This window comes from Enhydra lutris, unplaced genomic scaffold, assembly GCF_002288905.1.
Source record: "Enhydra lutris kenyoni isolate GAN:26980312 unplaced genomic scaffold, ASM228890v2 scaffoldscaffold11, whole genome shotgun sequence".
Lineage (NCBI taxonomy): Eukaryota > Metazoa > Chordata > Mammalia > Carnivora > Mustelidae > Enhydra > Enhydra lutris.
This window is the reverse complement of record NW_019154095.1, coordinates 34,832,401-34,903,927: the sequence shown is the minus strand read 5'-3', so window position 1 is coordinate 34,903,927 and position 71,527 is coordinate 34,832,401. Positions and strand designations below refer to the sequence as shown.

General features: G+C 46.5%; 2 protein-coding genes across 2 annotated transcripts in view; one reads left to right on the top strand and one right to left on the bottom strand.

Moving 5' to 3' along the window:
* Nucleotides 1–14,539, bottom strand: part of LOC111144538 (eukaryotic translation initiation factor 4E binding protein 1) — an 18,428-nt gene extending 3,889 nt beyond the window's left edge. Inside the window, exon 1 of the mRNA XM_022498860.1 lies at nucleotides 14,350–14,539. Within this exon, the coding sequence (XP_022354568.1) occupies nucleotides 14,350–14,494 (145 nt within the window). The 5' untranslated portion in view covers nucleotides 14,495–14,539. The remainder of the gene's footprint in view (nucleotides 1–14,349) is intronic.
* A 31,952-nt stretch (nucleotides 14,540–46,491) lies between these two features.
* LOC111144584 (beta-3 adrenergic receptor-like) lies at nucleotides 46,492–69,963 on the top strand. Its single transcript, XM_022498945.1, is given in 5 exon segments — nucleotides 46,492–47,691; nucleotides 67,874–68,024; nucleotides 68,709–68,874; nucleotides 69,380–69,522; nucleotides 69,758–69,963. Coding segments are annotated over 5 exon segments (1,809 nt in total). The 3' UTR covers nucleotides 69,907–69,963.
* Nucleotides 69,964–71,527: the final 1,564 nt, after the last annotated feature.

Sequence of the window (71,527 nt, the reverse complement as noted above, 5' to 3'; positions counted from 1 at the left end):
TCGGTCCCTGTTTACTCAGGATGACCTCTAAGCACCAGGATGGCACTTGTAACGTCTCTTCAATGCCTCCCTCAAACTCCTGATTCTCCCTTTTCAACAAAGAGCAGGCCTCTGCCTCAAAGCCTTCAGCAGGCAGTGGAATCCAGCTAGAATTTAAAACTGTCTTGGTGTCATTATATTTCTTTTTATAGTTACCTTCTATTTATGGTAAGTGGATCTGGTTTTCCATATATAGTCGTGATATCAAGTTTCCTTTTAATATAGGATAGGATATCATTGGATATGATAATAGCATGTATGTTATAAATAATATATATAATAAAATAACAAAAACTAAGTCAAAAAGGTAAATGATATAGAGATGAATATTAAAGATATATACAAAAAGAAGACAAGGTATAGTACAAAATGCAGACAGAATATGGGTGCTGGAGTTTAGAAGCGATGATTTAAAGACTTCAGGAATGTCCTTTAAAAATCTGACTTTTTAAAAAAGATGTTATTTATTTATTCATTTGAGAGAGCATTTGCGCACAGGCACACAGGTGCGTGTGAGGGAGGGGCAGAGGGAAAGAATCCTCAAGCAGACTTGGCTCTGAGTCCAGAACCTGACTTAGAACTTGTTCTCTTGACCTGAGATCATGACCTGAGCCAACACCAAGAGTCAGATGCTCAACTAATGGAGCTACCCAGGCACCCGTAAGCATCCAATTCTTGATTTCAGTTCAGGTCATGATCTCAGGGCTGTAAGCTCAAGCCCCTATTGGGCTCTCTCTCACTCTCCTTCTGCCCCTCCCCCACCTCTTTTCCTCTCTTAAAAAATTTTTAAAAGACCCTAAACCCAAAAAACTGGGGGTCAGTAGCTTCTGGAGAAGCTCTTTAAAGTCATGAGCCTCCAGAGATTTTTTTTTTTTACATTGTGGTAAAATACAAATAACATAAAATTTGCCATCATAGTCATTCCTAAGTGTACAGTGCACTACATTCACAGTGTTGTGCAACCAATCTCCAAAACGCTTTCATCTTGTAAAACTGAAACTCTATACCCAGGAAATAGCAACTCCTATCTCCTTTCCCCCTAACCCTTGGAAACCACCATTCTATTTCAGTCTCTACGAATCAGACTGCTCCAGGTACTTCATACAAGTGGAATCATACAGTATTTGTCTTTCTGTGACTGGTTTATGTCACTTGGCATAATGTCCACATGTGGACCAGGTGTCAGGATTTCCTTACTTTTTTTTTTTTTTTAAGATTTTATTTATTTATTTGACAGAGATCACAAGTAGGCAGAGCAGCAGGCAGAGAGAGAGAGAGGAGGAGGAAGCAGGCTCCCTGCTGAGCAGAGAGCCCGATGTGGGGCTCTATCCCAGGATCCTGGGATCATGACCTGAGCCGAAGGCAGAGGCTTTAACTCACTGAGCCACCCAGGTGCCCCAGAATTTCCTTACTTTTTAAGGCTGAGTAATACTCCATCGCATGGATATACATTTTGTTTATCCACAGACATCTAGGTTCCTTCCATCTTTTGGCTATTGTGAATACTACTGCTGCGAACACACATGTGCAAATAGCTCTGCAAAGACCCTGCTTTCAATTTTTGGGGGGTGTATACTGGGAAGTGGCACCAGGTGATTTTTAAATCATTGATTACACTTAGAAAAAGAGTCTCTGTGCCTATTGTCCTACACCTAGGGCAGCTGTTTAAAAATAAGAATCCTCATTTGAGCTAATAAAACCCAGGAACTAAATGCCAGCAGAGGGGGCACCCAGGACACCCGCCATCAGAGGGAGGGAGCTGGGGAGGGAGCCTGCAAGGAGGGTGGGATGGTTATGTTCAAAAGTCAGCTGTCAAAGGTGCCAAGCCTTGCAGGGGACTCTAAACCCCCTCCCACTCATCAGTGAGGAATATGAGATGGAGATCAAGGTAGTGGAAGTGTTTCCCATGGAAGCAGCTTTAGCTTTTCAACCCTTTCTTCTTCCATCCCTTTGTGGGATATACTACCACACAGCTTCAGCAACCAGTGATCTTCTGGAAACTCCCTCCGTCTCCCACAGATGAGACAAACAACAAAACACACATTCTCATATTGTCAAAAATAGGCACCCTTGGCTAAAATACAGTCTCCCGAGATGGGGACTTGGCCTGCATACAGGAGCAGGAAATGGAAACCGTGGCAGGGCAGGGGGTGGGGGTGGGGAATGCCAAGGTCCCTGCAAGACACTAAGTGGCAACAGCTGGAGGCTGTTGGTCAGGTGTGGGCCTCCGGGGTGTGTGGGTATCACACCTGGTAGTTTCCACAAAGTACTCTACAGCTGAGGGCCTACTTTCTCTTTCTATATTAGGGAAAATGACCCAACTCTGTTAGGCTTCTACAAACAAGAGCATGAAGAGCTTCAGGGCTCTAGGTGGCTTCAAGATGGCAAAGCCAAGACATTTTTTTCCCCTGCTGCTTGTCTCAAAAATCATGCAAACACCAAGAAATAAAACAAGAAACACAAGCACATACTCAAGTTGGAAGCAAGGGGGGCTCAAACTGGGACTCCAAATCACAATCTGTGAATACAGAAAGCGAATGGAGGAACAGTTCTAACAGAGAGGATGGGGAGGCATCTAAATGTGGGGAGGTGGGGGTGGACGTTGCAATAGGAAGTGGGGTTCTGCAGAACCCCAGGAAGGTTCAGGAATTAGAGGCATCATGGAAAATGGGAAGGGAGCTAACAACAGGCAGAGATCCCCTATGCCCCTCACTCCAGGAGGGAGGGAAGACAGGGCAATTAAGTTCAAGTTAACTTCCTGAATGGTGAGCCTCAAACGCCCAGCCCTGCCCTGCTTCAGAATACAGAGCAAAGATAAAGACCGACTGATGTTGATTTTGGGAAGGGGGTTCTGGATGAAAAACAGCAGCTAGCCCCCAGATTGAGCCCACCCACCTGCCTGCACACCTTGCAAAGGGCCTCCAGTCAGCTCTGCAGTGCTCACTCTTAAATATAACCAGCCAGATGCCTCCACGCATTTCTGAGAAAAGTTTACATCAATGGAGAGACCCAAACAAACCAATAGGGAAACAGCAGAGACTTCACTGTTTTTTAAACTTTTTGAAGACTTTAAAGAACAGAAAGGGCAAAAAAGGTAACAGACAAAAAAAGAACAAATTAGAAATCTAGTATCAGATAACAGAAAGTGAAGAAAGAGAGAAACTGCTAGAAGGAATTTACTGAAAAAGTAAAAAAAAAGAAAAATTTCCTGAATTGAAAGAGATCAGTCTTTGAAATGCCCTTTGAGTATCTCGTGTAATGAATTAAAAGTACCAACTTAAAATTCATTGGGAAATTTCACAATCATTTGGGTAAAAATATCCTAAAATCTTCCAGAAAGGGAAAAATACAACAGGTGCACACAAGGATTGGGAATAAGAATGGCACAGACGTTTTCAATGGCAATGCTGGAAGCCTGAGGACGGTGGGTCAATGCTTTCACAGTCCTGAGAGGGAATCCATTTTGGCCTGGCTTGATGCCCAGCCAAACACCAATCAAGTAAAAGTAGAACAGAGACATTTTCAGAACACTACAGGAGGAATATTCTACCAAAATTAGACCAAGAGTAAGGGCTTTAGGGGATCTTATATCAGTGGTTACATAGCAGGTCCAGAGCTGCCAACCCCTGTCAGTTCCCAACAGAGGGAAAAGAATGGACTGATAAATCCAGAATTCGGATTTTGTGTGTAAAACTGTATTTTGTTGAGTATTTTAGAGGTGCTGGAGGGTGTGGAAGACTTACTTGAATGAAAACTAAGCACATTTTTAAAAGTAATCTCTATACCCAATGTGGGGCTCAAACTCACAACCGAGATCAGGAGTTGCATGGTCTATGGACTGAGCCAGTCAGGCACCCTCAAGCTAACTACATTTGAAAGATTTACTATTTTAAAGAGAAGGGAAGAGGGAGAGAGGGAGGGTGGGAGACCATGCGTGCACGCGTGCACGCGTGTACACACACACACACACACATTCACGCAAGTGGGGGCAGGGGCAGAGGGAGAGAATCTTTAAGCAGACTCCCTGCTGAGTGCAGAGGCTGAGGCTGGCTCAGTCTCAGGACCCATGAGATCATGACCTGAGCCAAAACCAAGAGCCGAAACCCAAAACTAACCACATTTTACAATGAAGCAATAATTAACTTTTTTTTTTTTTTTAAGTTGTACAATGGGGTGCCTGGGTGGCTCGGACGGTTAAGAATCCGACTCTTAGTTTTGGGTCAGGTCATGATTTCAGTTCAAGGTCCTGGGATTGAGCCCCTGGTCAGGCTCCCTGCTTAGTGGGGAACCTGCTTCTCCCTCTCCCTCTGCCCCTCTCCCCAGCTTGTATGTGCTCTCTCTCAAATAAATAAAATCTTCTTTAAAAAAGCTGTACAATAATTAACTACCTGGCTCGTCAAGGGTCATAGTAATAAAAATAATGCATATATTTTTTAAAAATCATGGTATAATTATATGGGGGAATGGAAAGAGGAGGGTGTATAAACGATAATAAGTTCTCCTCTATCAATAGTTAAGTCCAGAAAAAGTTAGAAATACGGGGGTAAATCCCCAAAGAAAGAGCTGGAAAACGTTGGTTGCTTCTAAAGAGTGAGGGGAGGTGGAGAGGCAAGAAGTTACTGCTTTCTTAGGAGCCTTTTAGCAAACTTGAGATTTAAGTATTTATGTATATAAACAACTTACGTCTAATTTTGACAGACTTTTTTTAATGGAAAAAAAATCAAGCCCATACAAAAGACAGAATAATATATTTATACAAACACATATATGTATGTAAAACTTTGATTTTTTTATATTAAGTGACAGGTTAAATTATGGATCAGACCTACAATTCAGTGCTGTACGGTTCCTATTTGGAAAAAGCGTGCATTGTCCATAACATATTGTGTGAAACAGAGTCACAGAACTGTACATATTTTGTGTCTGGTGACCTCTGGGGGAGTAAGATAATCCAGGCAAAGTGAACCTCTTTTACACTGAGCAGATTTTGTTTTTTAACACACAACTCTAATACACAGGGCATTAAGCAAACAAATAAATATGGAGATAGGGTAAGAATCTCCTTTTCCAGTAAGTCAAGTTAAAATGGCCCTGGCTGGAGCTAGGTAGGATCTCCCTGCTCTCCCTAGAAAGCCTTGGGGCTCCCTGCTGGACTGGGTAAGTGGAGTGCAGAGCCTCCCCTCTAGCACCTCTCTGGGCTGCTGTGTGCTAGACTTTAACTCCCAACTTCATAGGGTTATGGCGTGGATTAGAACAGTGGCTGACACAGGATAAGACCTTTACAAACAAAGCCTAGCTTTTACGACTAGCATGCCTCCAGGTGACAGATTTTTAGGGACCAATTATATGGTTAGAGCTAGGACAAATCAGATGGGAGGTAAGCAACCCTGAAAAGAGAATGGGGGTGGAGGAGGGTGGGTAAGGGCACCCTCTATCCCATTTTTAGTCCACAGAAACGTGCTTCAAGAATCAACATGAGCTTTGGCATGTTTGGTAAACCAGTGTCATTTAGGACTTTAAAAATTTCAGATGTGCACCAAATACAAGAATGGTATTTTTTCTCAAGGCATGCTTGTGGTGACGACAGTTTGCTTGAATGTACAAAGAATGCAGACGTTCCAGGGTGCCTGGGTGGCTCAGTTGGTTAAGTGTCTGCATTCAGCTCTAGTCATGATTCTGGGGTCCTGGGATTGAGCCCTGAGTCAGGCTCCATGCTTGTCCCTCTTCCTCTGGCCCTCCCCACTTGTGCTCTCTCTCTGTTCTCAAATAAATAAAATCTTAAAAAAAAAAATAAAAAGAATGCAGACATCCTCTTAGGGTCTGTTTTCCTTACCTGTAAATAAGAGCAGTGTACCAGGCTCATTCAAACGATTTTTAAAGCCCCAACCATGTGCCAGGCCTTATAAGTAATCTTTAGGGTCTGTTGCAGCTCTGACACACTACCATCTATTTTGGGGATCTTATTGTTGGCAGGTGGTCAATGTGGTGGTGCAAACAGCACAGTGCTGGGAGGCCCAAGTTCTGGGCTTAAACCTGGGTGTGGAGCACCAGCCCCTCAACGCTGAAGGGCAGTTGAATTCCTCAGCTCTAAGAGGAGGGTACTAACTCACCTCCCAGGAGTACATGAAGATGCAATCACTGTGGGCCAGACCCTGCGCTCATAGCCTGTTATGCCAGGTCTCAGTGCTCCCATTCCCCCACTCCCCACAAGGGAGATACAGTATCCTCAACTCACAGACAGAAAACTGAGGCTCAGAAAGGCTGTCCCCAGGAGCAGACCTAGCCTGTACTGCCTCCAATCCAACCTCTGTTTAAAACTAGCCAAGCAGACCCAGGCTGCCATACCTCAGGGATCTTCTGACTTTTACCTATTCTTCTCAGGATTTGGCCAGAACGGGATGTTCCCTGAGAGAGACCTCCTCTAATCTCTTCTCCACCTTCCCACAGTACCCACACTGGGTTCAAAAGGGGGCTGGCCATGACTTCTGTAAATTGAACCCAGCTTGTCCCTTGCTTTCCCCTACGCCTCCCCTGGTGGAAACATTCTTCCCCTGAGCGGGTGACGTGAGGCCTAGCAAGAGTACAAGCACAGAATTCCTAGAACTGCTGTTCCCATTCCAGGGAAAGGGAGAGTGTTTCAAACATGCTCGGGGGAGGCTCAGATGCCTATGCTCAGATGCAAGCCAGCAGCCCATGAACTAAATACTCCAGATCCTTTTACATTCAGCTCTCGCCAGCAGCTCTGTGTCATCGTGGAGGCAAACTCACAGGGTCTACTAGGGGTCTCCCTCCTCGCCCACCACACACCAGGCAGTCTGTTTAGCAAGCTGAGCCACCTTGTCAGGGAGAAAATCTTGGGTAGAGAACCAGAGCTTGCTTGGTCCGAGATTTTTCTTCACTTCTGGCCCTATCAGCTCTGCAAAGGCAACCAAGATCTGGATGTTTCTCGGGGGCCAAAAATGTTATGAAGCTCCTTAAATATCAAATGAGGGCAATCGGTGAGTGACAAAGGGCCCTCTTGCCTTTGACGCCCTGATGTGTGAGGGAATAGTCCACTTTATTTGAAAATAAAGCAGCAGGGACGGAGCTTTTGCAGAAACATGCAGAACAAAACAGCTGGAGTAATTATTCTAAGGGCTGACCAAGCTCCTTCCCCTTCCCTCACCTGCCCCCAAACGCTTCAGAATGCACCAGTGCAGAACAGGGAAAGCTACCCCTGGAATTCATTACCAAAAGGGAGTGCCCATCTGAAATGCCTCCGGTTCCACAGCAACAAAAGCTGTGGCTGGAAAAGGGAGGGGCCGTTTTCTGTGTGAACTGCCTCCACACCACATCCAAACTCGTTGGCTTCAGTCCCAACCTCCAGTACCTCCATCAAACTGTCTTTGGAGATAAGGTCTTTAAAGAGGTCATTAAGTTCAAACAAGGCTGTTAGGGTGGGGCCCTGATCCAATACACAGATGCCCTAAGTGTGTTGAGGGGGTGGCTAGGTGGCTCGGTTAGGCGTCCAACTCTGAGCGTCATGATCTCAAGACTGTGGGATTGAGCTTCCCTGCTCCCCCGCCCCAGTTCAGTGCTCAGTGGGAAATCTATGCATATATGCTCCCGCTCTCTCTCTCTCCCAAATAAATAAATACATAAAATCTTAAAAAAAAAAAAAAAAAGGGAGAGGGAGATACCGCAGATAACCAGTAAAGAGGCAGCAGGAGGGGCCCCTGGGAGGCTCAGCTGGTTAAGCCACTGCCTTTGGCTCAGGTCATGATCCCGGAGTCCCAGGATAGAGTCCCGCATCGGGCTCCCAGCTCTGTGGGGAGTCTGCTTCTCCCTCTGACCTTCTCCCCTTTCATGCTCTCTCTCACTCTCTCTCTAATAAATAAACAAAATCTTAAAAAAAAAAAAAAAAAAAGAGGCAGCAGGAGGACAGCTGTCTGCAAGCCAATGGGAAGGGCCTCAAGAGAAACCAGCCTTGATAGTACTTTGATCTTGGACTTCCAGCCTCCAGAACTGTGAGAAAATACATTTCTGTTGCTTAAGCCACCCAGTCTGTGGTATTTTGTTATGGCAGCCCTAGCAAATTAAGGCCTGCTTTCCCCCTTGTATTCCAAAGGGCGGAAGATAAATCAATATATACATGCACTCTCTTTAAGGCAGATCTGGTATGTGTCACGAGGAAACCAAAGGAAGTTCTGGACCAACCTGCCCCTCCTGGCATTCTCACTCCTGCACATTTTCGGACCGCTGGGCTCAGAACCTGACTTCATCCTCCTGCCAGCACTTCAGGAAATCAAGGAAGTTCAAATGGGGGTGCTGCGCAGGGGCAGCTGGGCAGGGCAAACGTGGGCTCCCCTGAAGGGTGTTCCAAAAGCCTCGCTGCTTGAGGAGGAAAGAAGAGGCAGGCTAGAGAGCAGGTAGCAAGGGAAGCATGACACAAATGGCAGGTATTTCCCAGGGATCTGGCATCATGGCCCCCTGTATCGTCTGCTTTGTGGAGCTAAACGTCGGGCCTTGAAAAAGGGCACAGCATTTTCAGGAAGGTGTCCTCAGTTCTTAACCCAACAGTCAATTCACAGGCTTGTGATTCTGGTTTCTATACCTGGCCTTGGGTCTGCTTGGCCACACAGCAGGATGGGCAGTTAAGTTCCCTCAAAGGGCCACACTTTGAGGCTTGGCCTTTGTGGAAGACTGCCTGAACATGCGACCCTGTAACTCTTCCCATCCCTGCCCTACAGGAGACTTCTCTCATTCCAAGGCAGTCATCTCCCCCTTCTTGGAATCTGGGCTAGCCCTGTGTCTTGCTTTGACAGATAGAATACTGCATATGTGGGCCTAGGTCTCAAGGGGCCTTGAAAACTCATGTAAATAAGCTCAGGTTAGACTCTTGAATGCATGGACCCAAGACAACAGAGAACTCCCAGCCTTCCAGGTGTCCTTAGCAATGCCCCAGACATGTGGGTAAGGCCATCTTGGACATTCAAGCTCAGGACAATCTAGCTGCCAACTCTATGTAGCCAGATGAGTGACCTCAGGAAGCTTATTAAAGAATGCCCAACCAGCCCAAAGAATGGAGAGAAATAACAAATCATTGTTGCTGAAGTTATACAAAGTTTTTTGACACTCCAGGCCTAGTATCTGAGCTCTCAGTAGAGTTTCAGGGACACGGACATTGGATTACAAGACACCTTGTGCTGCCCATGTCCCCGATCATCCAAATGTCATGGGCAGATGTGACTTACTCCTGCCTAATCAGTGATGCTGGGTGCAAACATAAACAAGGAGCATCTGTCCCGGTGTCTGAAGCCTTGGCCCCACTAGTGACATGTTCCGTATAAGGGTCACTTCTTTCAGCTCAATAATTGAAACAGTAGTATTAGTAATACTGTTATCTATAATACTGGGGTAAGTGAGAAAGTTCAGGGAAAGTAGTTTTGTCCCTGGGACATTCCAAGGTAAACAATTATACGTACCCCGCAGCTGAACGGGCAGAAAAGAAAAATTTGAATATTATCATTAAGCCAGCTCAGACCCAGGCCTGATGGCAAAGGAGCCAGGTTGCCCTGAGAATACTGTCATTCTAGGAGTCTTTTCAACTCTTCATTTTTTTTTTAAAGATTTTATTTATTTGACACAGAGAGAGAGAGAGAACACACAAGCAGGTGGAGTGGCAGGCAGATGGAGGGAGAAGCAGACACCCCGCTGAGCAGGGAGCCCAATGCGGGGCTTGATCCCAGGACCCTGGGATACTGACCTGAGTGGAAGGCAGACGCTTAACAACTGAGCCACCCAGACGCCCCAACCCTTCACTTTCTAAACACCTGACTCAGCACTCAAAAGCCACTATGGGAAGATGAGTAACACTGCTGGGAAAGAACTTCCCTTCTACTCCAGGGAACAAACATGTAAACAAATACACGTGATTAATTTGCCATGAATCATAATGGAAGAAGAGCATGGGCATGGCTCTGAGACCTGAAAGTGACAGGTTTTCTGTTTGTTTGTTTGTCTGAACATGTAAAATCTAGGTGTACAAATGAACATTCTTTGCTAAAAACCTTCCCTCTGGGAAGCAATCCTCTTTTCCATACTGCTGTCCCATCTTCATTCCTCCCCTGCAAGGATATCAAATAAAGACCCATACAAGAAAATGCCTCATTGCTTTATACCAGCAGACAAACACGGTACCACCCTGCCTGTCCTTCATTTGGTAATGAAGGGCTTTTTTGCTCTTTCAGAAAAACACACATAAGTTAAAAATCAAACTCCTCTTTCAAATCAGGCCCTGCCATCCTCTGAGGATACTGGAAGACAACAACAACAAAATGTAAGCCTCAGAAGGCAATTAAATCTCACAGCTATGTGTGCATTATTAGCATGTAAGGCCTAGCAGGCTGAAGACTTGGAACAGGCAATTCTCACGTGAGAATCATACAAGTTCTACTGGTTATGGAGGGTGGGGGGTGTCTGCCTAATCGCCTCATTCTACGGCTACAACTTTGATGCTTCCAATTCTGTTTCAGGCGTGTCTCCATCTTCCTAAGTAGCAAGCCAAGCCCTTGAGGTCAGACTGTCTTCTGGTTTTGGATGTGGTGAATGCCTTACAACCAGGGAGGCTGGTGGGCATCAGGGAGAGTTTGGGGTGCTCTACGCCAGGGCCCCCCATCAAAGCCTTTAATGAGGGACAATGTGGAATGCTCTAAATGCTTTAAAAGGAAGCTCAGAACAGTGTGAGAAGAGAACCCATTACATTTCCCTCACTGTCCTTTTTTTTTTTTTTAATTTTATTTATTTATTTGACAGAGATCACAAGCAGGCAGAGAGACAGGCAGAGGGAGGGGGGAAGCAGGCTTCTTGCTGAGCAGAGAGCCCGATGTGGGGCTCAATCCCAGGACCCTGGGATCATGACCAGAGCCAAAGGCAGAGGCTTTAACCCACTGAGCCACCCAGGTGCCCCTTCCCTCACTGTCTTAATGTCCAGGTTCTTTTAACCTGTCCTTAATGATGAGACTCTGAGCAATGAGAAGACACAATCTTCCCCTGTGTGACTGAGGCCTCGGGACACTGGCTGTGCTCTAGCTTCAGTGCCCAGGCCACCTCCTCCTCTTCCCAGCACTGTCTGTCCCATAGCCAAAGACTTGGAAGCTGCTCCAGGGTAAGCTTCCTGGGCACAGACTTTGTTTATCTAAACCAAGGGTGTCATTAACACCTGTAGCCTTACCTGCCTACTTCTTTTTTTTTTTTTTAAATGAACCTACGAGGGTGGGTCCTAATCCAATCTCCTGTCCTTTTTTTTTTTTTTTTTTAAGATTTTATTTATTTATTGGCACTTACCTGCCTGTTTCTGATTAACCTTATCCAGGTATGGGGTTTGGGTATGATTACCAGCCAAGCAATCCTGGAGGCTTGGGGGTCAAGAATCCCACACGGAATGGGGAACATGGAGGTTGATGGGAGTGGGGTGGAAGGTTTCTGACCCATTCAAAGATTCTGCTGGTCTGTGGTGTCATTGGTCATTTTTAAGACTCCATTGGCTCAAATATTCATACACCACACTCCTTCTAACATATTTCTCTAAAGTTCTCCAGACTTCTAACCAGATTAGTGATTTAGCTTGTGAAAGGTTAATGACCATGGAAAGTAAACTGGCGTCTTAGGAATGCAGATGGCTCAAATCAGCTGCTGTTCCTGTTCCCCTGGGGACAAACACTGCAGTGCCATTCCCACTCCCAAGAGTGACCTGTGGACACTGCGAGAGCTCCTGACACCTGCAAATAAGCTAGTGTGGGCACCTGCACAGACTCTCTCTAGATCCTGGTTTGAAGGCTGATGCCAAACTCAACCTCAAGAGGAGTTTACCTGGTGAGAAGCATCACTTTTTGCCAGACCCCAGGGGTGTCAAAAGGTGAGAGAAGTCACATTCCACTAATTTTTGAGTACTCAGCATGGTACTGAGATCAATCACTAGGAGCTGGTTAGAAATGTGGAATCTCAGGCCCAAATCCAGAAGCTATAGAATCAGAATCTGCGGAGTGCCTCGGTGGCTCAGTGGGTTAAGCCTCTGCCTTCAGCTCAGGTCATGATCCCAGAGAATCGGGCTCTCTGCTCAGCGGGGAGCCTACTTCCCTCTCTCTCTGCCTGCTGCTCTGCCTACTTGTGATCTCTCTCTGTCAAATTAATAAATAAAATGTTAAAAAAAAAAAAAGAATCAGAGTCTGCATTTAAGTGAGGCCCCCAAGTAATTTATACTTAATACATTGAGGCATGAGAAGCAGCACTCTAGACGGGAGCAAAAGGGTGCCAGAAATGACCTTTTCTTAGGTTAAGCTTCTTTGCCTTGGCAAAGACGTAGGGTGAAGTCGGGCTTTGGAGGAAGACTCTAAGCCTTGGCTAACTGAGGCAGACCAGACTCGCTCACGTTAGCAGAAGCAAGATGTGGTTTTCAGGTTATGGACTGTGAGCTGTGCCTGTCCCGCTGAACACTCCAAACAAGAAATCTGGCTTCAGGCTCCTGGCACAGCTAGCTTTCTCCCAGTTGGTCTCAGACACAAAGTTACACTCTGGTCCAGGTGCCCCTGTCCCTCTCTCCCAACTAAAGACTTTCAAAGGCAGGGAGATTTGTTCTGGTTTATAAAAAAACAAAAAAACTAAAAACAAACAAACAACCCCCCCCCGCCAAAAACCCATTTCCCAGTCCATGGTGAGAAATGGATCAGATTTCCCTATAAACAGTAACCCTGGCCATGGCTTCCAATCTGACCTGTCCCCATCCAGCAACAAAGGGTGCAAGAAAGAGCACTTGAGCCTTCAGACCTGCCTCATTGCCCACCCTAAAAAGATCAAGTAAAGATTCACAGCCTCACTTGAAGGAACCCCAAAACTGTCAGGAAAAATCCTGGTAGACATAGCATGACACAGAGGAGGCCCACCAAATGGACTACATAAAAGACCTATATAGCAGGGAAAGAGAATTTAAGTCAAGGGTGGAGAAAGAACGCTCGCTGAGAAATTTTCCTTAATCATTTTTAATAGAGGAGAGAGCATTGCCCCCCTCTATGCTTTGATACGGTTTCTTGTTCAATCTGAGAAAGCTGTGCGACCCTGGACAAGGGACATGTGTTTTCAAGTTTGGGGCCCGGATGAAACAAGTACATCTATGATCCTTAACAGTTCTAACGTTGTAGGTTTTGGATCAAAGGGCTCAAGACCTCGGATCTGGCAGTGCTTGCCTGTGGTGGGACCATTGCCTGAGAAAATAAGCATGTGGCCCCCGAGGCTGCCAAGGGACCAGGCTGCCGCCCTCTGCCCGCGTCTGCCTGCACCCCGGCCTCAAAACGGAACGCCACTACGGAACGCGGTGTTCTCGAGTAATTTGGCCTATGGGCCGGAGCGGTGGAAGAGGGTGTAAGGGAGGGGAGAATGGCAAAGCGGGGTGAGGGCAAAGCGGGGTGAGAGCAGCGCGAGCATGGTAGGGAAGTGTGAGCCAAGAGGATTTCATCATGCAACGGGCTGGCGGGTTTCATCAGCGCCTGTGCGCCGGGGCTCCCGGGCTGTGAGGGATTGCCCGGCTCCCGAGGGCAGCCCAAGTCTGGCCCCCACCCGTGCCAGCTCAGCTTCCTCTTCCTCATGCACTTTCAGGGAGGTCACACGGTTCCCCCTCCCCCCCGGACAGAAGAACGTGTTTTTCTGCACAGCCCTGCCCGCGGCCCCACGTCCCTCTGGGGAGATCCCACATGCGCATATGGGCAAGCTGCCACAGGTGCAGGTGAGGCGCGGCGGGGGCAGGCGAGCGCCCTCAGCCCAAATCCTCCGTCAGAGGGTGCTGGCCCACTGCAAAACTGGGGGTGCCTCAGGAAAGAAAAAGGATTCTGCAAGAGTCGTTTATCCCAACAGAGAACGCCCATCCCCATCCCCTAAAAACCCCAGGACAGGCCTCTCCTTACTCCCAGGCCACACTGACCCCACGCTGTGCTGCCTCAGAACGCCCCCACACCCACAAGGCGCAGCACACCTCAGCATGTGGTCGGTCTGGAAGCGTGCTGCCAGTTTGGGCAGGGGGACTCGGCTGTCTCTCCCGGGAGGAAACGAATGGAGCAGTTTGCAGCCCGGGCTCGGAAGCACGCATCCAGAGGGCAGGCAGTGGGAAGCGGCCATCTGCTGGCTCCCGATGGCCACCTCCGTGACCGTCGCTGACCCCCTGATGCCTTTATTCCAGTCACCGCGCCCCTCAGCCCGCTCGCCCCGTCTGACTGGCGCCTCCCGAACCCTCTTGCACTGCCCAGTCAGTCCGCGCCGCCCGCACCGGGAGCCCGCGCCTACCTCCCGGGGTGGTGCTGAAGAGCGTGCCGCCGGGGGTGGTGCTGTAGTCCCCGGGCGGCAGCTGCACGCCGTCGCCGAGGATCACCCGGCGAGTGGCCGGGATGGCCCGACTTGGGGTCTGGCTGCAGCCGCTGCCCCCAGACATGGTCTCTCTCGCGCAGAGCCCGCAGCCGGAGCGTGGCCCTACGGCCGCCCCGGCCCCTCCCGCTTCGCCTTGTCCCGCCCCCAGCTCACCCCTTCCGCCTCTGAGCCTCGGCGCCCCCTGGGATTTGTAGTTGCCGCGGCGCAGCTGCCGCACCCGCCTCCGCGCGGTAGCCCGTACGTGCGTTCCTTCGCAGCTCAGGTCCGAGGCGCCCTCCCGATCGTCTCCCGCGCGAGGGTGCGGGCGCCGCCTCGCTTCGGCCCGCCCTTTTCGCTCGCGTTTGCCTCCCGCCACGCTGGCGGCGACTGGCTGCGGGCGGGGGCCGGGGGCTTGTGTAGGTCAACGCCTCGCGGGACGGGTGTTCTGGGCTGTTCGGTGATCCCGGCAGCCCCGGCTCTGGGAAAGGCCTAGATTCTACAGGAGGACTTGGGGCGGGATGGTCCCCTCAACCCTTCTTATTCCGTGCTTTAGTTCCTCCGATGAGAAAGTGCGGTGTAATTGGTCATTCACCTCCTCATCGGCTTTTTGAGGCTTCGCGGTGTAAAGAAACAACCAAGAATGGGCGTTCGGTGGCTTGGGGGACGGGGTGGGAGGACGCGTGAACAAGCCTCCCAGCTGGGTCATGAGGACTAACGCTAGAGCCGAGGTGGAGCTGACAGGGTCTGGACGTCGGTGGTGGCACGGGGTGGGGGGTGGGGGGCTAAGAGTTGGCCAGCGAGGTTCCCTGTGGCCCTTTGAGTTGGGGTACAGGGGTACACGCAGCCTGACAGTAGGGCCTCCTTGAACGAACGATGACTGAGTCTTCAAGGAACTCTTCAAGTGGGGATGGAAAATGCCAGGAGGGCGGAAAAGCCCGTCATCGGGTGAGAGAACAGTTTCTGTCATGACGGTGACATCATGCAAGGGGAAAGGAGACAGGAGAACAGTTTAAAAGAAAAAGGGGGGGGGGGCACCTGAGTGGCTCAGTGGGTTAAAGCCTCTGCCTTCGGCTCAGGTCATGATCCCCCGCGTTAGGCTCTCTGCTCAGTGGCGGCAAGCTTGCTTCCGGATGGTGAAGGGTCTTTTAAAGCATGCCAAGGTGTTCAAACTTTGTCCTAGGGAGGGAGGAGATATCAGAGATCTCTTAAGCTGGGAAGTGACACGATTTGGCTTTTTCAGAAAGATAGCTGGAGGCTGTAGAGTTTGAGAGTGGACCCCCGGAGGTATCAGGCCTCAGATAGGAAGACGGGCTGGTAGCTAGGCCTCCACTTCCTACTATTAAGGCTGGTCTCCCGTGCCTATGCAGCAATTGAAATATGGCTAGTTCATATTTACAAGTGTAAAATACATAGATTTCAAAGATTTGGCATAAAAAAATGTAAAATATCTCAATTTATGTTGACATGTTGAGATAACATTTTTAATATATTGGATTAAATAAAATATTAAAATTAATGATACCTGTTTCTTTTTACCTTTTTTAGGTGGAATTATAAAATTATATGTATATTATATATATGTATATGGCTCATAATATATTTCTATTGGGCAGTGCTCCTCTAGAATGAGGCAGTAATGAAAGCAATACTAAAGTTCTTCTCAGAAACTTCCTCTTGGAAAACCATACAATCATCAAATTTTAGCTTTGGCCAGGTACACAGTAGGTCGTCCAGGACAATATTCATCACCATCTTATTCATTCATTTGTTCATTCTCATTCATTCATTCATATTTATGAGGTAAAAGCGAATAATTAAGGAAAGAAAACTTTTCATTGGCACTAAGGTAAAAAAGAAATTCCAAAATAATTCTTATAATTTAAACTCAGTTTTCTTAAAAGTCTGTCCTGACCAAAGATTAAAAACTAAAATGATCTGAAAGAGTAAGTGGAATATGTCTTTCAAATGATCCTACATACATATTTTCTTCAGTTGAGGTTTTTACAAATTGAGCTAAGATAAACTAACATTCTATGTGATAATCCTATAGTTCTACTGTGCAGAACTCACCACATCTTTTTTTTTTTTTTAATTCACCACTGTCTTGTTTAAAAAACAAAAACCAGAGTCTTCGAGATGCAGGGGTTTGCCCAAGACCATACAGCTATGAAAGACCTGAGGCAAAGCTGGAAGACCCAGGCTCCCCTCCCTTCCAGGCCTGCCCTTTTGTCAACACACTGGAAAACAAAGTGGCCCATCCTCCTGCTTTAGGAGGAACTGGTTTGAAAGGGGGGTTGTTCAGATGCCTTATTGGATGTGCATTTTTGGTTAAAGCTGAGCTTCTAGGGAAGGCACCCGCTTAGCTCAACTCTCACAATGATCTCCACACACAGGTTGGAGAAGTTTCCATCCCATCTTGCTCTACTTGACCTGTAGGTAGGGAGGGACAACGAACCAAATTTATCATTTTAAGTAAGTGGAATTTCTCTGGGTAACAAACCAGGCACACAGGTCTAGTCTTTAAGCAGCCCTGACTTCTCCGGTATTTGTCTCAATACATCTCTGCTGAACTGGACCAATGCAGGGAAAGAGTGCCAACAGAGGGTCTCCAGGAGTGGCTGCTTGAGGAGGAAGTGGCAGGCACCACAAGAGTGAGACAGGCTTTCAGAGTCTTTAAACCACACTACAATACAGGCTGTTTTAGGATGCCCCTCAGGTTAGGGAGGAGTTTGAGGGGCCTAGGCAGTGGGAGAAAAGTGATCCATGTGTAAAAAAAAAAGTGACCCATGTGTTAGTTTTAATCCATTCCTAAGGTTATTTGATGCTGAAAACGTTCCCCCTTCACCACTGGGAGTCCTTCACTTTAGCTAGTGCATCCTGTTGCCATGGCCCCAGTGGCCTCTGGAGGCTATTGCATTTTCTTGTTTTCTCATACAATAAGGGCTTCCTATGCTTCTTGCCCCAGATCAAGATTCGACTATTTAAAAGAGACATGTTCAAAACAAAAGCAAAAAAAAAAAAAAAAAAAAAAAAAAAAACAAAGATACAGAGAACAGACTAGTGGTTGCCAGAGACAGAGTGAGGGGTGGGGGGTGGGAAGGAATGGGTGAAGGGGGTCAAAAGTTACCAAAAAAAAAGACACATTAAAGAAAAGAGGCAGATTCTTCACTGACTAGAGGATAAACAGACTATCATTGAAAAGAAACATATCTTACTGCGAGAAATATCTTTGCTGTTTGTTACTGGAGGCAAAGCAGAAGTGAGAGTCATGGTGTCACGGCCCATGAGCACGAAGGGGCTGAATGCTGTGGAGCCCAAAGACACAGCATGGAGGTCACATGAGCTAACATGAAGGAGTCTGTTAAAAAACAGAATTTCACTGAATGAATTTGAAGATCTAATTGGCTTTGTGAGGTGATTTCCGAACTGGGCAGGACCTAGCAAGTAGAGGGATGCCCCTAGGAGTTGTGCAAAATGGAGGGTTTTTATAGGAAGGAGGATAGGGCAAGAGTATTATTAACAAAGGAAAGGATGGTTACATTTTTTTGAGGGGGAAGGGGATAACGGAATACTTATCATGGGGATTACCTTACCAGAGCTGATGAGGAAATTTCAGATCCACTGTTAAAAGGTCACATTCCTGGGAGAGGTTCAAACTGCAATGAGGTTTTGGTTTGCTGTGGTTGGGGACAAAAGACTCCATTTGAGGCTTCTCGTTCCTCTTTTAACAATTCCCAATGGTGAATTTAACATTTTAATATAGTTTCTGGGCTGGAGAGATTACAAAAAATTCTAATGGCTCAGAGCAGGGTCTGCAGTCTTTAAATGGACCTCAAGAGTAGGTTCTCAGGCTTAAGATCATCTTCTTCCCGTGTGGGAACCACACCCTGGTGCTGGTGAGTGCCGGGAGTGGCCATCTGGGATTGGCTTGCAGTTGCATCATCCCTGCCCCCCAACCCTGTGAGTGGCTCTGGGTGTGTGTCCACCTGAGAAGGTTTTGTGTGCTGCTCAGGAGAGCCACACAGCAGAGAGCCTCTGGTGGCAGCTGAAGAGCAGATCAGTGGGAGACCAGCACCTTGGACCTAACCAGCCCTCTGAGATACATTTAGGGTCACTCAGACTGAGTCATTTGAAGAGAATTGGATAAAAGGGTGGTTTACTAAGGTGTGGGCTGGAGGTAGGGAAATCATAAGGTCAACTGCAGTATCTGGGACTGAAATTGGGCCTGAAGGAACATGGGGAAGGTGTGGGTACTGAAATCCAGAGAGAAAGAGAGTCCTCAAGAGTGTGCACTTGCCAGCACAAGCCCAGGCTCACTATGTGGAGTGGCTACGGCAGGACTGAAGGCGACAAGGCTGTCGCCTTCAGTCCTGCCCAGGCACAGGGAGGGGGCTAGGGAACAGAAACTCAGACCTCTCCAACCTCCAGCCCTCCACTGTCCTGTCTGACTCCCCACTGGGCTTATCCAGCTGGAAGACAAAGGACAAGTGATAGCCCAACCTCCTGGGGCATAGAGCAGGACAGAAGAGTGGAGATTGAATCTACAGCACAGTGGAGTAGAGAACACAGCAGGAGGGGAGTGCTGTGTGGAGCGATCCAGGGCAAATCCTAGTCTGGCAAATGCGTGTGCACGTGCCGGAAGCGTGCTAAGTCTCACAACTCACTCTTGTTTTGGGGTGATGGCAATGACCCGTGCCTACCATCCCCTTGTGTACAAGGTGAGACATCAAGGTCCTTCGTCCCCAAATGTTCCTGCAAACCCCCAAGCGTCTTCTCCATTCACAGACTGGTGTTTGAACTTCTTCCATTTTAGCTTTTATCTTTGAGCTGAAGGTTCTGCTAAATGTAAACTGTCCTTGACATTCACGACTCCACAAGTAAGGAAAAAAGGAAGCGAACATTTCCTGAGTTTCAACTCTGTGCCTACACCCAATGCAAGAGGTTTGACATTGACAAAATCAATAAATCACACAACAACCTCAGAAGGCAAGTATTATCCACATGGCAGGCACAAGAGCAGGGGGAAGGGGCAGACGGAGAGGGAGCAGGGAGCCTGACTTGGCCCCGGACCCTGGGATCGGGGCCTGACCAGGAGGTAGCCGCTTAACCAACTGAGCCATGCAGGTGCCCCTCTCCCCTCTTACAAGGGCACCAGTCTCACCAAGGGAGCCCTACCTCATGACCTCATCTAAACCTGATTACCTCCCAAAGGCCCCACCTCCAAATACCATCCCACTGGGGCTTGCCATCACTTGTGGATTTGGAGGCTGACACAAACATTCAGCCCTTAAACAGTTAGAAATCTTTTCTTTTTTTCTTTTTCTTTTTTAAAAGATATTATTTATTTATTTGACAGAGATCATTGGAAGGCAGAGAGGCAGGCAGAAAGAGAGGAGGGAAGCAGGCTCCCTGCTGAGCAGAGAGCCCAGATGCGGGGACTCAAATCCAGGACCCTGGGATAATGACCTGAGCTGAAGGCAGAGGCTTTAACCCAATGAGCCACCCAGGCGCCCCAAACAGATAGAAATCTTGAGGACTTTTGCCTAGAGTAGGTCCACCCTGGTCTTCTGGGTGGTGACAGTGCCCTTGCCCAACCTGTCCAGGAAGGGCTCCAGTATAACAATCTTTTCTTTCCTTTCCCTGACTCTAGTTGAAGGCCCAATTTCAGTCTTCTAATCTCACTGGATCTACAGAAAGCAATGCTCACGGTAGTACCATGTTTGAACTCAAAACCGATGCTATGGTGTTAATTCCATGGGTTTGTAGACAAAGCATCCTGGGTTCAAAACCCACTTGTAATCCTGTGACCTTTTCCAACCACTCCGAAATTCAGTTTTCTCATCCGCAAAACGGAGGTAACACTACCTGTCACGCAAAGATTACAGCACAATGTTTGGCACAATGTTACAGCACAATATTGAACTTCTAGTGAATAGAGTTGTCTGGAAACCCGCCTCCTGATTCCCAGGTCTGGGCTTCTGCCTCTGACTCTCCATTTCCCTTCTTTGAAGCACTAACTGTGACATTTATTAAGTGCTCTAGCATGTCGGGGCGGGGGGGGGTGGTGGCTCGCACCGCCCACAGATAGCCTGTGATCCTAACATCTGTGCCAGAGGGCTTGTCTGGTACACATGAGAAAACGTACAGAAAAATAAGAAAGAAAGAAAGAAAGAACTGGGAGTATGATGGGAAGGGGGTGGTGGTGGCTTGGATTTACTCTTTTATAGCCACCCTAGGGCGTGGGAAGTGCTAGGGAAACCCGAGAATTCTCTCAAGGGGGAGAACAATTAAGCCTGCCGCAAGTCACCCAGTCTGTGAGCTAGCTGCTGGGCTGGAGCGCCCTCCGGTGGCCATTCCGCTGAGCCTAGAGGTTCGGCTTTGTAAATTTTTCTTCTTTTTAAGTCCAGTTTCTTGGACAGTCTGCCCCTCCTTTCATTCACTCAACAAATTTTTACTGAGAATGTTCCTTGCCAGGGGATAGTCTAGGCACTGGGAATATAGTGGTGAACAAAACAACCAAATCTTAGCAGTGTTCTTTCTCTAAACTAACTCGATATAGGCTTAGTAACTTCCATTTAGATCCCTGAAGCCTATTTTTTAAAGATTTTGTTTATTTATTTGAGAGAGAGAGCGCACACGGGGTTGGGGCAGGGAGGGGCAAAGAGAGGGAGAGGGAGACTCCCCGCGGAACAGAGACCCCCCCACCCCAATGCTGGACTTGATTCCAGGACCCTGGGATCGTGATCTGAGCCAAAGGCAGACACTTAACCGACTGGCGCCCGGGCGCCCCTGGATCCTTGAAGCCTATTATTCACTCCTTCTTTTATATTGCCAAAAGTGATTTTGTAAAAAACTGGCACACATACAGCTTAAATAAAGGGAAACCAGAGAATCATGTAATATTGGTGTAAATTTGAGGAGTGAGGTTTTTGGCTCAATTTTAAGTGACTTGGCAATGTATCTTAGTGCTTCCTTCCTTTATTACAGATTATGCTTCTTTCATGTGCTTTTCAGGTTTGTTCTTGAGAGCATTTACAGGGGTTTTTCTAGGTCTGTGCTGTCCAATACAGTAGCTGCTAGTCACACATAGCAAAGATTAAATTAATTAAGATTAAAAGTTTCATTTTTTTTTAGTTGCACTAGTCACATTTCCAGGGCTTAATACCCACATATGACTAGTGGCCATCTTACTGGACAGGGCAGATATAGAATGTTTTAACTCATTTTATGAGGCCAGACAAAAACAATACCAAAAAATAGAAAATACCAAAAATAGAAATACCAAAAAATAGAAAACTATAAGCCAATATCTGTATAGTACTGGAATTCCTAGCCACTGCAATAAGGAAGAAAAAGAATAAAAGGCATACAGAGTGGAAAAGAAGAAATAAAACTGTCCTTATTTGCAAATGATATGATTGTCCTTAAAGAAAGTCCCCAAATAATCTACCAAAAAAAAAAAAAAATTCCTTTAACTGCTGTATGAGTTCTGCAAAGATGCAGGATAAAAGATCAACACAAAAAATCAACCACAGTTCTATATACTAAAAACAATCATGTAGAAACTGTAATTTAATGTAATTTACCATTGGGGTGCCTGGTTGGCTGAGTGGGTTAAGCCTCTGCCTTTGGCTCAGGTCATGATCTCAGGGTCCTGGGATCGAGCCCCGAATTTGGGCTCTCTGCTCAGCAGGGAGTCTGCTTCCTCCTCTCTCTGCCTGCCTCTCTGCCTGCTTGTGATCTCTGTCTGTCAAATAAATAAATAAAATCTTAAAATAATTTACAATTTATAATTGTCCCAAGGAAAATGAAATATTTAGGTATAAACTTAACAAAACATGCATAGGATCTATATGCTGAAAACTACAAAATGCTAATGAAGTAATCAAAGAAGACCTAAATAAATGGATATACCGTGGTCATAGATTGGAAGACTCGACATAGTAGAGATGTCAATTCTCCCCAAGTTCATCTATAGGTTTAATGTAGTTCCTTCAAAATCCTAGCAAGGAAGGAAAATAAGTCAGTCAGAAAAAGACAAATACCATATGATTTCACTTGTAGGTGGAACTTAAGTGAAAAAACAATTAAAGAAAAAGAGACCAAAAAAACCCCAACCCAGACTCTTAACTATAGAGAACACACTGCTGGTTACCAGAGGGGAGGTGGGGGGGGATGGGTGAAATGGGTGAAAGGGATCAAGAACACACTTATCCTGATGAGCACTGAGTAATGTATAGAGTTGAATCACTATATTGTACACCTGAAACTAATAATAATATCGTATGTTAATTACACTGGAATTTAAATTTTTTAAAAAGACTTTATTTATTTGAAAGAGATCACGAGCAGTGGGGAGGGGCAGAGGGACAAGGAGAAACAGTCCCGATGCAGGGCTCCATCCCAGGACCCTGGGTCATTACTTGAGCCCAAGGCAGATGCTTAACAACGGAGTCACCCAGGTGCCCCCCCCCCAACCCAACTAGGATCTTAAAAAAAAAAATCCTAGCAAGGTATTTTGTATACATAGATAAGGTTATTCTAACATTTAGATATAAAGCACGGGCCCTAGAATAACTAAAACAATCTCGGGGTGGGGAAAGGAATAAAGAGGAATTTCTCTACCCCATATAAGACAAAACATACTGGGAAGCTCAGAATGAAAGGGAAGGAGGACCAAACCTGGCCAGCCCTTCCCCTAAAGAGCCTGTCTGGCGGCTGAGGCATCAAGGATCACAGGGGCCCTGGAAGGTCGCAGGGGACACAGGAAGTCCTATTTCCCAGAGAAAATTCCCCATCCTCTTTGAACTCCTTCATGAATGGCATGGACTTTCTCCATGATGCTTGGGAGGGAGAATCTGAAATGCTGCTGTTTCCTGAGTGTGCCTCATGGGGAGTCGTATGTTCTCCTTTCCTCAAGTGCATCCATAATTTGTTCATTTTATTTTTTAAAAAGATTTTCTTTATTTATTTGAGAGCAAGAGAGAGTGAGAGAGAATGAGAAAGCACAAGCAGGGTGAGCGACAGGCAGAGGGAGAAGCAGCAGCAAACTTCCTGCTGAGCAGGAAGCCCAATGCGGGCTTGGATTCCAGGACCCGCAGATCATGACCTGAGCCGAAGGCAGATGCTTAACCGACTGAGCCACCCAGGCGCCCAGCACCCATAATTTGAAGGTAAACTGGTATCTTCTCGTTCCTAGTTAATAGTTGTGTGCTAGACATGATTCTGAATATATCATTTGCTCTTTGCCTTCTGTGAACTCTCATTTTAAAAGGAGAAGAGAGTGGTGCAGAGTCCCTTTCAAATTTAGGTTAAGAGGCAAGATTGAAATTGGGGCTCCTTAGAACAAGTCACACACACAGGTGAAATCAGGAATCTCGGTGATTGTTTATTTCTAGTTTTCTATTTGATTCTTTTCCAAATTTGTTAGTCCTTTTCTAAAAAATGTCCTGTTTTCTTCATTACAGGCTGTATTCTGTTACCTCTTTGATAACTTTAATCTCTCTTGTTGTATAGTGTCTTTCAGATTATTGTTTCTAATTCTTGGGATGCTAATTCTCCTATTACCTGTGTCTACTGAATAATCTTCAGGTGGTTCACTTCTTGTGGTTTCTAAATTGTTACTATATATTTATCTTCTGCCAGGACTCTTTTACTTTGAGTGAGAATGTTCTAGAAATAGAGCTGTTTTGCATCCCCTTTTGCTAGAGCCCTGGAGTTAAACAGAGCCTGGGTGAACTTTAATGTTAATTTCTTGGCCTAGAATTCTCATATCATGGGACAGGTAGTGCAAATTTAGATCCACACAACATAGATTTGGGTTGGTAATTTCTTTTTTTCTTTTTTTAAGATTTTATTTATTTGACACAGAAAGAGAGCCCACGCGGAAACACAAGCAGGGAGAGCTGCAGGGAAGGGGAGAGGGAGAAGCAGGCTGCTTGTGGAGCAGCCAGCCCAATGCAGGGTTCATCTCAACACCCTGGGATCATGACCTGAGCTGAAGGCAGCTGCTTAACCAACTGAGCCACGCTGGCGCCCCTTATGTAATTTCTTATAAGAGTGTATTTCCGTTTTTATCTTGAGCTCTGAGACACAGCAATCTTGCTTTCTGCTTCTTTGGAGTGGTGGGAAGAAATTTTCAAGTCCCATTTGTGCTGCTTTATGCAAGGGTCTCCGTTCCAGCCCGCAGGCTGGCCCAGCCCCCACCCGCTTCTTGACCACCACATCAGACTCACATGACTGCTCTCTTTAGCTGTGAGTTTCAGAACTTGGGGATTTCCCTCCCCCACCCCTTATTTTCCCTTTCCTTTTTCTTTCTTTTTTTTTTTTTTTTTTTTTTTGACCTTGGTTTTATATATATAATGAGAGTGTGTGTGTGTGATGGTTTATCCAGCACATTTATATGGTTTAGGTATTTGTTGGGTCAGGGGACCTGTTGCCATTAACCCATTCCTACATGTTATGGGAACTTCTTCTGAGTAATTTATTTAACAAAATAACTTCTAGGGTATCCACAATATATCTTGGCATAAATATAAAATCCTCCCGGGATTCTAAATAAGCATGATCTTGTATTTATTAGAGTAAGAAAGAATTTGTAAACACACATTGTTATAAAAAAAAGAATTTGGGGGACCTGGGTGGTTCAGTTGGTTAAGCGGGTGCCTTTGGGTCAGGTCATGATCCCAGGATCCTGGGATCGAGTCTCGCATCGTGCTCCTTGCTCGTCAGGGAGCCTGCTTCTCTCTCTGTCTCTGCCTGCCACTCTGCCTGCTTGTGTGCTCTCTCTCTCTCTCTCTGACAAATAAATAAATAAATCTTAAAAAAAAAAGAATTTGATTAACTAGAACATTCTATTACACCAACAATTATAATTAATTACAATCAGTCTTCCATCAGTTCAACCCTGGCATTTATTGCTGCAAAAGAATATCTTTGGTTTTAAAATTTTTCTCTTGTGTTCTTCCTTCTCTAGGTAAAATCCTTTTTTCTTTGCAGGAATATAACACATTACTTTTAATCCTCAACTTCATATATATACCTTTGCCCCCTCATCCATCAAGAAAAAATTCAAAATTGAAAACTCACCTCCCCAAACCTCCTGGCTTAGCTCCTACACTCCTTAATGTGCCCCTGCTCATACCCTACTTGAATTGCATCAAATGACTTTGCCTTTGTTAGCATGAGGGTTAGTGACTATTCCTAATTTTTTTTTAGATGTGTCTTCAATCATCTACAATAACACAGTGAGGGCATTGTTGCATCTTCTACTTATTCGCATATGTCACTAGGCTCAGGAAGGTGTTCTGTACCCAGTGGGTGTTTGGTTATTTTGCAGCTAGAACAGCCTGAGACGAATATTCTCACCCTACTCTTCTCAGGGCCTCTTGGTCCCCACCAGGCATCCTGTCTCCAGAGGCCATCGGCAGCCCAAGGTCCCAGCTTGAGACCTCAGAGGTTTCATCTCTTCTCTGTCCCAGCCCCCAGAGCGTGACAGGAAGAGCCTCTTGAATAATGATGACATCAGGACAATCCCCCTTCCCCAAGCCAAACTCTGCTTTGGAGCCAGTGAGATGCCCAGTCTCCCCATTGGGCTGGAATTTCCTCTTCTGGTACTCAATGGCTTATTAAGGGGTGGGGTCGGGAGGAGGGCAAGAGAAATGGGAACAATAGCTGAATGAAAGACAGTGGCCAGTGACCCTTTGGTCTCCATGCTGGATGTGTTTATGGAGAGGCAGCGTTTCATTGTGATATTGGGGAGATGGAAGAGGTCATGCAGGATTGCATTACCAAATTTCTGTAGCCTACAGAGAGGATCCCAACACTAGAATTGGCTAAAAAGATAATTCCCTAGCCCATGGAGTAAGGGGCTCCTATTCCACGGGCTCCACTGTGTTTCCCTGTTGATTACAGAGGGTGTCTGAGTGCTCTTTCCACTCCCCACAAGCCTCGAAATTCCTGACTCCCACCACACTGTCCTCCAATGACTTTCTCTCTCTTAGGGCTGCTGCCTTTGGTCCCAAATGGCATCCCAACACTGGGATCCCTTACTAATCTGAGGCAGATGTGAACTCAGGAATGGGAGTGGAACGTAAGGTAAACCAAACCAAGCAAAGAAGCCTGAGTAAGATATGAGCCCTAAGTGACACCTAATTGGTCAAGCAAGACCTGGGCTGATTTGGTGGCTGCCATGGCCCGGTGCGACACGGGACTGACTGCGCCACCTCATCATGTGCTTCCCCTTGGCCTGTGTTTTTCATGACCCTGCTCCCTGCTTTGCCCAGGGAAGGCTTCCAATCAAAGAGACAGCAGTAGCTGGCATTGGAGGCCGCTGTCCCTTTGGCTTGCCAGCTTTCTCCCAGCCCTCACTCGGAGGTCCAGAAGGGGGCCAGTCCAGCTCACACCCCCAAGCCGCCACCCTCTTTCCACTCTCAAGACAACTCACCCTCAGGGAAGCTGAGGGGACAGAAGGACCGTCCCTGGAGAAGACGTTCCCAGTAGGGCAGAGGTTGGACACAGTTTTCTGCCAGCATGAAATTTGGGAGGCAGTGGGGACAGGCAGCTGGGCTGTCAGAAAGAAAGTTTCTGGTACTTGCCTCCTCCTCCTTCTCCTCTCCTTCTTCTCCTTCTTCTCCTTCTTCTCCTTCTTCTCCTTCTTCTCCTCCTTCTTCTTCTTCTTCTTCTTCTTCTTCTTCTTCTTCTTCTTCCTCCTCCTCCTCCTCCTCCCCCCCCCTCCTCCTCCTCTTCTTCTTCTTCTTCTTCTTCTTCTTCTTCTTCTTCTTTTTAAATGTAGATAGGGCACTGGGGGAAAATGTGGGGGTAGGGTACAGACAGGAAGGAGGGGGTATGGAAGTAAGTCAAAACCCAGCAACCACCCATCTGACTTGCTGCATTCCTAAGGATAGACTCATTCTACTCTGCTAGCAATAGCAAAGGACAGATACAGGCATTGCAGGCTGCCTCCAAGATTGCAGATAGACTGTGCAGACCTGGGTGTCCCAGGGGTCCTGGTTGCAATGGCCCTGAGGAGCTTAGGCAAACCGCCTCATTACACAAACCCAGAAACTCCTCAGGAGGTCCCCACTTGACTTAAATTTCCCCGGAGGGCTGGTCAACTCTAAAAGAGTCCCCCACTGGTCTACAATTGGAGTTTGGCCTATAAGCACCAATGGAGCTGTTAAAGGTTTAATATTCTGTTATTATTTGTTATTATTATTAATATTAACAACCCTGAATTAGCAGGTTACTCTTATAGATCCAGATCAGTCTTGGGATTCTCCAAGCCTTACAAGGCTATTTGGTGGCAGATTTTCCCTTGGACTCCACTGCTGTGTCATGAACCCCGTGAGCGCGGGTGTGGCTGTGTTTCAACCAGACTTTTTGTAGGGACGCTTAAATTGGATTTCATATAATTTTCATGTGTCACGAAATACCCTTTTGACTTTTTTTATTGTGGTTAAAAACACTTAACATGAAATCTATCGTTCTAATAAATTTTAAGTGTACAGTATATATTTTTTTGACTATAGGTCTTTTGATTGTTTTTCAGCTCATAAAAAGTTTAAGAACTCCTTTAGCTTTCAAGTCATACAAAAAAAATGGATGGTGGCCCAGAATTGGCTCCTGGGCTATTGTTTGCCAGCCCCTGGTCTAGAAAACCTGGGTAAGGAAGCCAACTTTGAAGATTCTGTTTCAGCATCACTATTGAAAAGCAAGGACAACAAAATTTGTGTTTTGTGAACCCGAGGGCCACTAGAGAAGAATCCCTAATTGCTTCTGTTACTTCTCTCTGTGTCAATGAACCTTCAAAAAAAATTTTTTTAAGTTTCACATAGGAAGAGTCAATGAAGTTTCATTTTTGCTTTGTATAAGAAAAGAGTGTACATGTACCAGCAATTTTATTACAGGTAGAGCAACAGCAAAACAACAGACATGGAACCAATGGTCTTGAAGCTCTTCAAGGATAAAGGTAGGGTCCTCTCACTCTGCAGAATTCAGCTTCTTGATCTGTCATGGTGCTCACTGAGGCAGGCAGATGGGTCCTCATTCAGAACAAGGACCTGGGTCTTGGTCTTCATACTTCTGCCAGACCTTTAGGAAGTAAGAGAATTGGAGAAATACTCTTCTATAGTCATTCCCACCACACCTGCCCCATGCAGACACTAGTGGTTTCTAACATGGCACCATGAACCTTGAGCTCCTTTTTGGTACATGTGTTTCCTGACTTCAGTGCCTTGATTCCTTTTCTATTTTCTTCAAGGAGATCAGTCCATGTGTGGCTATCACAGAAGCAGATTTGAAATGGAAATCTCTCTGTATCTTCTCTACCATGATCCAATGGCTTCTCATTTCCCACTGGTTTTAGAGGCTGGAATCTTCAAAATAGACCAACTAAGCTGGTCAGTGCTTTGAGCAGATTTGCATCCCTGGGTTCAGCTCCACATCAAGGATATTAGTAGAAGTCTCTTTAGAAAGGGTTGGCTGGTCAGTGGCCGCTCAATTGCTTTAATGCCCAGTATTTTTCAGGACACTAAGCATTACTTATGGGCCTATGCAGAGAATCCTACCTGGTAGTCGGGTGGGATTAAGTCCATGAGTGTCAGGGGCTGAGCTCTCTGCAACCCTCTTGGATGCTCTTCAATGTTGAGGAACAGGTTTTCTTGTGGGGAAGAACTTTGCCTCTCAGTTCAGTTTGTTTGTTCCCTTACGGATTTTCCAGGCATGCCCAGAACAACTGTAACACAGCCACCTACCCTCCAAAACAAACCAAACTAAACCAAACCAAAATCTAAAAAACTCCCAAACTCTTAAGACTATCTTTACTATTTCTACACTCAGCAATACTGAACAAATAGCTCTCTGAATCCACCAACTTCTTCATGCCCCCGGATCTCAGCTTATGCAGTTCCAGTCTGTTCCCTTTACCTAGAATGGCCTATTTCCTTTCATCTGGCTAACAGCATCCTTTCCCACAGAAAGCCTTCCCTTACCCCTGCATCAGAACTTACACCCTTCTCTCCACCCCCCCATTTCCTCTACATATCTGAATTTGTACATTTCTCTTACCCTAGAACAAGTCCTTCATCAGCCACATGACAAGGAAAAAAAAAAAAAAACCACCATAATCTGACTCCAATCTGGACCAAAAAAAAGCAAAAATAATTAAGAAGAATACTTGAAATAGGTTTCACATCCTCTAAACTTAATGATGTACTTCTCTGTAGGTGTAGAGCTGAACTTAAAAGGGTAACTACAAATAGTTTGAGGCCACGGTGCATGGTCTGACATTTGAAACCCTTGCTTTGGGAACATTTTATTCATAACATCTTGTTAGCAGGTACAAACTAACTTTTGAATTATGACAGATAAATAAAATCTTAAAATATTGTTTATATTTTTCTCATTCTTTTTCTAAAAGATTTTATTTTTATTTATTTGAGAGAGAGAAGGAGAGAGAGAGCAGAAGGGCAGAGGGAGAGGGAGAAGCAGGCTCCCCGCTCAGGCTTCCTGCTGAGCAGGGAGCCAGGACATGATGTGGGACTCCATTGCAGTACCCAAGGATCACGACCTGAGCCAAGGGCAGACACTTAACCGACTGAGCTTCCCCGGTACCCCTGTTTATCTCATTCTTATAAGATCTCAATTTTTGTGTCTTTTTTACGATGTAGTAATATATGTAGAGCACTTAGAATGACTAGCAGGTTTGTTATCACTTTTTATTATGGAATATTTTGAACAAACACAAAAGTATGGGAGATACTATTTCCCCTCCCATCTACCCATTGCCCAGCTTCCAGAACTGTCAATACATGGTCAGACTTGTTTCGTCTATATACTCACTGGATCATTTTGAAGTGAAACTCAGTGATCCTACCATTTCACCTATAATTATACAGTATTGCTAAAAGAGAAGGGCTTTTTATTAAAGAAACATAGCCACAATGACATCATCATGCCTAAAAAAAATCAGTAACTAATATCATCAAATACCCTTTCAGTGTTCAAATTTCTTGGATTCGCTCATATTTTTATTCAATTTTTTTAGATTTTTAAAATTTTTTAAATCTAAATTGTGGTAAAACATATATAACATAAGATTTACTATTGTAACCACTGTTAGATGGACAACTCAGTGACACTGATTACATTAATAATATTGTGTAATCGTTACCATGATTTTTTATTTTTTTCATCACCCCAAACATAAATTCTGTACCTATTACACATTAACTCTCCCCTTCTTGTCCCCTCAGCCCCTGGTAATTTCTTTCTTTCTTTTTTTTTTTTTTTTAGATTTTATTTATTTATTTGAGAGAGAATGAGAGAGAAAGAGAGAGAGAGCGTGAGAGGGGGAGGGTAAGAGGGAGAAGCAGACTCCCCACTGAGCAGAGAGCCCTGAGCAGAGAGCCCGATGTGGGACTCGATCCTGGGACTCCAGGATCATGACCTGAGCCAAAGGCAGTTGCTCAACCAACTGAGCCACCTAGGTGCACCACTCCCTGGTAATTTCTTTCTTTCTTTCTTTTTTTCTTTTTTTTTTTTTTTTAAGATTTCATTTATTCATTTGACAGACAGATCACAAGTAGGCAGAGAGGCAGGCAGAGAGAGAGGAAGGGAAGCAGGCTCCCCGCTGAGCAGAGAGCCCGATGTGGGACTCAATCCCAGGACCCTGAGATCATGACCTGAGCTGAAGGCAGGAGCTTTAACCCACTGGGCCCCCCAGGCCCCCCCCCCCCCCCCGGTAATTTCTAATTTACTTCCTGTCTCTACGACTTTACCTATTCTAGATATTTCATGTAAGGGCAATCATAGCATATTCATCCCCTGGTGTCTGGCTTATTCTGCTTAGCAAAATGTTTTGAAGTTTCATCCATGTTTTAGCATATGTCAGAACTCTATTCCTTTTTAAGGCTGAATAATATTCCATTGCACATATATATGTATATACTGCATTTTGGTATCCATTCATCCGTCAATGGACACTCGGATTGCTGACAGCTTTGTGAATAATGCTGCTATGAACATTGGTGTACAAGTACCTGTTTGAGTCCATGCTTTCCGTCCTTTTGTGTGCATACCTAGGAGTGGAATTGCTGGGTCATCTGATAATTCCGTGTTTAACTTTTGAGCAATGGCCAAACTCTTTTTCACAGTGGCTGCACCATTTTACATTCCCACCAGCAAGCAGAGGGTTTCAATTTCTCCAGACCCTCTTCAGCACTAGTTATTCTCCATTTTCAAAAATTACAGCCATTTTAGTGGGTATGAAGTTCTGTCTCATTGTGAGTTTGATATAAATTTCCCTGATGACTTACGATATAGAACATCTTTTCCTGTGCTTATTGACTATTTGTAAGTCTTCTTTGGACAAATATCTATTCAAGTCCTTCGCCCATTTTTTTTTAATTTCTTTTAAAGATTTTCATTTATTTATCTGACCGACAGAGATCACAAGTAGGCAGAGAGGCAGGCAGAGAGAGAGAGAGGAGGAAGCAGGCTCCCTGTCGAGCAGAGAGCCCGATGCGGGGCTCGATCCCAGGACCTTGAGATCATGACCTGAGCTGAAGACAGAGGCTTTAACCCACTGAGCCACCCAGGTGCCCCTTTGCCCATTTTTAAATTGGATTGTTTGTCTTTTTGTTGTCGAGTTGCAGAAGCTCTTTATAGATTCTGGATGTTAAACCTTTAACAGATGTATGATTTACAAATATTTTCTCCTACACTGAAGATTGTGACTTCTTTCTTTTCTAAAGGTTTTATTATTTATTTGACAGAGATAGAGAGCACAAGCTGGGACAGTGGCAGGCAGAGGGAGAAGCCGGCTCAACGGTGAGCAGGGAGCCCAATGTGGGGCTCGATCCCAGGACGCTGGGATCATGACCTGAGCCAAAGGCAGATGCTTAACTCACTGAGCCACCCAGGCACCCCTGTTATTTCACTCTCTTTATAGTGTTCTTTGATGCACAAATTTTTTTTTTTAATTTGACAGACAGAGATCACAAGTAGGCAGAGAGGCAGGCAGAGAGAGGAGGAAGCAGGCTCCCCGCAGAGCAGAGAGCCCGATGCGGGGCTCAATCCCAGGACCCTGGGATCATGACCTGAGCCGAAGGCAGAGGCTTCAACCCACTGAGCCACCCAGGCGCCCCGATGCACAAAAATTTTTAATTCTAACAAAGTCCAATGTATCTATTTCTCCTGATGCCTGTGCTCTTGGTGTTATATTTAAGAAACTGCCAAATCTAAGGTCATAAAGATTTTCCCCTGTGTGCGTTTTTTTTTTTTTAAGTTTTACAAATTTACTTCTTAAATTTAGGTCTTTGATTCACTTTTAGTTAATTTTTGTATATAGTGTGTCAACGTTCAGAAATAGCAGAAGTAAAACCAATGAATCACCAAAGAAGTAATTAGTAGAAGTTTACTGTCCACCCACAAAGAGGATACTTCGTGAACTGGGAGCATTCAAACCAAACATGCAATGAGATTCAGAGGTATATTGTTATGAAGCAGCTTATATAGTGAGAGGGCAGGGACTGTTACTCTTCTCAGTGATTGGTTACAATGTTAGAAAGTTTTTAAATCATAGGGAGTTGGTTAGTGGTTACCTCATATCAATTTTGGGGAAGGGTTTTAAGTTTTGCTTATGTTTTTCAGAGGCATAAGCAAGAAGTGACTCAGGTCAAGTTAGTCTCACTTGTCTTGCAAAATAAGCTAAATTAAGCTTTGCTTGTATGATTTAACTGGTTTTGTCTGCTCAGGGAATTTTCAAGTTTGGTCTCTATTTGTGTTTGATTTTAACAATTGTAATGTAAAGGTCCAAGTTCATGCTTTTATATGTGCATACCCAGATTCCCCAGCATCATTTGTTGAAGAGACTGTTCTTTCTTTATTGAATGGTTGTGCCCCCTTCTTAACAACCCACGGACCATGTAAGGGTTCATTTTTGGGCTCTCAGTTCCATTCCATTGGTCTGCATATTTATCTTTATGCCAGTACCACACTGTTTTGATTACTGTTGCTTCATATTGAGTTTTGAAATCAAGAAGTATGAAGCCTCCACTTTGTTCTTTTCAAGTTTGTTTTGGCTCTCTGTAGTTTCTTTAGATGTCATATGAATTTTATTTATTTTATTTTAAATTTTATTTTTATTTAATTTTTTGAGGGGGAGGGGCAGAGGGAGAGAGGGAAAGAATCTCAAGCAGGCTCCACGCTCAGTGCAGAGCCTGACACGGGGCTCAATCTCATGACCCTGAGATCATGACCTGCACCAAAATCAAGAGTTGGATGCTTAACTGACGGAGCCACCCAGTCACCCCTAATATGAAAAAAGCATCATTGGGATTTTTTTCCATTGGGTTTTGTTTTTGTTTTTGTTTTTTGGTACTCTACACACCCAATGTGGGGCTCAGACTCACAACCGCAAGATCAAGATTCACATCCTCTTCACATCTTCACTTCCTCACATGCTCTTCCGCTGAGCCAGCCACACACCTCTCCGTTGGGATTTTGGTATGGATTGCCTTGAATCTGTAGATTGCTTCAGGCAGTATTGTCGTCTTAGCAATAGTGAGTCTTCCAATCCAGGAACATTGGATTTTTTCCATTTTTTTAAGGCTTTCCTGATTTCTTTCAGCAATTTTTACAACTTTCAGTGTACCGGTCTTTTGCTTCCTTGGTTAATTTTATTCCAAAATATTTAATTCTTTCTGATGCTATTGTAAATGAAATTATTTTCTCCATTTCTTTTTTGGATTGTTCAGGGGTAGTGTATAGAAATACAATGAATTTTTGCATGCTGATTTAGTATTCTACAACTTTGCTGAATTCATATATTAGCACTAACAATTTTTTGTGTGTGGATACTTTAGTGTTTTCTACATGTAAGCTCATGTTATTTGTGAATAGAGATAGTTTACCTTTTCACTTAGAATGCCTTTTATTTCTTTTTCTTGCCTAATTGCTCTGGCTAGAACTTCTAGCAATATGTTGAATAGAAATGGTAAAGTGGGCATTCTTTTTTTTTTTTTTTTAAGATTTTACTTATTTATTTGACAGAAAGAGATCACAAGTAGGCAGAGAGGCAGGCAGAGAGAGAGAGGAGGAGGCAGGTTCCCTGCTGAGCAGAGAGCCCAATGTAGGGCTCGATCCCAGGACACTGGGACCATGACCTCAGCCGAAGGAAGAGGCTTTAACCCACTGAGCCACCCAGGCACCCCTAAAGTGGGCATTCTTATCTTGTTCCTGATTTTAGGGGAAAAGCTTTCAATCTTTTATCATGTTGAGGAAATTCCTTCTATCTTTAGTTTATTGAGGGTTCTTATTTTTTAAAAGATTTTTATTTTTTAATTTGAGATAGAGAGTGAGAGAGAGAGCATGAATTGGGGCAGGGGCAGAGGGAGAGGGAGAAGTAGGCTCCCCACAGAGCAAGGAGCCTGATGTGGGATTTGATCCCAGGACCCTGAGATCATGACCTGAGCCAAAGGCTGACCCTTAACCAACTGAGCCACCTAGGTGCCCCTGAGGGTTGTTACTATGAAAAAGTTATGGATTTTGTCAACATCAATCTTTTTCTGCATCAATTGAGATGGCCATATGGTTTTTTTTTTCTTCATTCTATTAATGTCATATATAACATTGATTTCAAATGTTGCATTCCTGGAATAAATCTTACCTATTTATGGTATATCATCCTCTTAATATGTTGCTAAACTTGGTTTGCTAGTATTTTGTTGAGGAATTTTGCATCTATATTCACAAGGGACATTATTCTATAGTTTTCTTTTCTTGTAATCTTTATCTAGCTTTGGTATCAGGATAATGCTGGCCTCATAGGATGAGTTAGGAAGTGTTCCCTTCTCTACAAATCTTTGGAAGAATTTGAGAAGCATTAGGATTAATTCTGCTTTAAACTTTTGGTAGAGGGGCGCCTGGGTGGCTCAGTGGGTTAAGCCTCTGCCTTCGGCTCAGGTCATGATCCCAAGGTCCTGGGATCTAGCCCCACATCGGGCTCTCTGCTCAGCAGGGAGCCTGCTTCCTCCTCTCTCTCTGCCTGCCTCTTTGCCTGCTTGTGATCTCTATCTGTCAAATAAATAAATAAAATCTTTTTAAAAAATAAATAAATAAACCTTTGGTAGAATTCACTAGTGAAGCCGTAAGATTTTGTTTTGTTTTTTCTTTGCTGGGAAGGGTTTTTTTTCCCTTTCATTAAGTTTTTACTTAGTGGTAGAGCATTTGACTGCATTAAGTTTTTACTTAAATACCAGCTAGTTGATATGCAGTGTAATATTAGTTTCAGGTGTAGAATTTTTTTCAGGTGTAGAATTTAGTGATTCATAACTTCTATAGAAGACCCAGTGCTCATGACAAAAGTGCCCTTCTTAATTCCCATCACTTATTTAACCCATCCCTCCACCCTGTTGGGAGGTTTTGGTTACTGATTCAGTCTCCTTGTTATAGATCTATCCAAATTTTCTATTTCTTCTTAAGTCAGTTTTGGTAGAGATTTGCGTTTCTAGGAATTTGCCCATTTCGTCTATATTCCACTTTGTTGGTATGTAGTTCATATAATCCTTTATAATCCTTTTTATTTTTGTAAAGTTGGTAGTAATGTCCCTTCTTCCATTTCTGATTTTAGTAACTTAAGTCTTCTCTCTCTCTCTCTCTCTCTCTCTCTTTTTTTTCCTTAGTCAAGGTGCCATGCACTTCTATCACATTACATTGGGAGGCATGTAAAATCTGGCTGTCTCTCTTTTGGCAATTAAAATTGATTATTGGTTTGGGTATTGTCAGTCCAATTGGCTCATTATAAAACTCTCCTTCAGCTCTCACCTAATGGTTTTGTCAGCTTTTGACAATGATTACCTACATCCATATTTCATAAGAGAATGCTGAAGTTTCAAAGAAGAACATATTTTAATGAACTCAAATATGCCAAGACAGAATGAAAGATATATTTTCAAAGTCCATTTTTCTGGTTCTGAAACTCAGTGTGGTAGAAAGGAAACACATCCAAGAGTGAAGAACCTGGAGACCAGCCACATGCTGTAAGATCTTAGATAAATCACTTGCCTCTTAAGCTTCAATCTGTAAAAGTAGGGCATTGACCAGGATGACCCGTCAAAGCACCTCACAACTTTGACTCTCCAGAGGTCTATTATTTTAATTTTACATGTAATCATAGTTATGACCAGTTAGTCTAGTGTTCAGAATGCTGAACCCTTAGTTCCTCCACCTTATTTTACCCAGACTTTTGTTTTAAGTAGTCTCCGTGCCCAACATGGCACTTGAACTCACCACCCTGAGATCAAGAGTGTCATGTTCTACCAACTGAGCCAACCAGATGTCCCCCCAAGAATGTTTCTTGATTCAAATTTTCATTGAAGATTATGGTTCAGGGCACCTGGGTGACTCAGATGGTTGGGCATCTGCCTTCGGCTCAGATCATGATCTCCAGGTCCTGGGATCAGGTCCCACATTGGGCCCCCTGGCTGTTTCAGCAGGGAGTCTGCTTCTCCCTCTCCCTCTCTCTCTCTCCCTGCTTGTGTGCTCTCTCTCTCAAATGAATAAATAAAATCTTAAAAAAAATAAGATTATGGTTCATTCTGCTGCACTTCCATGGTTATGCTTATCACGTGAGACATCACTTCAGACAAGCTGTTCAAAGACAAGGGACTATCTCACCCCTTTATCAAAATGCTCATTCCCCCAAACACTGCCCACACTTGGGCCATGCAGAAAGAAATTTCTCCCCTTGTTCCTAAGATTGTCAAATATCTTCACATGTTCTACCTACCCCTTGGGCAAATTCTTGTCAGGAAAGCATCTTGTAAAATCATTCACCCTAAAGTATAACCGACCCAGGGACTTTCCCTTTCAGAGTCTTTTCATTTTAATACAAGCTTCAGTAAAAAGTATACACTTATAATGATGGAATTTTAAGAAGATTTTTTTTCCTTGAAGGAAGGCAACTTTCTATCTTCCTGAAATCATGTTATATCATCCTTAAAACAGGAGGATTGACAATGGTTCTAACAACAATTCTTTTCTTTTTTTAATTAAAATTTTTTTTATTTATTTAAATAATCTCCATACCCACCATGGGGCTGGAACTCATGACCTCAAGATCAAGAGCCACACACTCTTATGAGTCAGACAAGCTCCTCATCCAACAACATTTTTTGATCCATTGTTCTTCCTGGTGTGCTACAGTATCTTGGAAGCTGAATCCAGGAAAGATCCCCCTTGGGAACTTCTCCAGAGGGGATTCCTCACCATCCTCTTAGGCTAGTGAAACAGGCAAGAAAGCTACCCTTGGAGGAGGTGATAGTGGATGAAGAGGGCAAGTCAGTCATGGAAAGAGTGTTCAAGAAAAACTGGTGGGATATCTAGCCTTGGGAATGAGGAAGCTTTTCAACAGGAAGGTATTACCTTTTGCCAAGTTCAAAGTGAGAGCAGAGAACCAAAACTCAATGAGTGTCATATCTGTAAGTCTGAATGTAACTAGGGATGAATGGATAAGGGTAAGGCATCCAGGATTGAGGCTGAGAACAGTGAATAAATGTCAGTGTTTTGTGTGCCTGGTGTATTAACCAAGGCAGGCAAGACAGCTTAAAGAAGCCACACCAATCCAGAATGTTTGCTTATGCCAGTCCTACCATCTGGGATGCCATTTTTCCTTTTCCATGCCTTTCTCTTTCAATAAGCTGCTGAACACTCAACTCCAATTCCCATCTTCGTGAAGTTTTTTCCTGACCACCCCCATCTGGAAGCAATTTCTTCTTCCTCAGAATCTGGCTATCACTGATGTCCACTTCCACCCTTCTGTCCTCATCACGTGGCTGTTATTCTCTTGTGTGTAAGTCTAACCTTCCAGAATGGAATCTGTTTGAAGGGCACTCCCATGTCTGATAGCTCTTGGCATCTCCCAGCACCTAGCCTGGTGCCCAGCGAATGGCTGTGGGCCGTAAGGGCTGACAGATGGATGGATAATCAACGCAATGGGGCAGGCATTCTTTCTAAGACATCTTCCAAAAAAAGGACTTGCCTGCGGAATTTCCCTGGGACCGATGACAATGAAATGGGGAGAGCTGGCTAGTCAGTGACTGGTTCCTTCTGAGCAAGCAGGGCTGGAGCTGGGTTTAATTTAGCCTGCGCTGTCTTTCATGCTTTAAAAGGACTTTCCCACGACAGACTCGGGACCTGGAGTTCGTGCTGTTAGCACCACTGCGGAGAGATGAGTGGGGAGAGACGCAGCCAAGTGTGCTGTCCTCTGACCTGGTTCCGCTTCTGCGCTCGGCAGGAGCTTCTTGTAGCCCTGTGGTTTGCAGCTTCATTCCCAGCCCGCCAGATGGAGGGTGCCCATGTGCACACTCCGGGCTTTGGTGTGGGGGTGCAGGTTTGCATCTGTGGGTGGTGGACTTCAGCCGGGCGCACTTGAGTCTGCATATGGCTGTGACGACTCTCTTTGGTGTACATCTGAGTATTTGCGTTTTTGTAGATTGTGTGTATGGATCTCTGAGTGTGCGTGCCTCTGAAGGTGGGGTGTGCTTATGGGCACATGCGTGTGTGTGTGTGTGTGTGCCTGTGACACCTGTAGCCATCCAAAGTGAAGGTAAGCAGCTCTCCAACTGGTTTGCAAGAATAATGGCTCCTTTTTGTCCTCAGACCCTAACCGTGGTGCCACAGGAAACAGATTCCAATTGGGCCATTGGCTCCTCCTCCTCCTTCCTGAGAGGGGAATGAAGGAATGGAGGGGGCCCACCATGTCCCTAGCAAGGACTCTTTTCCTTCCTAATGCCATTTCTTCTTGGTACTCTGTGGTTCTGAGAGGGCCCCGGGACCCACAGGAGCCCTGGGTTTTGAGTGTCCCTGGCATCATTTGGAATATTTTAATGGGGTCCAGATGCCAAAAGGGAAGACCCTTTTAAAAAATCCAGGGCTGTCTTCCACTGCCCCCACCTCCCAGGAGAGAACAGACATTCTTAGCACTGTTTACATTTTTTTCCTCCTTGCCTCTCTGTTACCCACCCCTTCCAGGACCTTCTCACTTTGGGCTTGGAGATAAACTGTACCCCTATAAACAAAGCCTTCCTTCCTGGTCTGGAGGAGCACAGCCCCCCCCCACCCGGAGCAGCTCAGAATCCCACCCTTCCTTTACCCATTCTTCTTCTACACACTTCTTCGCCACTGCATTAACTCCTTCATCTCCTTGGGGGGGGCGGTGTCAGGGGGCAATTCCAATTCCAGGAAGCAGAGGAGATCAATGTTAATGACCTTGCTTCTGGTCTCCAGCCCTCTCTGCACCTCCACTCCCCTACCCTAAACCCCAACTGTTCTCCAGCAGAGAACATGGAACAAGCCGCCAGCCAAGGCCAGAGGCTGGAGATCCAGGACAACTGGCTTTGCTTTCCAACTTCATTGTGCCGTTTCCTTTGCAACCCCGAATAATTTCCTCACTTGGTCTGTATATCGCAGTTTGTAAAAGATACCTGATCATCTGGCCTCCTCTCACTAATATCCCAGCTACCTCTCTGCTAATATCTTGTGGAGCGTCCAAGAAGCAACACCTGTGCAGAAGCCCAGGACTCCTGGGGACAAGCTCAGGCATGTGAGAGTTGACAAGTGTGACCCAGGCTTGAGTGCCGAGGGTTAATTTCTAGCTATCTCACCAGCAGTGGGAAAGGGCCTGTCTGCTCCTTTCTGGGAGCTGGGTAAAATGTACAGCAGGTTCCCTTCTAAGATGTCACCTTGGTATCCCCAAGAGAGGCCCTCCTTTCTTTCTTTTTCTTTTTTCTATCATGGGATAAAGCCACCCTATCCAAGGCCTATGCCCAAAGCTGCCTACCACAGCACTGGAGGAATAAAGTGAAACCCAGCTCCTTCTTTGGGGCTTGGAGCTTTCTACCTGAGTAGAAAGGGTCCTAGTCACCTGACTCTCCCTGGGGACTGGCACAAGAGAAAGTATGCAGAGCTGTGACTGAGAGGCTGAGAGACCCAGGCTGCCACACCTCCACCCAAGAGGTCCAGCCTGATGAATCAGGCTGAATGGAGAGCCTGAGGATGTCTCCTCCTCCTCCTCCTGTTGCCCATTTATCATGAGAGGGGAAAACAGTCCCCTCCTGCCTCCTGTTGCCCATTTATCATGAGAGGGGAAGAGAGTCCCCTCCTGCCTAGAAGCAAAATGTCTTGCCTTCTCTTGGGATTAAAAAAAAATGGCCTTTCCCCACCCATGACTTCTTCAAAAACAGGAAACACTTTTCTCTTTCCCCTGCCACAGCCTTTCGCCTGGCATCTGGATCTTAGCTACCCCCAGACTTAATTTTCCCCTGATGGGTTCATGGGGCTTGGCTTCCTTACTCTTTCTAGCCCGCATGACTCCTTGTTCCAGGCTCTGCTGGACGGGTCAGATCTTGTGAGGCATTGGTTTCTTTGTCGGAGGAGAAACCATCCTGGTTGTTCTGCTCCCTTTCCTTCCCAAGCACCAGCCACCCTCGCCTCAGGATCTGCTTCCTTGGGGAAAGGATGGGTTGATGTGAGAGAAGCAGCTGGAACACGTTCAGCTTGAGGACCAGGCTCCTGAGCCAGACCAGCTCCAGCCTTGTCTGAGCTTTCCTTCCTAGGGAAGAGTAAGGAGGGAGATCACAGATCCAAGAGGTGTGGTGGATCTGCCCTCTTCCAAGCAGAATCTTTCTCTGGATCAAAGAAAGGAGGTGCAAAGAAATCAGCCAAAGCAGTATGCCTGGAAGGCCAGGAGAGAAACTTATCTGTGGGTGGGTGGGTACACCCTCTCATGCTCTCTCCCTCCCATAATGGATTGATTTCTCCCCTACCTCCCTGGAAGATGGTGCCTTACTGAACTCCAAAGAAGTCTTGTCTGGGCTGCAGGTAGGGTGTGTGACCTTTCCCAGCCCATGGGGAGCAGCTTCTCCTAGAGTCAAGGACCTTAATGATGACTCAGTGGGGCACCTGGGTGGCTCAGTTGGTTAAGCGTCTGCCTTCAGCTCAGGTCACAATCCCAGGGTCCTGGGATCGAGTCCCGCATTGGGCTCCCTGCTCAGTGGGCAGTCTGGTTCCCCTCTCCCTCTGCCTCTGTGCATGGTATCTCTTTCTCTCTCTCTCAAATACATAAATAAAATCTTAAAAAAAAAAAAAAAAACCAAGAGACTAGAACAAGGATGTCTTTTTCTCCTTCAAGAGTGAAGGAAATATTTCCTGGTCTCTTCTTCCATTGATGGCCAGAAACAAACAGAAAAGACATTGCTAGAAAATCCTAAATGTGCACTCTCTCTCTGCCTGTATAAAGTCTGTCCCAGGGTAGCACTGAGGCACCAGAGGACCTTTTGTGTCCCAAGAATGGAGGCCCTTTCTCTGCCTCCCTTCAAGTTCCTTTCCTTGGGAAACTTCAGATGTGTGTAGAATTGGCCATGCCGTGTTACAGAACACAAGAAAAGTCTTAGGTTAGGAGCTTCCTTTCAGTTCCAGAGGCAGGGCAGTGGTCTATTCCAGGGCCCAGCTGAGAGCGGGGCTGGGGAGTTGGGGGGCTGGGGGAGTACTTACGGAGAGGTGCTCTGGAAAAGGATCCAGCTCCTTGGATGCCTGTGCATCTGATAGGAATGCTTTACTGTGGGATCATGGCCAAGACTCAGTTTCCCCTCTGGGCCTCGGCCTTTTAATTCTATAAAATGTTGTGTTGGATTTGATCTTTAAGACCCCTTTATCTCCGATTCTATGTCACTACCATCTTATCTCCCTGGACTAATTGGAGGAGATAGGCAGGGTAAAGAAAGGGAAGAAATTTCCACCATGAACTCATGGTCTCTTTTAACAACTTTAAAGCAAAATGGAGAGATTACAAATCACAGACCATAACACCTCTAACACATGAACACCTCTAATATATGTAGTCTTGGAGGAGATATAAGCCTCAGTCATCTGAACTCCCCACACTTTTTTATACCCTATCACACACACACACACACACACACACACACACACACCCAGCTGTGATGTGCATTAAGACTGACCACAAGCGGGGCACCTGGGTGGCTCAGTGGATTAGGCCGCTGCCTTCGGCTCGGGTCATGATCTCAGGGTCCTGGGATCGAGTCCCGCATCGGGCTCCCTGCTCAGCGGGGTGCCTGCTTCCCTCTCTTTCTCTCTCTGCCTGCCTCTCCGTCTACTTGTGATCTCTCTCTGTCAAATAAATAAATAAAATCTTAAAAAAAAAAAAAGACTGACCACAAGCTACTCAAGCAAGGGAGGGACAGCCACCCCCCTTCCTTACCCCTACAACCCTGTTATCAGAACTTCTACCCATCAGGCAGCCTCTGCCTCTTCCAGTTCTACTGACCACGTATTCTAAATCACAGACCATCACACAACTGCCCTCTTACACTACAGGATTCTTTGCATGCCTGGAACCCCCAACACATCAACAGTCCGGGGGGCCTGAATTTGGCAGCTTCAGAGGCCCCCATTCACTGTCTGCTTCCAAGGGCACAGAACAAAGGTCATCTGGGGCCCAGGGCCAGGGTAAAGCTCTCCCTGGGCAATGTGTGCTTCTGTCCAGAGCTGGATGACCTTTACAGACTAGGCAGCACTAAGTCCCCTGGGGCCAGTCATTTGGACAACCTCCCAGAGCAGCAGGTCACTTGCCTCCACTCTCCATCTGGCCATGGCCAGAGTATACATGGGTACATTTTCTGGGGAGGGTAATTAGGCAATAAATCTTAAATTGCAAATATATGTGCCTTATGCTACAGCAATTCTATCTTTAGGAATGTGTTCTACAAATACAGTCATACACATGTGAAAGGACACGTTTCAGGTGATTCAGTGCAACATCATTTATGAGTAGAAATTGGAAATGAATTGGATATCCACTAGTGACCAACTGGTTTCATAGGGTATGGTATAACTATGCAATGAAGTATTAAAAATGGGATGCTATTGTGTATTGTATGGAAGGATTCCTGATATACATTAAGTGAAAATAAGCAAGGTGCAGGAGAGTGGGCATAATTTACTACCATCTGTGTAGAACGGAGAGAATGAAAACACATATATTCGTATTGACTTGTTTACATATAACATATTACTGGAAGAGAAAACAAGAGACCAAGGGTGATTACGCATAAGGGAGTTGAAAACCCCTTAAGAAAGGCAACTTTCTTTCCTTTTTTTTTTTTTAAAGATTTTATTTATTTATTTGACAGAGAGAGAGATCATAGTCAGGTAGAGAGGCAGGCAGAGATAGAGGGGGAAGCAGGCTCCCCGCTGAGCAGAGAGCCCGATGCGGGGCTCGATCCCAGGACCCTGAGATCAGGACCTGAGCTGAAGGCAGAGGCTTAACCCACTGAGCCACCCAGGTGCCCCTGAAGGCAACTTTCTATCACATGCATTTTGATGGCAGAATAACATGAATGCATTACCTATTCAAAAGATTGAGTGAAAATAACACAAAAGTCCAGAAAAGAGAGAACAAAGTGGCAAAGGAGGGAGCCCTTCTCCCTGGCAGCTGCTTGGGCAGGGGGAGGCCAGACTAGAAATGGGAGCAGGAACTGGGGGGTGAGCAGAGGGAAGCACCAGGTGCTTAAGCATTTCTCTGCTTGCTCATAAAAGCCTTCTCTAACAGGGGCTTGGAATTCCTCTACTCATGCTCTCCTTTGGTTACTGGCCTAATCAGTCCCAAAACTCAAGCATACTCATGTGGCTTGGGAAATCTTGTCTTTTTTGAAAATGTAAACATTTTTAGACCCTTGGTCAAAATATCGAGGTCACCCGCTAAAGCAATGATATCCTTTGAAGTTGCTTGACTTCCTTGCCCACTTATCCAACTCTGATGTCCTGGAAAAAAAAATTGCGAAATGACATGTATTTGTTTTAGAGATTATTCTTTAAGAATCTTATGACACCCCTTTGAGATAACTGGCAACACTCTGGGGTGTTGCAAAACCCAACTGGGGAGTGATTGCCCTGATGACCTGCAGGAGGCCATAGCCAAGACTCAAGGCCAAGTGGGGCCTGCATCACTTGGGCGGGACTGGGGGCTTGGGGGCAGAGGCTAGGCTCTGGACCTCTACTCATTGGGAGCTCCATGGATCCAAAGACCTGCTTGGGGTACTGCATGGATGTGGAAGGCATTGGTGTGGGGGCCAAGGACAAACCCTGCTTGTGGGTGAGCTGCTGGGTCCCTGGGAGACAAAACTGGTTCTTTCTCCTCAGGGATAATTTTAGGTCCTCACGTCCCCTCCCAACCCCTGGCTCAGCCTCCCAGAGGGATTGCTTACACCAGTGACTATAGAGTGTTCTTTTGAAATATAGAGCTGTTCAAATGAGACATGTGAGGGTATGGCCCTGGAGGCATTTTCCATGATAATTTTTCCCCTTTTGTCCCATTGTTACAGGCGGGGAAGCAAGACAGCTCCAGGATCACAGCTCTGATAGAACTTAATAAAGGTATTAAGTCTTCCTGCCTCTCACCTTGAACCCAGGGGCTTCCTTGGCAGCCTCACCTCCCCCCACCTTGCTTGACAGGAACTGGCTTAGAGACTGGGAGAGCTTGGCTGGCAGAAACAGCCTGAAGTCTGGGGGAGAGAGTTTCAGGCTTGTCAGGTGAGGGAGGCTCTGATGGGGCTGTTGGAAAAACTTCAAGAGGCCTTAAAATACCAGGCCTGGGGTGCCTGGATGGCTCAGTTAATTAAGCCTCTGCCTTTGGCTTAGGTCATGATCCCAGGGTCCTGGGATCAAGCCCTGCATCAGGCTCCCTGCTTAGCAGAAAGCCTGCCTCTCCCTCTCCTCCCTGCTCATGCTCTCTCCCACTATCTCTGTCTCTCTCAAATAAACAAAATCTTAAAAAACAAAACAAAACACAACAAACCAGGCCTATCCTTCCACACAACAGAAGATGCAACATGTGAATTCCTCAGCTGAACATCTTCTAATTTTTGGAAGTTCATAAATAAAACCTTCAAGGAAGTAGAGTGAATATTTTACTATTGGGAGGGTAGTGATGGAAGATTTGTGGGTGGCTGGGCGGTGACGGTAGATAGGCTTCATGCCTCAACCTCACACCCGTCCATTCACTTTCAACATGTCTTTGAAGAATTTTTAAATGGAAAATTTTGAAATTTAAAAATTTTAAAGAATTTTAAAATAAGGGACTGCCTAGAAATTGTCTAGGTGGAAAAGTGTGCGGAAGGGACCATGTGCAATGGGGAAGATGCAGAAATTGAAACTCAGCATCCGGGACTACATGAAGCCAAATCAAAATTTAAATGAGTAGGCAATGCTAAAGACTCCTGGAAAATGTCGAATTTCTCCAGTAACTGCAAAGAACAAGAACAGCAAAAAGACAACAGAAAACCAGAGGGGCAGGGAGGGTAAAGGAAATAAGAGAAGGGAAGGGGCCCAAATCTCATCGGAATTGAGGTCTTGGGAGAAGAGAGAAGACACTACTGCCCTCTTTTACTTACAATATTTTAGAGAAGGACACTAGGTGGATGAGATGCTACTGTGGATCATTTTGCTTGCCCTGGGAGGGTTACCTTTTCCTCTAACAAGATAAGGTGGTGGCCGCACTGGTGTGGAGGGAGCGGTCTTCGTTACCCATGAGCCGATGTCGCTGCTGGATCTTCCCGGGAAACTGGTGCAGAGTTCCAGGAAATCAGGGCTGAAGGAGTGCTGCGCTGAATGCGTGCGGTGGTATGGCAGGAGTGGGCACAACGTGGCAGAGAAGTCCAGGTGTCGGAGCTCTAGACATAGTCAAAGGAAAACTCAGGCATCCATCTGTCTTCCCTCCTCTCCCTCCAATTCCCTTCCTGACGCCCGGCACGCATCGAGACTACTGGCCGCTGCCCCTTTAAGGGCCTCCACTCCTCCCCCCACTACCCCACCCCAAGCGGTGGCATCAAGCGGGTGGGGTGGGGGGGAGGCTGAGCATTCTCGCCCAGTCAACTAGGGAAGATGGCCCAGGCCGAGGAAATCGCTCCCACGCCCCGCTGTCCCCTCCCCTGAGCTGGGGGAAGGGACCCATCTAGAAGGGAGACCCTCTCTCTCTTTCCTTCCCGTCCCACGCACGCCCTGGGAATGTCTCCGTGGTCTCACCCGAACAGCTCTCTGGCCTCGTGGCCTGCTGACCCCACCCCGACGCCCAATACTGCCGACGCGAGTGGGCTGCCAGGGGTGCCGTGGGCGGTGGCCTTGGCGGGGGCGCTGTTGGCGCTGGAGGTGCTGGTCACCGTGGGAGGCAACCTGCTGGTAATCGTGGCCATCGCTCGGACGCCGAGACTCCAGACCATGACCAACGTGTTCGTGACTTCGCTGGCCACAGCAGACCTGGTGGTGGGACTGCTGGTAGTGCCGCCGGGGGCCACCTTGGCCCTGACCGGCCACTGGCCCCTGGGAGCCACTGGTTGCGAGCTGTGGACCTCAGTGGACGTGCTGTGTGTGACAGCCAGCATTGAAACCCTGTGCGCCCTAGCCGTGGACCGTTACCTGGCAGTGACCAACCCGCTGCGCTACGGTGCGCTGGTCACCAAACGGCGCGCCCGGGCAGCAGTGGTGCTGGTGTGGGTCGTGTCCGCCGCGGTGTCGTTTGCCCCCATCATGAGCAAATGGTGGCGCGTGGGAGCCGACGCCGAGGCACAGCGTTGCCACTCCAATCCCCACTGCTGCGCTTTCGCCTCCAACATACCCTACGCGCTGCTCTCCTCCTCCGTCTCCTTCTACCTCCCGCTTCTGGTGATGCTCTTCGTCTACGCGCGCGTTTTCCTCGTGGCTACGCGCCAACTGCGCCTGCTGCGCCGGGAGCTGGGCCGCTTCCCGCCCGAGGAGTCTCCGCCGACTGCGTCGCGCTTTGTGTCCCCGGCCCCGGCTGGGCCGTACGCTTCGCCCGCAGGGGTGCCCTCTTACGGTCGGCGGCCCGCGCGCCTTCTGCCTCTCCGGGAACACCGGGCCCTGCGCACCTTGGGTCTCATCATGGGTACCTTCACTCTCTGCTGGTTGCCCTTCTTTGTGGCCAACGTGATGCGCGCTCTCGGGGGCCCCTCTCTGGTTCCCAGCCCGGCTTTCCTGGCCCTTAACTGGCTAGGCTATGCCAACTCCGCCTTCAACCCGCTCATCTACTGCCGCAGCCCAGACTTTCGCAGCGCCTTCCGCCGTCTCCTGTGCCGCTGCCAGCGTGAGGAGCACCAGGCCGCCGCCTCCCCGCCTGGCTACCCATCGGGCGCCCCTGCCGCACTGGCCAGCCCCGCGGGGTCCAGGCAGTGCCCACCGCTCAACGGGTAGGTAACCGAGGCGAGATGGCAGGCGGCTCAAGATAGGAAGCATTCTGTGTCTCCTTTTGGTCATTTCGAGTTTGGCGTTCGGTAGGATGAGGTGGGTTTGGAGAGGTCTCTACAGCGAAAGAAGGGGAGGCATGGAGTAGGGAACCAAAATGGGACCCAGGACCTTTTCTTTTCCCGCATCCGACCCACCTGCCCCCCGGGCTGAAGCAAAGGAGGGCAGCGGATTGTTCAACCCAGGACCCAACCAGTGTGCGCCAGGAAGTGCGGCTGTCTCCTGAGCCTGCCTGGTCAACTCTAGATTTTCTAGCTCAGTAGTTTGGCCTCCCAGATTTCTTGCCACCAGTTGGGCCGGCTTTGACTTGCAGAGAAGACTAGAGGCCTTCCCAAACTCTCGGTCTCAGCTCTGGTTTCTTTGAAAAGTTTGGTAGCTATGGAGGGATAGTGAGAAACCACTTGGGTATGAAGGATAAACAGGAGTGGGGGAACCCGTGAGTGAGTTTCGGCTCTCCCTGGAAGGAGCAGGGCTGGTTTAGGGTTGGGGGTGGGTTTTTTGTGGCTGGGTGGAGCCCAGCCCAGATGCTCTTTGTGTGATTACATACTTAAGCTTTCCAGGGTCCCTGACTTTTACTCCTTTCCTATAGTGCCCCTGTCCCCACCCTGTGCCCCTCATCCCAAGATATGTTATCTCCCTTTTCCAGGGCTTCCTGGGGGGAGTTTCTTAGGTCCTGAGCGATGAGGAGAAAGAACTCTGTTGATCCAGAACTTTTGGAAAGCCTCTGGCCCCTGTTTAGAATGAGCCCTGTGGAGTGCCTCAGCTGGAAATCTCTGACTTCCAGAAACTGATGACTTGGCTTTGGGATGGGGAGGGGGGGCCTATAGGGGAGGGGAAATCCTTACCAAGTAGGTTTTCATCAGCCTCTTGTCTCTCTCAGAGTTTTCTAAACCCCATCCCTGAACTTCACCACTACCCCAGCAGCCTGAGCTCAGCTGCCCGTGGAGCTCAGGACTAGCTTTAGAGGTGCACCTATGACCTTGCTCACTTCCATGCTGTGTGCTTAAGGCAAAGAGAGCACTCCTCCTTCCACTCCTTCTGCTGCCTGGACCTGAGGGACCAGGCAGTGTTCTTCGGGTTCGGGGGCCTACCTAGGCTGGGAGCAGAAAGCTAGAAAAGTTCCGGGTTTGGGGTTTTGTACCTGACTCCATCACTAGGGATGTCTAAGCACTAGCTTCCCCACTTTGGTGCCAGAAGGACTTCGTCAGGGTTTTGGGGGGGGGAGGCAGGGAGGGGCTGGAGGGCAAACCATTAGAACGGATCCCTTCTCTTCCTTGGAACATCAAATTAATAAATATTACCAAATGTGGTTCATCCCCTGCCTTCTTTTCTCCATTTCTTTCCCCCATAACCCCCTTACTCCCTTCTTAGAGCTGGCTTGTGGCAGACACAATAAATTAGGACTAACCCCTGCCCCCTTCTTCCTAATCAGGGTGAAAGAAAAGATGAAAAGTCTGTTTGGGTGAAAGGGAGTGAGCTTGAGCCTTTGAGGCTCCTATATCCCCATCTTTCCAAAATTCATGGAATCCACTTGCAAGTGGGGAGCAAAGCCAAGCTGCCCGCGGGCTTGAGGGCAGTGCTCCTAGGAGGACACAGTTTGCTGCGCTCAGGATCAGGGCACATGGGGTGTATGTTAGCCCCCATGCTATAAGCCAGGGGTGCATTTGTAAGATCCCATTGCCATGGGGAACCAGTTTTGTCTAGTGTTGCGTGTGTGTGTGTGTGTGTGTGTGTGTGTGTGTGTGTGTCTGGAGGCACAGAGCATTGTTTGTGTTGGGCAAATGTCTTTGGTTATAAATATATTCTGATCCCATCCTTTCTACAACCTCTCCCTTTCCTGGGCTGCAGAAATTGAAGTTATCCTTTTGAAGGAAAGCCGGAGTTACAAGTTTGACTCAGCTGATAATTTTTCCCCCTTATTCCAATTCTTAAGAACCTCATCAGGCAGTTTTCTATGGAAAGAAAATTTCTGTGGAAATCACTGAATCGTTTTGTGAGTTCTTATTTAAACTCTATAAGCAGAGAGCATTGTCCTAGCTGATTTACAGGGTGGCTAGTAAATCATCAAATGTTTGCTGTGTGACAGCGAGGGGCAATGCACCGGCTAGGTTCCGGGGCTCCAGAGTTACAAAGTTTAGATCTGTCTTGAGGATAAGCTCAGTGGATTTCCACATATGGGTGTTCCCTGTGAATTGGACCTGGCCTCTGCAGCTCCTTTTTTCCAGGAGCCCAGGTTTTATATCTTCGGATGTTTGCATGCCAAAGATGACTTTCTCCTTCTCGATCCAGAACTGTCTGAGATCTCTGGGGTCTGCGGTGCTGGAGGTTTCTTGGCAAGGCCTTCATTTTTGAATCCTTAGTGGAGAAGGAAGTCTTGCTTTGGCCGGGGAATAAGTACCAGGGCTCATCTCTCCATCTCTGGATATTTTTCCAACATTACCAAGGAAAGTTGTCCAGTCAGTCCTAGGCAGGGAAGAAGGATGATTTGGGGAGTGGGGGGGAGGAGTGGGGCTCTGGTTTATAGAAATGTCCTTGAACCTTATCCAAGAGCTCATACTGCCCAAGTCTTGCTTGACACACACCCATGTGCCAGCTGTCAGGCCCTTTTAGAGTGTTTAGACTTGCACGGGGCTGTGGACTCTGTCTGCAAATTGTCACCAGGGCATCTGACAGATGGGGAGTCAGCCATTCTGGTCATCCCTCCAGCAACTTGTGGCCAGGTGTCAGGGAGAGGGCGATTTACATCTTGGATGCTGAGCAGGCTGCTTTTGTTAGCACAGGGCCTGAGCACTTGAACTCTGGAAGACAAACAACCATCCTTCGAACCTAGAGAAGTGAAACTTACAGACCAGTGATAAGGAAAGAGCCCATGGAACCCTGGCCTTCCCAGAGGCTGTTAACAGGGGTTGGTGTGGGCAGAAATGACTGGGTGAAGGGGGCGGAGCTCAGTGGAGAAGGAATGAGTGACTGGGTTTTCCAGAGGTGACTTACCTTCTGCATTAGGTCATCAGGTGGAACCGCTAAGGGGCAGGCAGAATTAGGGTAAGGAGGAGGTTGAGAACAGGCTTTTCCTAGGACTGTCCCTATGGTAGATTCTTCTGGAGGACGGTGGTAGTTGCGGACTGTGGGTCTCATGGGTAGTCATAGGGCTACCATCCCACACCAGCTTCATTCTTCAGCTCTTAGAAAGTAGGGGCACCTTCTCCCCTTTCATTCTAGGGGCACAGGTGAAGGCCATGGGAATAGTGCTCCTTTAGGTTTTGATCCTGAAAGCCAATCCTCTGTCCCACCCCCCCGCCCCCCCATGCTTCCAGGCTGCCGATCTGTATCTGTGTTTGCATGTCTCTCCAGAAGTGGGGGCCTGCAATGGGGAGGGGGTACAGCTGATGCTCTCCCCCGCCCCATGCAAAAAGCCCTGGATGTGGTCCACCGCAGGCCAATTAGTTGAAACATAATATGCACCTCAGTTAGATTAGCAGAAACTCCAGGAGGCAATCTAATTATGACATTAAGGAAATTCAAGACGCTTTCCTCAGCATCCTCATCTATGAAGTAAAGGGAGAAAGGTTGACTTTCTTCCTCTCTTGCCTTTAGAGGGGGAATGAGTGTGTCTGGGATAGCTGGCTCGCCTAAATCTCTGCGAGGCAGTCCGCAGTCCAAGGAAGAGACAGCTTTGCGGCTTCCGGCTTTGCTCCCCGCGCCCCAACCGGCCCCCGCTACGGGAATATGCGGTGCTGGGCGTCCCCTGATGGTGATAGGAGGTACAACATGTGTGGGTTTGGCCGTGTAGGTCTCGAGAAGGGCAGCAGGAAATGCGTTTTCTTAAGGGACTCTCAGAGCTGGGAGAGATCATAGAAATGATTTAGTCCAGTCCTTTGGTAAAGTAGACGAAGAAACTGGCCTCTAGGGAGGTGAACTGTAAGTAGCCAAGATTACTTTAGTCAGAGAAAGGCAACACTGGTAGCATAGAGAGCACCAAATTTGAGGCTGGAGAAGCAAGGAAAGGAGAAGGAAGGAAATAGCCATTGATTGAGCACCAGTCCGCATGCCGATACTGTAAGAGGGGATCTGCAAATGTTATGTTGAAGTGATAATAAATAGTAGAGCCTCACAGAAATCACATAGCTTCTAACTCAGTCTACCGGGCTCTAAAGTTCATCCCTACCCCCCACCCCAAACACACACACACTGATAATCAGTTATGTGACACTGAGCAGGTTACTTGGCCTCTCTCACATTTTGTTTGCCTGTGAATCAAATAGAGATTCTATTATTGTTCTACTCAGCTCAGCCAGACGGGTTCTGAAGACCAGATGAGAGACCGCATATAGAGTGTGGAAATGGATAGGGTTCCTCTGGTGTAAACAGTATCATCAGAGTAGGGAGCGAGGATTCATCTCAAGCCTCCTGGTTTTAATCTGTGGGTAGTCCTGCTCCCACTGACAGCCTAGATCTTGGACTTGTCTTTGGCCTGGGTGGGTATATCCTGCCTGGTCTTTCTTCTGCAGGTTCATCCCTGCCTCAGACGGATGCCCCTGGTTTCATATCCACGTCACTGTGCATGCACACACACGGCTCTTTTTTCACATTCAGACTCTGGTCTGGCCTCTGCCAGACATGTTAGTCCTGGTTTGGCTTACCCTTCGTTTCCCACACAGCAGTTGTGATGAGCTAAATCTTAAGTATGGACGGAAGTTTAGGACACAAGACACTTCCGGATGTCAGGGCTTTATGGCACATTATAGGAAAGATTATTAGAATGGGGCCCTAATGAACCAGAAAAGAAGATGGCCCCTTAGTTTGCTAGGGTTGGTGTAACAAATTCCTTTTCTCGTAGTTCTAGAGGCTGGAAGTAAAAAAATCAAGGTGTTTGCAGGATCACACTCTCTCTCTCTTGAAGGCTCTAGAGGAGGACTCCTTGGTTGGCTCTTGTAGCTTCTCATGGTTGCAGACAATTCTTGGCATTGCTTCTCTTGTAGCTGCATCATTATAACTTTTGTCTCCATCTTCACACGGCCATCTCCCTCTGTGTGTCTGTGTCCGCATTTTCCCTCTTCTTATAAGGACACCAGTCATTGGATTAGGGCCCGACTTAATTCAGTATGAGCTCATTTTAACTTGATTATATCAGCAAAGACCCTATTTCCAAATAAGGTCATGTTCTCAGGTTCTGAGGGTTAGGACTTCAATGTATCTTTAAGGGGGACACGGTTCAACCCACAACAGAAGGTATCAGGGGGAAGGAGGAATACTATCCTTCTAGGTTTTCTGTGTTCATCTTATTCCTGCTGTTTTATTATTTTTTAAAAGTCTTTTTAAAAATATTTTGTTTGTTTGTTTGACACACAGAGAGAGATCACAAGTAGGCAGAGAAGCAGGCAGAGAGAGAGGGGAAGCAGGCTCCCCGCTGAGCAGAGAGTCCGATGCGGGTCTAGCTTATGGGGGCCTCGATCCCAAGACCCTGAGATCATGACTTAACCCACTGAGCCACCCAGGTGCCCCATTCCTGCTGTTTTAAACCCACATTTTCAAGGTTCTGCTTCATCCTGTACTCAGAAGTGCAGTAGGGTTGCTATTTATTCATGGATTTCCACTTCTGGATCTTTCTTCCCTTCTCCCTGGGCCCCAGATTTGAGAAGCCACTGAACAAGTCAGAACTGTGTTTGTTGTCTCCTATGGACAGAAGTTGCTCTCCATTCTTCCCTCCTTCCTTTAGTGATAGAACCCCTAAGTTTTAGCTGGGCACATGGTCTTGCTAAGACATTGCAGCCTCCTGGCAGACATAGGTGTGACTATGTAAGTTCTAGCTGACTGAGGTGTAGAGCTTCCAGGTTTGCCATTAAAGGGAAAGGGCATATCCTCCATATCCAATCCTCCCCTTTGCACTGGCTGGAATGCAGGTGTGATGGTAGGAACTGAAGCAGCCACCTTAGGTCATGAGATGGCAACTATGTTTTACAGGTGGAAGAAGAACCAGATAGGAGGAGGAGCCTGGGTGTTCAACAGTGTGGAGTCACCATGTCCACCATGGATTGCTTCTGTTTAAGACTCTTACATGGAAGAAAAATAAATTCCTATCTTATTTAAGTGAGAGTTATTTTAGTCTTTTTTTTTTTTTTAAACAGCAGCCGAATCAAACAAATTCATCAATGAACGGATAATAAAAGGGTATAAATGAATGGGAATCTGCTGACCTTCTGTGATGAATGTAGCTTGGGTGACAAAACTGCCTTGCTTTAGTACCTCTTAGGGCATCCCTGATCTCTGGGAATTGGTATTTCTATAGAGTCGGAGTTCATGTGGCACTCGACACCACCAAGTCTGTCTCTTTGATGTTGATTCGCACTGGAACAATTATCAATGAGTGTATTCATTTTCCAAGGCTGCTGCAACAAGTTGCCACTATCTTTGTGGCTTAAAACAACAGAAATTTATTCTCTCATGATTTTGGAAGCCAGAAGTCTGAAAGCGAGGTATCAACAGAACAGGCTCCTTCTGGAGGCTCTGAGGAGGAGTCTGTCCCATGCCTCTTTCCTAGCTTCTGGTGGCTCTGGAAATTTTTAGCATTCCTTGGCTTGGAGACATATCTCACTCCAATCTCTACCTCTGTCCTCACTTTCTTCCTGTGTCCATGTGTGTCTCTTTTCTGTCTCTTATAGGGACACACGTCATTGGATTTGGAGCCTATCCTAATCCAGGATAACGTCATCTCAAGACCCTTAATTGTATCTGCAAAGAACATTAATCCAAATAAGGCCACATTCTGAGATTCCAGGTTAACATATATTTGGGGACTACCATTTGACCCAATATAGTGAGAGACACTTGTAAATCCTTTAACTGAGAGTTCTGGTCTTGAAGATTATCATCCACTCTAGTCACCCCTCAGGAAAGGGCTGTGTTCTCCAGAAGCTCTTAGGCTCTGTGGGAGGCAGAATTCTGAGAACTCCCAAGGACCCCTGTCCTTGTCTAATTCCCTCTGCTTAAATGTGGGTGGGACCTATAATTTGCTTCTAAGAAATAATAATATGGCAAAGGTGATGGGATATCACTCCTGTGATTAGGTTGTATTACATGGCAGAGGTGAAAGGACTTTAAAGATGTAATTAAGGTCTTTAATCAATTGATTTAGGTTAATTAAAAGGCAGATTATCCTGGGTGGGCCTGACCTAATCAGGCAAGCCCTTTAAAAGAAGGTCAGAGGTCAGAGATGGAAGACATCAGAAAGATACTCTGGCTGTCCTCAAGGAAGCTAGCCACCTGAGTTCCACAAGCACAAGGAAGTGGATCCTGCCAACAACCACGTGAATTGGAAGAGGACACTGAGCATCAGAGGAGACTGTGGACCTGGCTGACATCTTCACTATAGCCCGGTGAGACCCTGAACGGAAGATCCAGCTCCCCCATACACAGACTCTTGAGACATGGAAGCTGTGAGGTAATAAATATATGTTGTTCTAAGCTGTTAAGTTTGTAGTAATTTATTACACAACAATAGAAAACAAATGCAGATTCACTGCACAATTCTGCCCAAGGCTGTTCTCTCTAATAGTCCTTCTCTGGTGGTGTTTTGTTTCATTTTTTTATTTACTTAAGCAGTCTCTACCTGCAACAAGGAGCTCAAACTCATGACCCTGAGATCAACAGCTGCACACTCCACTGACTGAGCCAGCCAGGTGCCCTTCTCTGGTGGTGTTTTTAAAGGTTTCCCATCAGAAACCAAAATCCAGTGGAACCACAAGCTCAGGAAAGATCCCATGACCAGATATGGTTTACTATTCTTCCAAAGGACTTTTGGAGACTCTTGCTTGGGTGTCTGAGGAACAAGGTCCTTTAGATTTTGTGTTTGATGAAGCCCTGAGGGAACAACCAGTCATTCTATGATTCCTTGGCCCACACATACCTTTTTAAGAAAACGAGGAGCTAAAAGTTCAAAAGCGATTTATTTCTGAGTTGCTAGTGAGGAGCCACCCTTTTTACCACAAAAACACAGCAAACATAGTTCCCAAAATCTCTTCAGCAAGAACCAAGAAATGTTGCTTCCGCTGTTGGTATTCCCAGAAGGGAGAAGGGATGGGTCACTCCTTCCCAGGGAAGGGAGAAGTGGGAACAGGAGAGCTTTGCAGCAGCTCCGTGCCACCCACAGTGTCTCTGGTTTCTCACCAGTCACTGGATCACATGAGTGAACCCTTCCTCCCAGGCCTCCCCCTGGGCCCAAGTCTGAACCTAACTGATGTTGGAACATTCTCCCAGAACCACAAGGAGGGAGACTGGGGAACTAAGGGAAGAAGCTTAGGCAGCTGCTTTTCCAATGGAGAAATTCCTACCATTCTTGGGGAAGAAGAAACATATAGAGCTGATGGTGAATTTTACTGCTCCAGCAACCTCAAGATCCTGAACCTAGCTGAGTGATGGCTTCCTCCCATTTTTGAGGGAGGAACTAGTTTTTTTTTTTTTTTTTAAGATTTATTTATGAGCGGAAGCAAGAGAGTGTGCTTGAGCAGGGGAGGGGCAGAGGGTGAGGGAGAAAGAGAATCTCAAGCAGAATCCCCACTGAGTGTGGAGCCCGATGGACAGACAGATGGACGGACAGATGGATAGGACACAAGGCTCGATCATAGGACCCCGAGATCATGACTTGAGCTGAGATCAAGAGTCAGATGCTTAACTGACTGAGCCACCTAGATGCCCCGGGAAGAACTAGTCCTAAGAACAAACTAGTTCTTACTCCTAGTCCACTCTCATGCTCATCTCCTTGGTAGGGTTGCTGGCTAGCTGGTATCAACCTGGTTGGTCTGCCATTGGACTTCTGACCTCATGAAATGAAAAACATGTTTAAACTTTGCTTTTGATGCCTTTAACATTTTTTGCAAGTTGTTGTATTGAAAAATTCTTTAAAAAGCAAGAGATAGAAAAGTTGCACAAAAATAAGTGGAACTTATTACTGATGCATAAGATATTGTTTAAATTAAGTGGATATTTTTCAGGATTGCCCTTGCTTGCCAGCATCTCCCTTAATGCTTGGTCTGTTCCTGGTATTTTTAGGGGGGACATGTGGCAAGTCTACCCATTAGCCACTGCCATAGCTCAGGTCCTCATCCCTTCTTAACCAAATGAACTAAAGTAGTTTCCACTTGGCCTGCCGAGTTCTGGCTACCCTCCAATTCATCCTCCATAAGACCCCAGAGAGATTCTTCTAAAATATAAATCTGACAATGTTATTCCCTTTCTTAAAATCATTCAATGGCTTTCTAAAGCATTTGGGGTGAGATTTGGAGCCCTCCATACAGAGTGTGGCATTAAATGGACAGTGCCTACCTTCCTTACCTGATTTCTCACTACTCTCCTCCTCCATACACTATTATTCCAACCACACTTATATTTACTAATGAACTCATTTTCTTCTTTATCTTTGTGTCTTCACACAGACTGTATCTCTGTCCTCCATCTAAACACAGATTGTACACTGTTTTCATCCACTCATCCATCCATCTCAGCAGTAATAGTGAGAAGAGTCTCTAGAGATATTACAAGATAAAAAGGATATAGTTTGCCAAGGAGTTGAATGTAGGGCATAAGAGAAAAAGAAAGATGTCAGGGATGAGACCAAGATTTTTGGCCTGACCACCTGGCAGAATGGACTTGCCATTGATCAAAATGGGGGTAGGACAAGGGAAGGAAGTGAGATATGAAACTATGAGTTAGTTTTTGGACACAATAAATTTGAAAAGTCTATTAATTATTTGTTGGAACATCAATAGGCATGTGGATTTCCAAATCTGTAGGTTAGGAGGAAAGTTGGATCTGGATATATAAATTTGACAGATGGATATTTAAGCTCATGGAAGTGGAATGAGCTCACGGGCATGGTGACCATAGACAGAGAAGAGAAAAATTCAGAGTGTATTAAATCAATACCTTAAACTTACACAATGTTGGCTATATGTCAGTTAGATCTCAATAAAGTTGGAAAAAATAAAACAACTTCAGGCATTAAAAAAAAAAAAAAAGAATACTGAGGATCAAGTCCTGGAGCATTCTAACATTTAGAGGTCAGAAATAGAAGGGACCAGAAAAGGCAACTGAGGAGCAGCAGCAGTGGGGTGAAAGGAGAAGCCACAGTAAGGAGCATCCTGGATGCCGTGGGAAGAAAGTGTTTCAAGGAGTAAGAGGCCTGTTGTGTCATACGCTGCTGACATCTCAAATAGGAGGACGAAGAATGCACCATTGTCATGTTTGACCTTGATGAGAGCTGCTTTGATGGCGTGGAGGTGATGGAATGGGCGCAAGAGAACTTGGGAGATGAAGAAGTGGAGATAGAAAATATAAAACATCTCTCCACAGCTGCTGTTCTGAAGAGGATCAGAGAAATGTGGTGGGTGGATGATCTCCTTGTCATCTTAATTAATCTGGGCACCTGTTTCCCAGAATTCTTGTTAGATTCTGGGTTAGAGTTGACCAAAAGAGGAGAAACCTGCCAAAGATGTGAGAGGCAGAAGAGAAGTGGCTCCCACTTAATACTGCAGGGACTTCAGAGTGAGAATAGAAAGCACACGTGTTGGGGTGGGCTGCTTGTCTTCAGACTCTCCTCCATCCCAGGCCCAGAGCAGGTGCTCTGCTTCCAGAGTGTGGGCTCTGCCGACTGTGGGATGCCACACCACTGGGGACTTGGCTGCACACCCGCAGATGTGGGAGCTGTGCAGAAGCCCTATCTTCCCATAGACCCCTCCACGCATTACACCTTCTGAGTCCCAATTCTGCAAATGATGTGTCTGGCTTCTCAGATTTCCCTGTAGGCTCTGATTTGTCCACCAGGGGGGTTTCAGGCAGCCTGACAAAGGATTTTTCTTTAAATCTCCAACTCCCTTCTGGGGACCTTCCTTTCCCTGGGTCCTCTTGCAATTGTGTGAGGTCTAATTCCCACAATACCCACATCGCTCACAGCAGTTCTGCTTCTCTGGTTGAACCCTAACTGGCTCATGGGGTAACAGCTGGAGAGGGGAGGGGAGGTCACCAGAGCGGTGTTTATTTTTAAGATAGGAGTTTCGCTGCCTGTTTGTACGCCCGAGAGAATATTCTAGGGAAGAAGGGTGATTGGCGATGGAGGAGAAGGACAACTGCAAAACAGTGTAGCCAGGACCCAGGCAACAAAGGCAGAGGGTGGACTGAGATGGGGCCCAGAAAAGGGGGGCTCAAGCACCCTAATAAGAGAAAAGAGAGTAGGTGGGTACTTACATCAGTAGATGGGCAGCTGTGATGGGCGCCCATGAAACCCTCTTTTTTTTTTTTTTTAAGATTTTATTTATTTATTTGACAGAGATCACAAGTAGGCAGAGAGAGAGGAGGAAGCAGGCTCCCCGCTGAGCAGAGAGCCCGATGCGGGGCTCGATCCCAAGACCCTGGGATCATGACCTGAGCCGAAAGCAGAGGCTTTAACCCACTGAGCCACCCAGGCACCCCTGAAACCCTCTTCTGATAGCTTTTCCTGTCTCTGTGAAATAAGTACCCTCAATAGTGTGGGAGGAAGTATGGGGGTGTTGGAGAAGAGAGGGAAAGGGGTGATAAAATTGTGAAAATTTGTCTTTTTTGGATGCCCAGCCTGTGTACCTCTTTCTAGAAGAAAGTCTTCCTTTTCTGACTCTCGTTGGAAGGAAGCGCCCACCTGCCCTAACTGAAGCTGTAATGACCAGACCGGCTCTCCTCCCACCCCTTACCTAGAGCTTTGGGGGCGGGGCACGAGATCACGTGAGTGGGCTCAGCCAATCAGGCACGGACTTCCTTGTCCGTGGGCCTTGGGAGATGCGAGTTGCGATGGAACTACGGTGGAGGGTCCTGATCCACAGCAGTAGCTGTGGCAGCGAAGACCCATGTCTGGGACCTGCAGTGGCAGCCGGCCTTCTGGTGGCCAAGCAGAGGACTGTGAAGGTGGGGCCAGTCACTGCGTCGTCTGCTGTTCAGCAGTAGGATCCCCACCTGCTTCCTTTCGTGGTCTGATGGTGGCCGTGCTTCCTGCTCCCAAATCTCCAGCCTCCCTATCGCCTACGCGAGCTACCATAGATCTTTTCTATAAATTCCTCTTATACACGAACCAGCTAGAGTCCATTTCTGTTGCTTGCCACCAAGACCCTAAACGGATACTGACCGGAATCAGAGACTTGAGCCAACTAACAGACATTCTTCTTTTCTGATTTCTTTTCACAGGCAGTTGACGTCATTTTGGGGGTTTCCTACGTGGCGGGGCCAGTAGCTTCTGAGAGCTTTAGGATCGTTTGCATACAGCTCTATGACTAGAGAGTAATGGACAGCTCTTCTCTGCCAGCTCCAGTAGGACTCCAGTAGCCCAGGCTTGAGCCACGTGCCTCTTCTCCCAGGAAGCGCTGTCACTCAGGATTCAAGGACCAAAGCTGCGGAGAGGGCTGGGGTCTGCTATCAGAAAGAGTAGGAAAAGGGTTTCTGGGTGGACTTAGAGAAAAATCACTACCTTACACCTTTTGGAAGCTCATCAGCCCATATTTTTCTCCAAACATGTAATTTTAAGAATGGTCAAAACTAACAGAAGGCAGTGTTTCTGCATGCAAGTAAAAACTTGCTCTCTACTCCCGAAAGGAACAACCCAAACTCACATCCAACGTCCAGCACAGAGTTAGGATCTCTGGGTGAGGTGAATTTTCCTCATCTGAAAGCGGCTACCCATGATACTGCAGCTTATGGACTGAAACAGAATTTAACTATTCCCTAATATATCCAGTGTTCAGTGCTGGGAGGGAAATGGCTATGAAGGCCATCTAGAAAAGCAGGGAAGGGGAGCAACACACAGTGATCACTGGTCCAGAGCACATACCACGTTTATGTGGACAGGGACATAAGGAGAAACCATTTGTTTGATCCGCGTTCCTAGCAATGGAATGAGCTCTTTGGATCAGTTATAAGGACACCCCTCTCTCCCAGCCCTTTATGATTTTTCTTTACCCTTTGTCCTCCTTGACTGAGCCTGAGGGGTCTATGGGGAAATTTCCCCATGAGGACTACTCCACTTTAGCAGCCAACTTCTGTGACCATGGTTACTAGAACCTGAAGATTGGGGTCTTGCAATTTCCTGTGTGGGGGGGGGACCCTTTAAAAACTAGTCTGTTCAAATGTTAGTTTGAACTTCCCAAATACTCTGTGTTATAAACTCTAGACTCAAAACTTCCTTGGATATTGATATGATGGTTTCTGTCTCTTGGTAGCCTGAGGGGCATGCTCTTTTCCATAATAAACCTCACACAATTCTATAATATTTGTTGATCCCCATTTAAAAATGCATAGGGGCTCCTAGGTGGCACAGTCAGTTAAACATTGGACTCTTGGTTTTGGCTCAGGTTGTGATCTCAAGGTCATGAGGTTGAAGCCCATGTTGGGTTCATGCACACACTCATGCTCTCTTTCTCTCTCTCAAAATAAATAAATAAATCTTAAATAAAATGCATACACTGAGGTGGAGAGAGTTTAAACCACTTACCTAAGGGTATATAAGTATTAAAGGGGAAAGCTGAGATGGAAAGCCAGATCTGCCTAGCTCTTCTGTCCACTCTACTATGAGGCCCTAGTTGACAGTCGGTGGGGCAGGGTTGGCGGGTCTTATGTCTGAGTGCTGTGGCCAAGAGGGAAGGTAGGTAAGAGCTGAAGGAACTATTTCCAGGGGACTCTGAGGGTTACAGACATGTACTGACTGCTCTGGTAGGTGAGAGTTTATGGCTTTGGAAGCTTTAGGAGAATGGGTCCTCGGCGTTCACACTGGGGTCCTGTAGTTGTCAGAGTGGTCACTGGTCACTGTGGCAATAAGGAAATGCTGGACCCAAGTGATGTCCTACGAAACAGATGTGGACTAGGGGTATGACTGCACTGGATGAATGTGAAAGAATGTTCCCCAAAGTCACACAAGAACACCCTGAGAATGGTCAGGAACAATTGGGGAAGATTAAGATCAGCTAGTGGTCCATACTGTGTAGGAAAAGGCAGATTATTCTAATTCGTTGAACCATGTCTGTACCTGGGCTGCTGAGAGAAGCGAACATGGGGCCATAAACACTCCACTCCAGTTCTCAGCTCCCAGACAGAGCCTCTGGTATGAGCCAGCCAACTCCTCCATGGTGACTCCCTCCTGCTGTCACACTCCATAGCCTTGGGGTCATCCAGAGAGCAACTTCCCTGCATCCCATGGCTGCTGAGACAGCAACGGAGACCCTGGAAGTTTAACAGATTTAGAAGTACAAGGACAACACATATAAAAATAGGCATTAAAACTGGTGGGTTTTTTTTTTTAAAGATTTTATTTATTTATTTGACAGACAGAAATCACAAGCAGGCAGAGAGGCAGGCAGAGAGAGAGAGTGGGAAGCAGGCTCCCTGCCAAGCAGAAAGCCTGATGTGGGGCTCAATCCCAGGACCCTGGGATCATGACCCGAGCCGAAGGCAGAGGCTTTAACCCACTGAGCCACCCAGGCGCCCCAAAACTGGCGGTTTTTAAGACTTCAGAATGGATGATGCAGTGAACCCTTGCTGACTGCTTTCCTAGCGCCCCTTCCCTGCCCATTCCCATTTTTAAGAACACTGGAGATCTCTTTTAAGGAAACCTTCTGTCCCCTCTCTCTCGTGTGGTCTGGAAGGGATCCACCTCAGCTCCAGCTCTAGGCAGTTGGTTTAAACCCACTAGAGTATCTCATCCTCCCCCATGATCATGTCAGAGATGGGCCAGTGACTCAATGCAGCCAAGAGAAGGGAAAAAGGAGACTGGGGGCTTCAGGGAAGGAAACGTTCTTATTCCTCCAGGGACCTAAGAGAAGAGGTGCTCTCCCTTCCTCTGGATTGTAAGGATATAATGTCTGGAAAGGCTGCGGCCATTTTTAAAAACATAAACACAGTATTTGAATGGGAGATCTATGTGTTTGGTTTAACATTTCCCAAGTACAAAATGATGTACAATGAAAAGCAGGTTAATCTTCCTCCCTGTCCTTATCCATCAACCACCCATTTCTACTCTCCAGAGGCAGTCATAGTTACCTGCTACTGGTATGTATCCTTCCAGAGATTTTCCATGCATATACATGCAAATGTATTTTTTATTCTCCCCACACCCTCCCCCCAAATGTTCCTCCACTTTGCTCTCTATTCTGTACCTCCCTGGTTTTTACTTAAGGTGGTATCTTGGAGATTTTTCCACAAAGGTACACAGAGGGCTACTTTATAAAAAAAATTTTTTTTAATTTTTAAAATTTCTTTTCAGTGTACCAGAATTCATTGTTTATACATCACACCCAGCGCTCCATGCAATACATGCCCTCCATAATACCCACCACCAGGCTCACCCAACTTCCCACCCCCCCACCCCTTCAAAACCCTCAGATTGTTTTTCAGAGTCCATAGTCTCTCATGGTTCATCTCCCCCTCCAATTTCCCTCAACTCCCTTCTCCTCTCCATCCCCCCATGTCAGAGGGCTACTTTTAACAGCTGCATAGAATTCTATTATATGGATGTTCCATTATTTTTTTTAAAGATTTTACTTATTTATTTGACACAGAGAGAGATCACAAGTAGGCAGAGAGGTAGACGGGGAGAGAGAGGGAAGCAGGCTCCTCGCTGAGCCGAGAGCCTGATGTGGGGCTTGATCTCAGAACCCTGAGACCATGACCTGGGTGGAAGGCAGAGGCTTAACCCACTGAGCCACCCAGGCACCCCTATGGAAGTCCCATTATTAATTCAAACATGCCTTTAGTAATTGGCATTGTTTCTTTACAAATAGAACTGCTCTGTAAACTTCTCTCAAATGTGTATCATATTGTACTTGCTACATTCACTTTTGCTCCTGTGCCCAGAGTTGGCTGGAGAACCAAACTGAAGCATCCAGAAGAGCAGAGTCAAGGAAATCACAGGGAATGAAGCCGGAGCCCTGGCGACACACTGACACTCTGGACTGAACTGTGATCGAAGTCAGATGTACGGTGGGCTGCCCGGTTACAGAGCAAATAAGTGCTCTCTCTTGCTCAGGCTAGTTTGGGTTGGGTTTTTCATTACTTGCAACGGAAACAGTTCTGTTTGGCACACAGGTTAGAATTCTCACAACTGAAATGTGAAGTGAAAACTGTGTGATGACAATGATACGTACATTTTGATTTCAATTGTCTTAAAATATAAACATCGCAGAAGAGAAACTGGAGGAGGGTAACACCAAAATGTTAAGTGTGGTTGTAGATTGTTTGTAGCAAATCGATGTTCTTCATTATAGTTGTTTCTTTTTAAAAATATTTTATTTATTGATTTGACAGAGAGAGAGAATGCAAGCAGGGGGAGCAGGCAGAGGGAGAGGGGGAAGCAGGCTCCCCACGGAGCAGGGAGCCTGACGCCTGGCTCAATCCCAGGACCCTGGGATCATGATCTGAGACAAAGGCGGACGCTTAACCGACTGAGCCACCCAGGCGCCTCTTCATTATAGTTTCTTGAGGTTTTAAAATTTTCTACAATGATGGGGATGATTTTCATAATCATTTGTTGCAAGGCAGGTTCCCTGGAGGCACAGCCTGAGATAGGGATTTGGGGTTCATGATTTGCAGAGGGAGCACACTGTAGGAGGAGACTGTAAGAAGTAGCATGGTGAAGGGGAATCGGGCTTTTCAAAGATGTGGTTCCAAGTCAAGTCTAGCCTTGAGCTGATTTGGGGGGTGGGCCGTGGAGTGCAAATTGAGCCAAGAGATACCCCAAGACAAGAGGCCTGGCCTTTTGCATGCCTGGGTTAGAGAGTCATTGGCTGCCCCCCGTTGGTGAGGACGTAAACTGCAGGTGGTTTTTGGGTGAGCAAGTCCCTGTCAGCAGAGGGCTACTTTTCAGAGAACTGGATCTGGAAGAGGAGCCTTATCTGCCAGCAGGGCAGGTAAAGGATATCTGCGTGAGACACCAGCAGTGTCTACAACAATCACTTACAAAGTTATTTTTAAGAAATAAAAAAAGAAAGCAAATCGTAAGACTGATCCTCCAGAGGCTGGCTCTTTGTGCCCTTGGTTTCTGCCATCTACACTTGCTGCTGGGCCTGATGAAATGGTTAACCAATATAGAAGTCTTGGCTCTAGATCTGAGAGAAAATAGGATTGGCCTACGGAATTGCAGATTATCCTGTTTCTAAACATAGGAGTCTTTATTTAAAATAACTATGGAGGGGCACCTGGGTGGCTCAGTGGGTTAAGCCGCTGCCTTCGGCTCAGGTCATGATCTCAGGGTCCTGGGATCGAGTCCCGCATCGGGCTCTCTGCTCAGCAGGGAGCCTGCTTCCCTCTCTCTCTCTCTCTCTCTCTCTCTCTGCCTGCCTCTCTGCCTACTTGTGATTTGTCCCTGTCAAATAAATAAATAAAATCTTTAAAAAAAAACTTAAAAAAAATAAAATAAAATAACTATGAAAGGAAACAGTGCTTTCTTTCTATTCCTTTTAAAATCCGGGATCCTTAGCAAAACAAAAGTAGGAGCTTTTTAAATGTATCCCTCAACTTGGATTATTGCTGGGTCTGAGGTTTTCACTTCTGCACCTGGCTTCTGGGCAGCCTGCCTTGCCCTGTCTTCCAAGGACTGCCTTGCTACTTTGGTCTGGGCAACAGGGGGGCCAGAGAAGGCAGTGAGTTAGAGAGAGGTGCTTGGGAATTCCAGGTCCTCCCCTCTCCTCTCCCATCTCTGTGCGCTCTCTCAGGGAATGGTCTTCAACTTCCATGGAATATTCCCATAGCCTTTGGGAACCACCACCACAGAGACTGGGAATTGTAGCGTTCTGTTGCTCTGGTGACCAGTTGTCCAGAGCTTCTGCATTGGATCTGCCAGGGTTCTGGAAAGAGGCAGGTCTGGCTGGGCCAGGCTTGGAGGAAGGCTTTGGAGCAGGAGCCCAGAACAGCCTAGGCTTGGCTGTACTTGTGTTTCAGTGATGACTACCCTTTCGGTGTTCATGGATGTGCCCCTAGCCCAGAAGCTAGAAGGCAGCTTGTTAAAGACCTACAAGCAAGACAGTTGTCCTAACAAGATTTTCCTGGCTTTTAGAGGTAGATGCCTTGTGGTTTGGGAGTGTTATAAGACTTAGTACTCATATCCTGATTGCCTCTAGGAGGACAGTCTGCCCCTGCTGCAGAGGAACCTGGAGATGGTCACGCCTCCGCAAGTGGAGAGCTCTGTTTTTGTTAACAGAATTGCCCTGTGGGAAAAGTACAAAAAATGCTCTGGGTCATTCTGTGCCCTTTGCCCTTAGCTGGGGGCTTCCAGGGGTTTGGTAAGAGCTACGTCTTCTCCTCCAGCTCCATGCTTCGGGGTCTGCATGGGCACTATACTTTCTTCAGCCTCTTCCTTCTCCCCTCTCCTCCCCTTTTCTGTTCCTGAACTAAGAAGGGCACCCCAAAATGACTCTTCTGAAATGCAGCCAGCCCTTGCCACTGTGAAAGTCGGGGCTACCTTTGTTTAGTCTCATGGGTCTAGAACTCCCACATGATATGTCATATTTGCCCTTTAAAATGGCACAGGCTTAAAAAAACAAAACAAAACATGGCTTCAGCTGTCTACTTTAAAAAGACAAAAATTAGACATTCACTCCCAGCACATTGTTTTTATAAAGGGGAAGGAAAAAAAAGAAAGTTGTCTTTTCCTAGGCAACTTTCCAAAGTCCCAATAAAGCCAGGACCGATGAGTTGTTTGTGGGCTGTCTGCAGAGCCCAGACTCGGAGGCCCTGAGGTCGGCCATCCAGAGCGCCCCTGTGGCTTCCCTCACAGTCTGCCAGACCAGCAAAGGCCATCCTTGGGTGTCTTCTGTGGTGCCCAAGATGCGCCTGCAGATCGCCCAGGATCCATCTCTGAACTACGAGTACCTACCGGTGAACGGCATGAAGTCATTCACTGAGGCGGCCTTGAAACTCCTTTTTGGAAAGCACAACCAAGTCATTGTGGAGAACAGGGTGAGAAGAAGGGCCCCTTGCTTACTTATCCAGACACAGGGAGTGGAGCTCTGGGGTTACACAGTCCTTAACCAGAAAGGGGTGCCTTGGAGGGCTCCTGGGCATTGACAGAGGGGGCCCTGAGACTCAGAGTCCGGAGACTTAATCAGTGGAGGACGGAGTCAGGATCCAAACCTGAAGCCACCATTCTTTGCATCACTCTGCTGATGTCCAAGCTCTTTCCAGAAAGGAATGACTTGGGTCTGAGGCAGGACTTCATCATTATTACTCTTTTAAAGAGTTACTTCTGTTTATTTTCTGCTGGCAGGTAGGGGGTGTGCACACTGTTGGTGACAATGGTGCCTTCCAACTTGGGGCCCAGTTCCTCAAAATCTGGCGTAAAGATTCTCAGATAGTTTACATTATTTCTTCCAAAAAAGGTGAGTTATTATGCAAAATGGGGGTGACAGAAGATCCTTCCCTCCTGTTCCTGAGTACCACCCCATTTGCCATCTTCACTGTTGCCCTTTTCACTCTCTGTCATGAGCAAGATGGCGGACAAGCCAAGTATGCTTGTCCTTTTCCTGTTATTGTCCCACCTTCTGCCAGTGACCCTCAGACCCATTCCCTGACACGTTTGCCTCCATTTCCTCAGTACCAGCTGGAGGGGGGCTGTGTTCCCACAGAACCCCATGGACTCGTCTTCCAGGACATGGGCTTTATAGTTCGTGAATACTCCTTCTGGGACTCCAAGCAGCTGTGCATGGATGCCAACGTGCTCCTCAATGTGGCAGAGGTAGAGAGGCCCCACTCAGAAACTTCTCCTCAGACCTGATTACAGTTTTATTTGCCTTTTGTCCCCGCTGACCCTGTTGTCATGAAAGGCCTTTCCTAGGCTTGAATTTGCCTGGCCCTTTAGTAGGAACCAACATTGGAGGACGACTTCTCCTCCACATGCCCTGGTGCCACTCCCACTTGGTAGGGGAAGTGCCTGATGAGACGGTGTCTACCTGCAGCAGGCCCCGCATGGCTGTATCTTTGTGATTGGGAACATTTGTGACTGCAACTTGACACAAAGTCAGTGGGCAACGTTGATGGCTAGCTTGAAGGTGAGCCCAACATCTGCCCAACTTTCTTCCCTTATGCTGTCATCTCCTCCATCAACCTCATTCTTTTCCCATTCTCCTTTCTCCTACAGAGCAAGCGGATATTCCTATTTTTTGACATTTCCAGTCAAGGTTTATCCACCGGGGACCTGGAAAAAGATACTGGATTCTTACAGTACTTTGTGTCTCAAGGCTTTGAGTTCTTCTGCAGCCAGTCTCTGTCCAAGACTTTTGGCATCTATGGTACGGAATGGGCAGAAAGGAAAGGAAAGGCCTTATGCTGAAGTGGTGACTTAGCCATGGCACAAATGATGTGCTTGGTAACTCCTATGCTCTGGAGAGAGCCAAGGACTCCAGAGAGAGCACCATGGAGGCAGAAGGGAAGAGCATTGAGCTACAAGTCAGGTTTTGTGGTTTCATCTCAGCTCAATTCCTAAAACTGGCTACTAAAACTGACTCTAGTTCTTTTTTTACATTTTATTTATTTGTTTGTTTATTTGCTTAGAGAAGGGGGAGAGGGAGAGAAAGAGAGAGAGAGAAACTCAAGGGGCTTGATCTCATGACCCTGAGATCATGACCTGAACTGAAATCAAGAGTCAGAGATTTAACTGACTGAGCCACCAACGTGCCCCAAGACTGACTCCAGTTAAATCATTTTGCCCCTTTGGGCCTCTGTTTCCTCATCTATAAGATGAGGGGGAGGGTTTAGTGATCTTTCAAGTGCTTTCCATCTTTGAGGCTCTTACTTATAGCTACTTTTTCTGGAAGAAGAGCCTCTGGCCACTTCCTGGGGTCTGGATACAGGCTTGGCTGGGAAGGGGGGGACCCAGTGGTCCAACCCTCTCTTCTGCAAGGTTGGATGTAAAGTCATAAGAGAAGGCTCTGGTAACAGAGGACACTGAGGGGCTGTCTGTCCCAATGCTACAGATGAAGGAGTAGGGATCCTGGTTGTGGTGGCACTCAACAATGAGCTCCTGCTCTGCGTCCTCTCCCAGCTGATGAAACTCACCCAGGCCCTGTGGCTAAACCCTCCTACTACTGGTGCTCGCATTATCACCTCCATCCTCTGTAACCCTGCTCTTCAGGAAGAATGGTAAGAGTAAAGTATAGGGCGGGAAAGGATGGCAGAGCCTCTAGACGTATGTACAGACTTGCCCATTCACAAGATTCTTCCTGCTTAGTTGCCTTGAGGAGGCAATTTGCTTTGACTCTATTCATTCACCAACATTTGCTGAGGACTCATTGTGTATCAGCAGCAGGGGCTGTGCCCAAGGTTGCCTTACCTTGGGGGAGTGGGCCATGGGACGTTCTTTTCGGACACAGTCCAATGAATTATTTGAACTCTTCCAGGTGGAGAAGATTAGGCAGCCTCAAGGACTTGCGACTCTGGCAAAATCTGCCTATGAGCCTGCTTGGCTTGCTTAAATTAATATGGGCTGAAACTCCTCTCCCACTTGTAACAAGATCCCGGGCTCCACTAGGATGCCCTCAGGCACTGTGGTTGGGGCTTTGGAAGGCAAGAAGAGTACAATGGCAATGAGGAGTTTAACAGCAGGGAAACCTCATACTTCAATTTCCTGCTGTCTTTTCTTTGGCAGGAAGCAGAGTCTGAAAGGGCTTGTAGAGAACATCATGCTGATCAAGGAAAAGGTGAAGGAGAAGCTCCGACTCCTGGGAACACCTGGCTCCTGGGATCACATCACAGACCAGAATGGGTCCCATAGCTATCTCGGACTCAATGGTAAGTGTCTAGGAGAGGGTAGCTCCCTCTTTTCTGACCTTGGGATTGTGTTTGAGCATTAAACTTCACTGACTGGGTGACCAGTCCCTAGCTTCACCTCAGAGTTTGATTGGCAGGAAGATGAGTTGCTTTAAAGACCCTTCTGGATCCCCAGAAATGCTGACACTTCCTATCCCCTGTCATGCCCCCTGGGTTAGAGGGGAGTTAGTATCTCAGACCCTGGGATTATCACCAGTCCAGCAGGTGGAATACCTGGTCAAGAAAAAGCATATCTACCTCCCCAAGAACAGTCGGATCAACTTCACCTGTATCAATGCCCACAACATAGATTTTATCACTCAGAGCATCAACGAGGCTGTCCTCTCCACCAAGGGCTTGGACTAATGTCTTCAGAAAATTGATGAGCCTCGGTTGGAATAAAAAGCTTTAGTCTTCGCAAAAATTCTTTGCTGATTATTCATTGCTGCAGTTCATTTCTCTCTTCCCACCTGTTTATGAAGCATTGGTCTGGCCTCAGCAAAGAGAGGTTAAAAAGGCCCAGAGAAGAAGGGAATGTCTATCTTCAATGACCATCTCATATTTATTGAACACTATATTAAGGTCCTGATCAGGTGCCTTAGTTTGTTTGGGCTGCTATACCAAAATACCAACCATTCAGTGTCTGGTGAAGGCCCTCCTCCTGGTTCATAAACAGCGTCTTCTAACTAGAACATCACATGGTGGAAGAAGCAGGGGGTCTCCCTAGGGCTGCTTTCATAAGGGCACTAATAATATTCATGAGGGCTCTGCCTCCATGATCTAACCACATCCAAACACCATCACATTGGAGATTAGGGTTCAACATAGGACTTTTGAGAGAACACGAACATTTAGATCATAGCATCTGGGCATCAAAGGGAAGGCAAAAAAAACAGGTACAATCCAGTGCTTTTTCTCCAGAAGCTTATAGTTTAATTGAGAGATGAGCCTTAGTCCTATGAAAGTTAAGCAACATTTCAAGGTTGAATATAATAAAAAGCCACGTAGATTATATGAACAGTAAATATGTCAAGAATTTAGAGAAGAATAACCTTAATGTTGGCAAGAACAGTTGGGAAAGATCTCACAAGGAACTACAAACTGGTTTGGGTATTGATGGATGGCTAGGAGTAGTGATAATAGGTAGAAGGGAGCTAGAAGTATATCCCAGGCAGAGAGCAACCTGAGCAAGGGTCACTGGCATGATCGTAGAATCTGATTATTTATTTGGCATCTGCTAATATATAATCAAGCCACCAAGGTACTAAAAGGTATGACAGTTGTTGTTCTTATGGTGCCCTCCACCCTAACTGGGGAGACTCAGCTTACGTGGTAAAAATGTAGTTAAGAATAAAAGGTAACATGGGACACCTGGGTGGCTCAGTGGTTTAAGCACCTGCCTTTGGCTCAGGTCATAATCTCAGGGTCCTGGTATGGAGCCCTCTGTTGGGCTCCCTGCTTCACGGAGAGTCTGCATCTCCCTCTCCCTCCCCCACAGAATTCCTGCTCTCTCTCTCTCTCTCTCTCTCTCTCTGGTTCTTTCTCTCTCTCAAATAAATAAATAAACAAAATCTTAAAAAAATAAGAAGTGACATGTCATATGTGTTAGATGAGTATGAGTAAATGGTTAACTCAGCAGGACTTGCTTGCTCAAGCTGTGTACAACTGAAAGGTCTTTGGGACCAGCCCTTGACTGGTTCCTGGGAAATGAACTCTGAGCCCTTGGAGTATCCTGCTTGATAAAAGAGGCTTTGCATGCCAAAGATCTTGAGACATGTTTGACCTCTGGGGGCCAGAGACTGAGTGCTTAAGGTCAGTTACACAGGCACTGCATACCTATGTGATTGACCCCCAATAAAACTTTGGATCCCAGAGTTTTGGTATCCCTGATTGGCAACACTTTATACACATATCACACATTGGTGCTGAATGGGGCTCTGTCTGTGCTGGGTTTAGCACAAGGATTTGGGCAAATACAATGCAAGCT